General features: G+C 30.9%; 2 protein-coding genes and 1 long non-coding RNA gene across 3 annotated transcripts in view; 2 read left to right on the top strand and 1 right to left on the bottom strand.

Moving 5' to 3' along the window:
- Positions 1–5,985, top strand: part of LOC111631582 — a 26,068-nt gene extending 20,083 nt beyond the window's left edge. Inside the window, exons 12-13 of the mRNA XM_023375845.1 lie at positions 712–2,695; positions 5,751–5,985. Coding sequence (XP_023231613.1) covers positions 712–2,695; positions 5,751–5,860 — 2,094 coding nt within the window. The 3' untranslated portion in view covers positions 5,861–5,985. The remainder of the gene's footprint in view (positions 1–711; positions 2,696–5,750) is intronic.
- Positions 5,986–32,668: 26,683 nt separating this feature from the next.
- On the top strand, positions 32,669–35,697 carry LOC111631577. The gene is made up of 4 exons (XR_002757726.1): positions 32,669–32,723; positions 34,825–34,893; positions 35,227–35,316; positions 35,415–35,697. It is a non-coding gene; the product is annotated as an uncharacterized LOC111631577 (long non-coding RNA).
- Positions 35,698–53,253: 17,556 nt separating this feature from the next.
- On the bottom strand, positions 53,254–55,877 carry LOC111631584 (disintegrin and metalloproteinase domain-containing protein 10-like). Its single transcript, XM_023375847.1, has 4 exons — positions 55,141–55,877; positions 54,348–55,000; positions 53,718–54,276; positions 53,254–53,653 (listed from the first exon to the last, which is right to left on the bottom strand). The coding sequence occupies exons 1-3, from the start codon at positions 55,722–55,724 to the stop codon at positions 54,023–54,025; spliced, it is 1,491 nt and encodes a 496-aa protein (XP_023231615.1). The 5' UTR covers positions 55,725–55,877; the 3' UTR covers positions 53,254–53,653; positions 53,718–54,022.
- Between the last annotated feature and the right edge of the window lie 16,212 nt (positions 55,878–72,089).

Genomic DNA, 72,089 nt, shown 5'->3' with positions numbered 1-72,089 from the left:
TACAAAACATTTTTAACAACTGGTCTTATCCGTTGTTCGCTTAGTAACAGAATACCGACAAGTAATGTTATATAAACAGTTACCCACATTCCGTACACGGGGGTTGTGATTTAAACAATCTTTAACGCGTGGAGGCGTTCTCTATGAGTTTGTACCATTGGGGGTCTATGGACATGCCTTCTGAAACATTAATTAAGTTTTCTTTAGGGTGTTTTTTGATTTCTATGTGTTCTTTAAATTTTCTTTTATATGTGTCTTTTTCTACATGTAACACTTTTGTATTGTTTTTATTAATTTGGCAATTATAGTCTATTGTGTGGTAGTACCAGGGGGAAGTGTTATGTTTTAGGCGGATGGCTGCCATATGTTCTTTAATTCTGGTTTCTAGTGACCGGCCTGTTTCACCAATATAAGTTTTTGGATTTTGACAGTTGCATTCAAGTTTGTAAACAGTTCCTATAGTTTTAAGGGCGTTTAGTTTGTTGTTATGTTGTTTATTAATGTCATAATGGATACTATGAGATATTTTGTTGGTCAAAGATGGAGCCAAACTGATATTGTCTTTTTTTAATGACTTATTACAGCCTTCAAAAATGTTTTTTATATATGGGAAGGTTTTGTATTTTTTGTCGGATTTATATTTTGTGTTAAATCTATTTTCCCAGTATTGCTTTTGCCATGTGTTTAATTTCGATTTAGGATAGTCGTTAAGTAAAAATTATTCACAACAAGTTATTCTCATACCCAACACCCAAGGAAAAAAACGCTTGGGCCAATAAGTTAATCATAAATAACTCCAAAGTACCAATACCCAAATTTGTAAGACATCTCCTAGCATTAGGAATAGAATATAACTTGCCCATCGATAATATAACAACAAACATAATAGCCGATATTGACAAAAGCGTAAAAGACTTAACTATTAAAAAAGAAGAAAAAGGAAATTTACTTACAACGATCATCCAAAATCTAATGCATCCAAAACAAAACAATAAACACAGAATCAACAAATATAAAATTTTTTTAAATAATACAATAAATTTCCTTAAAACGAATAATCTCTCAATAATTAAAGCAGACAAAACTGACCAACTGATAATCATTGACAATAATAATTTACAACAGAAGACTATAGAGCAGATTAATAACATAAATTATATTAAATTAAACAATAACCCATACGAAGATATTAAAAAGGAACTAATTAATTTGGTCAAAAACATATACGCAAATAATAATTTAAGTGAAAACAATAAAAATTATATCCTTAATTTCAAAAACAACAGAACACCCAAACTAAACATAAGATTAAAAACCCACAAAAATGAAGAAAAATTCAGACCTTTAGTAGACTTCAAATTTTCCATACTTTACAACTTAGAACAATATATCAAGCAACAATTAACAAGCATCGATCTGTCTAAATACACCGTAAAAAACGCGGATGATGTTATAAATAGGTTACTGAAAATACAGAAAAGTAACACTGACACACTAATCAGCCTAGATGTCAAAAATATGTACCCAAATATAAAATGGAAATTAATAGAGGAAAGCCTAACCATGTTAAATGTAGATAAAACTTTAATTAATCTAATACACTTCGCATACACCAGAAACTATTTTCAAGCCAATACTAACTTCTATAGACAGGTAGATGGCATCAGTATGGGATCAAAGATGGGACCCAAATTAGCCGAATTAGCTATGATAAACATAGATGAAAAAATAAATAATATCCCAGGCATAAAACTTGTAATGAGATACGCAGACGACTACTTAATAATATACAATAATAGAATAACAAACGATAATACTATTCTGAACACTGCTAACAAATTTAACGAAAATATTCAATTCGATATTGAAATAGAAAACAATAAAAAAATTAATTTCCTCGACATAACAATCATGAATACACTTAATAATTTCTCTTTCATCACATACAAAAAACCATGTAACGTTAATAAAACTATCAACTACTACTCACATGTCCCAGAATATATAAAAAGGAATATTTATACCATGGAGTTAAAAAACATATATACCAGAATATCTGATAACAAATGGCAAAAAATAAAAATAAAAGAGCTTGAAACTAAATTTTTACTTAACGACTATCCTAAATCGAAATTAAACACATGGCAAAAGCAATACTGGGAAAATAGATTTAACACAAAATATAAATCCGACAAAAAATACAAAACCTTCCCATATATAAAAAACATTTTTGAAGGCTGTAATAAGTCATTAAAAAAAGACAATATCAGTTTGGCTCCATCTTTGACCAACAAAATATCTCATAGTATCCATTATGACATTAATAAACAACATAACAACAAACTAAACGCCCTTAAAACTATAGGAACTGTTTACAAACTTGAATGCAACTGTCAAAATCCAAAAACTTATATTGGTGAAACAGGCCGGTCACTAGAAACCAGAATTAAAGAACATATGGCAGCCATCCGCCTAAAACATAACACTTCCCCCTGGTACTACCACACAATAGACTATAATTGCCAAATTAATAAAAACAATACAAAAGTGTTACATGTAGAAAAAGACACATATAAAAGAAAATTTAAAGAACACATAGAAATCAAAAAACACCCTAAAGAAAACTTAATTAATGTTTCAGAAGGCATGTCCATAGACCCCCAATGGTACAAACTCATAGAGAACGCCTCCACGCGTTAAAGATTGTTTAAATCACAACCCCCGTGTACGGAATGTGGGTAACTGTTTATATAACATTACTTGTCGGTATTCTGTTACTAAGCGAACAACGGATAAGACCAGTTGTTAAAAATGTTTTGTACTATGTTCCTTTTTGTATTCGGAAATAATACATTCTAACTAAAATGTAAGTGTGCATTGATATTTTTTAAATTAATATTCTATGTTATACAGTTCGTCATAAAAATGATATGTTAAACAGCCTCCCCCTTATACCACTTTTTTCATATCATAGGCTATGCCATACTACTATGTAATCAAAAAATTTTGTAAAATACATCTATGCTGTACCATTATATGTCAAGTAAGCAATTTTATGTTATCATCACCTCGCGTTTTTAGTTATGTTCCTACTAACCAATACCGTAAAACTAACCTTAAATTATATTTTTTTGTGTAATCTTAACAGCACTGAAGAGGGGTTGGAAATTTAAGCCAACCCGAAATGCATATGAATTAGGAATTTTTTAAATAAAACGTACGTTTTCTAACCAATTGCTGTTCGTTCGTCTACCAACTCGTTTTGGATTACACAGACGCTACACACTGCAACGATTAAGATGTATTGGAAATTGAACCTAATATCTTGAAAACATGATACACAGATAAATCACAGTTAAGTATTCTAAATGTATAGAAATGTTTAATGAAATGTATTCATATGATGCTTTAAGTTTCCCACAGTTTACTTCAAATAATTAAGATTTAGTGTATTTTCTTTTGTCATTTAATTGGAAATGAACATTTTCTATGTGATCGAATTTTATTATGTATTGAAAAACATTATTTATTATGATTTTTATTTGTTGCCACTTTTTTTTTACAAAAGGACTTCTCTATCATATGACGTTGTTTTTGTTAGTCCTGAGCAGATGATTATCTAATCATGTATTTCTCAAGTAGTGTCCATTGACTAGTGATGGTCTGTAGACTGATTTAGTCATTTTCCCAAAATGCAATTCTATGCTGTTTAGCAAAAAAAAGTAACACTTTCACACATTACATATTTTCTTATTAAATTACATGATAGACAAAATATTTTGATGCACAATCTGTCATTATCTAAGATGGTATTTACAAGGTAAGAAATGGATGAGAACGTCAGTGGTTTACACTTCATCTGTGATTTGGTAGCTTCAAGAACATGTGCTCCATTCCATTGATTTTTCTGACCAGAGAACATAGTTATATTTTCTATTTTATTTGCAGATCCTGTTCTATTGAGTGAAGCTTACTGATTGGTTTATATTAAATAAAAATATTAAATATATGCTTGTTGGATTGGATTGTAGTTGCAATATATTAGATACAGTAGAACCTCGAAAACTCGGCTCTCGATAACCCGGCACTCCGGATAACTCGACCACACCCTGGCAGGGCAAAAAAATCCTTAGTTAATTAATTTTCATTATAGACAGCTTTATAAAAGTATAAAAGCTCTCATAAAGTATTTTTCTGAGGTCTGTCTTATCAGGTAAATTACTGTACACAGTGTATTCATTAATTTTCATTTTCATGTAGTAAAGTACGTAGCCTTCATAAAGTACGTAGTTTTCCTTTGTTTAAGGGTATTTGGGCAGTTTATTCTCTGTTATATTCTCAAGTAAACAATACATACAAGTACAGTACAGTATTTTCTGAGGAAACACTCGTACTTATTTTTTTTAACCCCATTCCCGATAACCCGGCATTTTCACAAACTCGGCCACCCTTCGGTCCACATTAGGCCGAGTTTTCGAGGTTCTACTGTATAAAGAAAATCAATAGGCTTTCAGCATGGAGGTCAGTTTGTCTCTTGCTATAGTAATGTGGATTGGTCGCATCTTAGTTATTCAGTTAGTTTGAAGTATAATCTAATTGATATTTACAATACTTAATTAAAATCATATGTATAATTTAATAATTATAGTTAGAGACAAAATAATTTTTACTTTTTGTTTGATGTAATTTCGTAGATTTCATAAGAAATTCAGCCTCTCCTTGACACCGGGAGTGAAATAGTATATTCAGAACCTGTTACCGGTGTAATTTGAGTGAAAAAAATCTCCCTTTTTCTAACACACCATCTGATTGAGTAACATCAATGCTCGCAATATGCACCCGCTACACATATGAAGGCTAGCACCAACCTGGAAGATTGTTTACATCTCCCAGTCACCTTTAACCCATATGTTAAAGCAATATATGCTGAGATTGTCGGAAAACATCAGTTACAAATAGCCTATAGAAGATGCCCCACAATCTTTGAGATCCTCAGAAATGTAAAGGACTATCCAGTTCATAGCAGACTTTCCGGTGTGTACTCCATACCACTCAAGGATAACAGATGTGATGAGAGCCTCATATACATCAGTTCAACCAAGTGCTCTTTGGCTACCAGAATACGTGAACATTAAGCAGACCTTCAACACAGGCGATAGATACACCATGGCCCTGGCCACATTTGCGTCTGATCCCGATATTGAGCCAGAATTCAACAAGGCTGACGTCATTGACTCTACACCCCACCTAGAACATCTAAAATGGCTAGAAGCCATATCCATCTACAAAGCTAACCGCATGACCACATGTATAAATCGAAAAGATGAGCTTAATCTTTCTCTAGCATGGCAGGCCCTTATAAACGGTGATCTTTAAATACCAACTTTCATGCACCAATGCACAATCCTGTTTCAATGAGTTCCGTTATGCGAGTATTCGGTTTTTTGTTTGAATATCCATGTTCCATTTTTCGAAGTGTTCCAATGGAATTTCTTTACCTGAAGAAGAACTATCTCTAAAGTTCGAAAACATTTGTGAAAGGGAGATTTTTTCACACAAATTATACCGGTAACAGGTTCCGAATTTAGTATTCTTAGATTTCTATGCATTTTCAATATATTTATAAACTGTAGCAATATATTATATTGCTATTATTATTCTGTGTCATGTTGCTATTTTAGTTGATCATAAAAATTAATATTTTGTTTGTATATCTTATATAATTGTTTAGTAATAATTTCATTTTGCAGGTGAAATTATAAAGGTCAACACAAGTCGTCTGTTGTTGTGTGAAGCAACAGCAGCCATAATGTCTACGGGATTTCAAATTCTAGGAATAAGAACTGTTGAGAAAATGTAACATCTACTTAAATTTATTTATCATATTTTTGAAGAAATGTCTATGAATTTATATTAAATAAATTCTAATATTAAACAGTTTTATTAAGGTAAAATAGTTTGCTGTTTTTTATTTATTGTGTATTAGAAAAACGTGTATGCAAGTTTTATGTATTTAATGTTTTTCTAAATAATGCTTTTGGTTGTATTCATAAAAGAAATATGATTTCTTTTTTACTTTTAATATGAGAACTTTAATCTAAAGCAAACTGTAACATATTCTGCTGTTAGATACATTAATTACAATTTAATACAGTGCAGTGTCAAGTATAAGAAACTTATCTGATGGATTTTTTAAAAATAAGTTTTCTAATTTATAAACAAAATAAAAAAATATTAATGTGATCATAAAAATCATTAATATTGTGCTTTTTTTTACTGTATTCTGATTATACTGTGCAGGTTAAGAGACTCATAAAACAGACTGGTCACGCTTTGGTTGCTAGTTTATTGACACTTACATTTTGACTTAATAGCAGTAGTATATTTTGACTGTTTGGTCCTCTTTGGTTGGCCATAAGAACAATGTAATTATTGCTAAAAACAAAAAGATTTAACAAGTATTATTAGAATGCAATTATTGTCAAAATAATAGATTTAACATAATGATAGTGACATGGTTTGACTTTAAATAATAACAAAATAGTAGTTATACTTATATAAAAACACTGATAAAAATCATTAGAAAACACTTATTTAAATTAATATATTAAAATATTTTATTGTATAAATGTATATACAGGTATTATGTTGAAAAGCAATTAAATTGAGAGAAGATGCAATGTTTAAACAGTATAAAATCATTTTTTATACAGATACATTGTATATAGACTGTACAGAAGTAAAATTTGAACTGAGAGGTTTTGAATCATTAATGATCTCCAATCCTGCTGATTGCTGTCTCTGGATCATACTGCTGATTTTCTAATTAAAAATATTGAAAAGCAATGAGTAAAATGAAGGTAAAAAAGGATTTTTGATGGAAGAAAGAGCAAACTTTTTTTCTCTCTCTCTCTCTCTCTGTCATTTCCAGATTACCGATATGTGTGTATTTATTTTCATCTTATTTTAATAGATTAAGTATGATAAATGTAATTCTTTTTACATCTGTTAAAGAAGTATTTACTGTATACCAGCATCCCTTGATGCAATACATGCATTAATGCAAGCAGCAATATGCTCATTAAATAGTCTACAACAGGGTTGTCCAACCTTTTTGTTTCTCTTGGCCGCATTGGAAGAAGTCAAGGAGTTTTGGGGCACAAGTATATATAATATATACTTGTGGCCCAATATACAAGTATATTTAAGGATTAACATGTCTAGATTATAATAATAAGTATTAAAACTTTATCACAAAACAGGATATTTTAAAAAATTACTTCTATAGACACTTTTAATTTTTACTTATAAATAGATAAATTCATTTATTTGGTTTATTTGAGTCTCTGATTAATAAAAAGCGACGAAACACCATTTTAAAGTGCATTTTTATTCAACTAATATATTTATAAATGATATGTTAAACGATAACGAAAGTGAGAAAGGTTGGAAAATTAAGACTCAATATTTGCCTAACAGAACTATTTAACCTTTCTGACAACTTTTTATCTTTCGTCTTTTCTCTCCTTTCACCAAATTTGGGTCTATAATCCTTTGAGTCACAACTTCAGCTTTATTTAGTAATCCTTCCTCATTCACACATCTCCAAGTACATAAAAATATTTCATTTCCACTCAAAACTAAAATATGAATAAAGGTTTATGGCTTTTGAAATTTATTTTCTGAGTTTATGCCGTTGAAATAAATAATAAAAAATTAAAACATTTGTCGGTTTTGTTTAAACCTTTATCGGGCCGCATTGGAACTTGCCTTGGGCCGCATGCAGGCCGCGGGTTGGACACCCCTGGTCTACAACATCTGATATGTTTATTCATGCTGTTTCAACTTACATTTATGAATTGTTTAAAATCGCCTACGGTGAGAAATATCTTCAGTATCTTCCAGTTAGATCTGGAACATGATTGGAAGACACATTACAGATTAAAGACATCACCAAGAGAGGATTTCTACAATATAGTGCCTTTTTAATATGGAAATCCTCTCTGAAGACAATATGCAAACAGTTCAATCGTGTGGATTATTGAATTCTTGTGGTACTGTTAATGGATGCTATTCAAGGAAGAGAACATACGATGTGAGGATCTCATCAATACACCCACAACAGTCAGTAAACTGTAACTAGAGGTGTTCTATTGTTATGTTGAATTATATTTATAAAATCTCTTGGCATTCGTTTGTCCTGAATGCTACTGTACAAAAGAAGTGTTTGCTCTTTCTGCTGAAAGGTACCAAATGTTTCTGCAATCACTGCTTCCAAAGTTAAATATGTATTCGTCATTAAATGCTATGGAATTGAAACACTAGTTATATTCCTGCACTATTCAATTTCAGAGTTCTTTCACATGCATTCGAAAGATAATGAGTAGTCTATGCAAATAGACATGTACTCACAGTAGAAATTGATATTGGTCTATCAATGGCATTAGTTGTAATATCTTTAATTTGCCATGCAATAGCTGTTCCTGTTAACAGAGTATTTCTAATGATCAGTCTGCCATTTCTTGTAATGGTAATTTTGGGAGTTCCTAGGACAGACCTGTGTTCATATTTACCATATCTTTAAATTTTTGAAACAACTCAAGCAATACAACTAGTTGGGATGAAAATGTTTCTGGTTATCATTCCTGAATGATGTATACCAAGGATTTTGATCTTTACCAAACTCAAATGAGCAAAATTTTTGGAAATTATTTTTTCAATATAAATTTTAAAAATCATTCTCGCATGCACTAAAATGGCACAGTTCACAAAACACTGCACACTAGTAATTGGACATAGGTTTGCTCCTTGCTAATGGTCTGGTTTCACAGAGTTTTCCGGGTTATCTTTAGGTTTGTAACACGTGAATAGGGATTAATTTCCTTTAGTCGTCCCGTGAGGAATTTCCCTTCACGGATTGCCAACGTATCTAGTTTCCGTGAACAAATAAACCAAACCGAAATACGAGCACGCAAAAACGTGCTCTATCTGGAATACTTAAAGATTTAAACATGCTAGATCTATACTTGTAAGTGTTACTTCTGATACAAGTGCATCTGATCAAGTGTATCAAGGTAGGAATATGTATTTTGAGCTGGTGTAGAAAAATTTGAGCTGTTTCCAAAAACTTTACAGCCCACCAGTGACCGAATGAATAATAATACCGAACTATTTTAGTTTGTTGTGGGTTCGTGCCTGAAACAGACTGGCTGCAGTGGGGTAACAGCGAAATAGAGGCCGGTTTCCCATATAAAGCTCGTACAAGAGAGGTGTTCCCTCAGACGATCATCTGTTCTGATAGATTCCGCACCACTGCTCTAGACAACCATTTTCATTTGCCACCCACCATTTTGTGTAAAATTTTCTCGCGACCCACGATTTGCGCACCACTAGTCTAGAGCATCCAGGGCCTGCCCGCTATGTACCCGAATCCTTCACTGTTTCAACAGAATGGGCAATTGGATGGCCATTGTCTTCCTTCGTCTTAATGATACTTCGCATGTTTGTAGGATCAATTAATCTTTCGATAAAATGAATACTTCTATAATTTATGAGAAATATTTAAGATGTGTGAACTCATATAGACATAAATAATTAAGATTTATTACGAGTCTGATGTATACAGATAATATAGTGTATGTGATCATTATTAAAGAGCAGATGTTAAGAGCTGCGTAGAAAAAATAATTGGCAATTCGGTTCAGGCTGTCCAGGGAATGCAGTTATTTCTTAACAGAAAATCGCTCTATTCCGAAGAATTTTCCCGGTTATTATGCTGGTTTCAATTTTATTCGGGTTCTGTTTTGGACAGGGTTTTCTGTATGTAACCATGTACCACCAGTGGCTCAAGTAGTCTTCGTTCCCTGGACACGGAGTTCCGTTCGTGAGTTTTCATGACCTACCCTGTGTACCAAATTTTAACTTTGAATTCCTAACCATTTGGGCTGCTCTGCGCTTATTATTATCAACCCATCTCGATTATAAGATTTTATTACTGGTTTTTGATAAAATTATTATTGTGCGATATAATTGTGACCTTCCGGGTCGGCACCTCGTTAGTGCCCAGTCAGGATTGACACCACCGTGTTTAGAGGAACACGGAAGCCGAGACGGCGATTTCGTCGTCCGTCGCGCGAGCGGTCCCGTACGCGAACAGTCGGATTAGACAGGTCAGAGTTAACATAGGGAAGAGACTCGAACTACCCTTAACAATCAACAAAGGGTTTATTAAAAATTTAAATGGAATAAAGTGTGGTCGCGGAGAGAGAGAGTTTACATACGGTTCGCGTGGCGATAAATACCTGACAGGTTATCTTATGGATCGAGGTCTTCAAACCGCTGTTGACGATGTCACTTCCAAGTTCTGGGTTATCCAAATAGGCACTTAAGTTCGTTGTTACGGTATAATCCAAATAGGCACTTAAGTTCGTTGTTACGGAATAATCCAAATAGGAGGTATTGAACGGGTCAGGTGGATGCTTCTTTTAGAGGAACGGCAGCGACTGTGTCGAAAAACCTCCGATTGTCGCTATGTTCATTTGACAGTTTAGCAATAATAGGTCAGAAGGTTATGTGAAAGCTTTTTTTCGCGACTGAGAACTGGCTGAGTAATTAACTCCCAGGTGTGAAATTTGATACTTTCTAGATAAACTTATTATTGTTCACGAGTTAGGTCAGGCGGTAGGTTAATAAACACGGCTGAATCTCACATAATTATTTGTTTCTATTGTTTAGTAATATTCTTTGCAAATAAATGCGATAGGTAAGAAATGACTGTTTATGTGCAAAATTACAGGAAAGTCGGAGCCAGTTAGAACAATTGGAAGCACGGGGTAATTGCTTACATGTTAAATATGAAGCGCTACCGGTATATTCATGCAGTAGTGACATTAAAACACTTTCTGTTTATATGGGAATAAATGGTTCTATCATTTCGGAACAAACAGTATTTGCGAAAAATCATGTCTAGTCTTCGCGTGGATGCTTTCAATCTACAAAGGCAATCAAACAATAGACTTAATATGGCGAATTTTGACGTGGAATATCTCGGTCATTGCATCGAATTTTAAAATTCTGGCTTTGTCACGACATCAATCTTGCCAAGATGTAGTTATTTATAAAAAGTGACAATTAATGGTCATCAGGTTGCTTTACAATTCGATCACAAACAGAAGACTTACTGATTCTCAAGAGTTCCGCTGAATACATTTTCAATTATTATCATTTTAATTTGTAAAATATGCAAGAAATCAATTGTAATTCTTTATTTTGTGTAAGCTTATCGTTTTCAATCGAATTTCTGCATGAATAACTTATAAATCTGCTAAAATAACAACTGTTCAATAACTGCAAGCCAAAATATTACTTCTACAGATTTATATACATTAGTTTTATCCTATTTTAAAAGTAAAACATATAAAAATGCTGTAACTCTAAAAATAGAAAACAAATCGATATCGATTAGCATATTTCTGAAGTGAAATGTCTTAGAAATTCAACTTCGTAATAAGATACAGATAATTATCATTGAAGAAATTAGAGAGAGATGTAATTTTATAATAACTAAATGCATAATATCGATTATTCCATATAATTAATTGAAATTCTTTCTCATAAATACACGGAATTTCGTACGTGAATGTTTTAATTAGCTAACTGCATAGAAATGTCAGATAGGAGTTATTATAACTGCAACCTTGGATAACACAAGTTATAATTTCACAGTACCTCTACTGATAACTGGCATATGTACAGCCTTATATATACTGTAAATCGTATCATTATAATTACTGTTTCCTGAAAACAAATAAATTTGGTACTGATGACGTAACAAGAGACAGTTTGGTATTTATAAAATTCGATCTCTATATATTTGGGTTGTCTAATGTGTTGTATTGCATTCACGCTAACAATAGATTTATTCTTATTCTATCCCTTCCATGATTTACTTCTATCTTTTAATGTTTACGTTATATTATTATATATGTTTTGTACTATGACTATAAATTATAAATTGTTATAAATTATTGTTATAACTTAACCATATTTTATTTATTTTGTAGATAGAAAATGGTTTTCAAGATATTCGTCAATATACTGTATGCAATATAAAACTGGAACAGAAACGAAAGGCATTGTTTGTATTATTTTTGAGTTTGTTTCATACGAATGATATTTGGTGATATTTCTAAAGTTATTTAAATACAAGTCATATAATTGATATCATAAAAGTTTATTTGAAGTTTCATATTAACTGAGGTTCGAATAGTTTATTGAAATTTTAGCATCACTCCTCTTAAATTTAAGAAACGTATCGAATATATAATTTTATGTTATTATATAAAACGTAAGAAAAATATCGTTATTATATATTTACACAATTTTAATTCACTTCTACAGGTAATTGCAGAAAATTAAAACGTTTTAACATAAATTTAGCATAATGACAATGCATTTATCCATTTATTCATAAATATCCATTAGTAGTTACCATCATCTTATTCCTAAAAGTAAACATTTTACTTATAAAAATACGTCCATTAATTAATGTATTTGCAAATTCTATTCCTTTATAAAATATTAATGCTTATAACCACTTAATACAAAATATGATGCTGTATTAAAATAACTACAGGCACAATAATTAGAAAAGAAATCGATAACCATTGTCGACAACTCAGAGAATATGTGCTTGATCAATGCCATTATCTAAATGGGTATAAAGCTAAACGTTCTCCATGTTATTAGTTCTAGAATGAGTAGAGATAATGCAGACTGAAGAAGGACAAGAAGAGTTAGCTTCGAACAGAAAGTGCTCTCGGGAACCACACGTCTTAAAAGATTGCTGAAGTGTGAGTTGTCTCATTCTATCAATTCAATTCAACTCAATATTAGTAAAATTTGCAATAAAGGACTTAACATGAAAATATTTATATATAGAATTTCAATACAGTAAAAGTTGAAGGTTGTTCTAAGTTTGGTATATGGTATGAAATTTACACACTTTAAACACTGACAGTATAATTGGAATAAAAGGAAGAAAGAAGTTAATATAGAAACACAGTCGCTATTACATAAATTGGAGAATACGAAAAAAATAGAGATTTTTTTTTTTTAGAAATTTGCAAACATGCATACGAATTTACAAAATAATATCTGCATGAGCTGTTTCTTAAGACCTTGCTGGATGATTTCGCTCATTTTCGGATTAGATCTATTTCAGATATGTAATTGTAATAAAGACATTTTCATTTTGTATAACTCACAATTGAAAAATATTTATATGAAATGTATAAACGTCGTTTCATGGATACAAACTGTACTGTTCTTGTTGCAAACGGTACCATGTTTGAACAATTATACAATTTGTAAAGGAGAGTTTGATTATATCACTACTGAAATTACATTTGTTGCCGTTTTTAGTGTTCTCTGTCTCTGCCATTCAATTTGCTTCTGTTTTTTACGAAATAACAAAGTTAATTTATCAAACTATAAATGGAAAAACCCATATTTCAAAAATGTAATGATAAACGAAAACAATTCCTCATTGAGAAAAATCTCTTTATTTACAGCTTTTATGGTAATTGTGGTTGTTGCCAGCATACAAGTTGTTGTTATATTCCTGTGTTATCCCTCTATGGAAAGGAATCAGTATTTTGAGGGCGAAGCACTTTTGTGTAGCATTCAATTTGCTTTAGCCGCAACATTTTTTAACGGAGGAACTGGTTATACAATGTTATCAGGAGCAGCCTTTTTCTTCGTTGCACACAAAGAATTTGAACATCTGCTGTGCGAACTCTCTTCAATAAAGAAACGTAACAGATATCTGCCAGAGAAACTTAACAAATTTATGCAGCATCACCAAGAATTGTGGATATTCCTCAATCAAGTAAATACGAAGTTTAATTTCATACTCTGCCTTCTCTATTTTGGCATTCTTTCGATGACAAGTTTTTGGTTTTATGGATATTTATTTATACAAATGAACGTTTTAGTAAAAAATATAGTTTTAACATTCTGCGTCATGCTTACAGCAATTAGTATATATATGGGATGTTTATTTTGCTGTTTTTCATTCACGGTAAATGTTTATATTTCTTTCCTTCCTGCGAATGTTCTTATAGTTTCTATAATATTCGTTTAAAATATAAATACTTTTATTATATTAGTGTTATTACTGCTTATATTAATCAGTAAAAATTATTTAATAACATGTAATTAGTGTTTGTATACTTTTATTATTCAGATGTACAATGGATTTCAAGATATTCGTGAATTTGCTGTATGTAACCTTCAACTAGAGCATAAACTAAAGGTATTCGGTATACTTCCTGATCCCTTGTTTCTCAATGGCGGATTAAAAGCATTAAAATAAAACAAAAATCTAAAATTTGATATCAAACTTTACCGCTTTATCTGCTGCATGGGTACCGTCAGGAATCAACTCTATTAAGGTGTTTTATCCCGCGCGAAAAAATTTTATCGCGATTTTAATTTACCTTTAATGACGCACAATTCACGCTTAATTGCTTTCTAATTGATTTTTAATGGGAGTTTGATATCAAATTTCATTCATCGTTCTAAAGTCGTAGTGCACAGATTTTCCTTCGGTAAAGTTATTTAAAGCTACTTTCTGCCCACCGGTGGCCGAGTGGACTCCGTCTCCGCTTGCTAGTGGTGACCAGACCCTAAACACCGGAGTTCGATCGGGGGTTCGCGCCTCACTCNTGTATATTATCCTCCTTGTAAGTTTTCCTCCTTAGAGCATTAATAAAATTAAATTTTGGTGGTTAATTAAAGGTCGAACGGGGAAGGGAGATTGAGAAGGGTCATTTTTCATATCTTGAATAATCTATGAATAACTGACAAATCTTCTAAAATTGTAATTGTTCAAGAATTGCAAGTCATAATATTACTTTTAGAGTTTTATATAGTTTTATCCTATTTTTTAAAAGTAGGAAATATAAAAATGCTGTAACTCTAAAAATAGAAAACCAATCGATACCCATTAGCATATTTCTGAAATGAAATGCCTCAGAAACTCAAGTTTATGATATTATATACATAACTTTTATACACATATTCGTCACGTAAATGCATAATATCGATTATTCCACATAACTGATTAAAATTCTTTCTCATAAATACACAGAATTTCGAACGTGAATATCTTAATTATCTAACAGCACGGAATATTCAGATAGGAGTTATTATTAGCGCAACCTTGGATAACACAGGTTATAATTTCACAGTCCCTCTATTAACAAATGCATACGTAGAGTTTGATATGTATAAAATTCCATTAAAAGAAAATTTAACAGTTATGTGAAATTTAAGCAATTTAGAAGTGTATTCAAAACATTTGTATAGAATTGTAACATAATAAATGTTACATATATATTAGATTAGCTTGAACTAGAAATTTGTCTTTCGGCATAAAACTGTACTATAAATTAGCAAACATGGATTGGAATTTACAAGGTGTCTGCATGGGATGTTTCTTAAGGCCTTGCTGGATGATGTCTGTCGTCTTCGGTTTAGAGCCATTCTACATATGTAAATGTAAAACAGATATTGCCATTTTGTATAACGAACAATTAAAAAATACTTATATTAAGTGTATAGAAGTTATTTTATGGATATCCTTTTGTTTATTCTTGTTGCATGCAATACCAAGTTTTAGTGTTTATACGATTTATTTCTTTCGTTTTTTTTTTCAGTTTTAAGTATTTGTTATGTTTAATTACATTAATATCAAAAATTGCTAGAGTCCCAACGAGTTAATTTCTTGCTCACACAGTTACTCACACTGTAAGTTCTGTGACATAAACGATATATTCGTGGTATCGCCATAACTTATACACTGTATATTGCTTTATGTAATTTATTTTGCTTCCATCGAACTTTATGAATTTTCTTTTATGTCTTTTACAGATTTTAGATTTCATGAAAAGATTCGGAAAGGTTTCCTTGTGTATTTCGATTGGAGGATTCTTCGTCATGAATAAGAAAATTCCATTTAAGGTTGATATTTATGTGTTTATATAAATAATTTATAAATTTTCTTAATTTTAATGGTTTAATAGAGAAAACTTTTTCAGTGATGACAACGAAATTTTACTTTTTTTCAGATGGCGAAAACGTTGCAATCCGTTTTTTCAGGCTTTTTAAAATTAAGAAACGTATCGAATATGAAGAACAAATGCGAGATGAATTCCATAATTAATGACACTTTTTACAATTGAAATTAATTAAGTATTATAGCAACCGTGAAGTTCTGCAGCGCGTTGTTGGATTTTCTTTTATAATAATTTAATTTTCATTTGTGGATTTATTGTATTCTATAAAGAAAATTCGGTTAACTTTTTAAGATATTGGTGCCAAATATGCAGTTATTTTTAAACAAAGTGATGTATGCAGAAGCAATAAACACCATAGAGTCTATGCGTTATATTATAATATAGTAAAAAATAAAAGTGTTAAATAACACAAGAATCCACATAAAAACTCGAAAAACTACCACGTGGTCAACAGGTACTAACTCACTACTAGTCGTCACTGATAGTCGTTTTGAAAATTGTATAAATATGTACTTAAGTTAGTTAAAAGCATTGTAAATCTATAAATTTCCACTGCAGTCCGTTCATTTTAATCTGTCCGTAAGTCCGTCAGTATACTGTCTGTCTGTCTTTCCTCAACTTCGAAAATGCTTTCAGATGAATGAAATTCAGGAGAAAATTTGCCAATTACAAAGGCACGAGGCCTCGATTAACTATACAGGGTGTCTCAGTTAAACGTTTCAGAACTTCTAAGAGGGGTAGGGTGCATTTCTACGTCTCGGAATCATATAGTAACGCAGGGTCGGAATTCGGTTTACATGGTTTCCAGAGTATGCATTTTCGATTTCGAAATAAAAATTTTACTTTAAAAGTTAGCCGCTAGAGTAAATCTGGTGCTGTCGATGATAACGTGCGTATTACAATATGTAATATATAAAACATTTTATATGTATATGGATGCTTTTATATAATTTGATCGATTAGTCATTATTATGCACATTTTAAATGTAAAATTAACTTTTGTGAAATTCTTTAGTTGTAATAATTATAAATAATTTATGTTGAAATAAATTTATACAATGTTTACTTTTAGAAGTATTCAAATTTATATCAATTAGTTTTGTAAATTGTGCAGTTATTGAATATTAACCGGATGGCACGAGTTTTCCGCGTGTCTAATAATTAAATAAAAGTGAATTTTCTATAGAAAATGCTCCTGAAAAGCACCCCTCATTGAGAGATTGTTCAGATTCTATTGTTTGCATAGGAATGAGTGGCTGTATCATTTCAGAACAGATTATGTCTTCAAAAAAGTTATGTCTAGTGTTCGTGCAGTTGCTTTAACTTAAAAAGTCAATCGATCCGTAGAATTAATATGGCGAAATTTGACGTGGAATATCTCGGCCCATGGATCGAATTCAAAATTCTGGCTCAAAATTAGCATATTTCTGAAATGAGATATGTTAGAAATTCAAATTCGTGATAAGATACAGTTAATCATTATCGAGAAATTAGAGAAAAATATAATTTTATAATAACAAAATGAATAATATTGATTATTCCATAAAACATGAAATTCTTTCTCGTAAATACACGGAATTTCGTACGTGAATGTTTTATTAGCTAACTGCATAAAAATGTCAGATAGGAGTTATTAATACTGCAACCTTGGATAACACAGGTTATATTTTCACATTACTTCTACTGATAACTGGCATATGTACTGCCCAGCCTTATAAATCGTATCATTATAACTACTGTTTCCTGGAAACGAATAAATTGGGCATTGATGATGATGATTTTTTTTTAACTCTTTCTGCCCTGTGAGCAGTAAGAGGGCCTCTTTTTGCAAGCCCATTATGGGTTTGGCCAGGCCCGACATAACCGAATGGACTATCCCCCGAAAAATTCCTGGGAATTTTTCGACCCGTTCGGATTCGAACCCGGGTCCTCTAGGGCGGTAGGCTGCTGCTTCGACCGCTCGGCTATCTGGCCGCTGGCACTGATGATGTAAGAAGATACAGTTTGGTATTTATAAAATTCGATGGAAGAAACAATCATTCTGTTAAAATTAAGCAATTTAGTAGTATATTAAGTACATGAGTATGTAATTGTAACATAATATTAAATGTTACATATATATATACATTAGATTAGCTTGAACTAGAAATTCGCCTTTCGTCATAAACTGTACTATAAATTAGCAAACATGGATTGGAATTTAAAAGGTGTCTGCATGGGATATTTCTTAAGGCCTTGCTGGATGATGTCTGTCGTCTTCGGATTAGAGCCATTCTACGTATGTAACTGTAAAACAGATATTGCCATTTTGTATAACGAACAATTGAAAAATACTTATATTAAGTGTATAGAAGTAATTTATGGATATATTCTTTTTTATTCTTGTTGCATGCAATACCGAGTTTTAGTGTTTATACGATTTGTAAAGGATAGTTTGATGATGTCAGTACTGAAAATACAACATTGAATGCTGCCTTCGGGTTACTATTTGTAGATTATTCAATGTGTTTTAGTTTTCTCCGAAACAATAAATTCAGATTACTACAAAATGGATTAAAAACGAATATTTCCGACAGAAAATGATAGACGAAGATAATTCCACAATGAGAAAAATATTCCTAATCGTTGCTTTCATTGTGATGACGACTGCATCTGGTTTTCAATTGGTTAATGTATTTCCGTATTATCCCGCTATACAGAGAATAGAGTATTTCGAGGGAGAAGCTATTCTGTGCAGCGTTGAAATTGCTTTGGGTGTAATATTTGGCAACGGAGGAGTTGGATATGGAATGCTGTCAGGTGTATCAGTATTGTTCGTCGCTCAGAAGGAATTCGAACATCTCCCGAATGAACTATTTGTAATAAAGAAAAACAAAGTTTCTGTCAAACAAATTAATAAAGGAATTTATGCAGCATCACGAAGAACTGTAGATATTTGTTAATCAGGTAAATACGAAGTTTAATTTCGTGTTGTGGTTTGTTTATTTTGGTGGTCTCTCGATGACGAGTTTTTGGTTTTATGGATATTTATTCATAGAAATGAACGAATTAATGCAATATATATTTTGTGGGATGACCATCATCTACACATTAATCTCTATATGTTTGGGTTGTCTAATGTGCTGTATTGCATTCACGGTAATTGTTTATTCTTATTCTATCCTTTCCATGATTTACTGCTATAGTTAATGTTTACAATATATTATTATATATGTTTGGTACTATTACCATAAATTATAAATTGTTATAAATTATTGTTATGACTTCATTTTATTTTATTTATTCTACACATGTAGAATGGTTTTTAAGATATTTGTCAGTTTACTGTATGCAATATAACAGTAAAACAGAAGTTAAAGGTATTGTGTATATTATTTTTGTGTTTGTTTCAAATAAATTAAATTTGGTAATATTTGAAAACTGAAATAATATAAGTCAAATAGCTTATGTGGAGTTCAATACTGACATAGGTTCCAATAGTTTATTGATGTTTTAGCATGACATATCTTAGTTTACGTAAAGAGCTGACAAACATGCTGTGTAAATGCATGCTTATAATTTTCCTCGGATATGGACACGTGTATTGAAGAAGATGGCAAAGAGAGATATTTACTTTTCCTGCTGTTATATATAACAGAAAGAACTCCTATGCTTTTTGTCGAAATTTTCTGAAATTTTGAAGGAAGGTTTACTTATTAGAGAAATTAATACTATCAAATTTTTTCGATTAAAGGTCTATTGTGGGGACATAAAGGGAGCCGTCTGTATCCGCAATATGGTCGGACGTAATGACGATTTTACTCGTTATTAGAATTTAATTTTGTTTTTAATAAAACCTATCCTTATTCCGAAAATTAAGCTTTTTCGCCACATTATAATAATATTTAAAATATTAAAAGTTTTTAAAATAAAATGTCATAACAGATTGCGCCAGTAAAACTTTAAACGTTGCCTGGAAAGTTAAGCAACTGTTTGCTGGTTTTCTTCTACTTTTGTATGAAGAATGTACAGTACAGTACTTTTGTTAAGTCTTTAATTAATCAATATTTAGTACTAGCGGCTATTTAAGAGCACGTCTGTCTGACGAAACTGTCAATTAAAATCCTTGTATTTTAAATACAAGGATTTTAATTGACAGTTTCATGGTAAAAACTGATTTCACTATTTAGTGATGTAACAGTGTCTGGTTTAAAAATTGGTCTTCCTGAATATCGTCTATTACATAGTTTCGTTTAAAGAACAGCATTGAATTGCTATTAACTTTAAAGAATTTATTTATACATTCTCCTTATATTTTACATTGTTTTACATGTTTTTACAGATTGTTAATTTTATGAAGAGATTCGGGAATGTTTCTTTGTGTATTACGATGGGTGGATTTTTCGCCGTTAATAAGAAAATCCCTTTTAAGGTTGTCATTCCTTTCTTCTTCTTGATAAGTTTTAAATTTCATTAATTTTAGTGATTCAATAAAACTGAAAGTTTTAGTGATAATTACAAAATTCTATTGTTTTTAGATCACAAAAACCATAAACTCTGTTTTTTCAGGACTTTTAAAGTTAAGAAACGTATCGAATATGAAGAAACAATGCGACCACAACTTTATACGTAATTATACGTCTTTAATTAAAAATATACAATTTGAAAAGTGCGAAATTCTACAAATCACTGTTCAAATCTCTCGAATTAATAAAAAAAAAATTAACCTACTATTCGAATTCCAGAAAAGTATAGAAACCATTACCTGCACTTCTTAAATTTTCTGTTAATTAAGAAGCCTTTTTAAAGGTCTTTCATGGTATCAATCAGTTCTACAATAAAAAAAAACAATGAGTGAATAAACTGGACAAGTACAAATTGATTAATTTTACTACTTAAATTTTCAGAACATACAATTTTATGGTATTATATAAGACTCAAGAAAAGTATCGCTATTATATATTTACACAAGTTTAATTCACTTCTACAGGTAATTGCAGGAAATGGAAACGTTTTAGCATAAATTTAGCATAATGGCAATGCATTTATCCATTTATTTATGCGAGATTCGGACTTAATTAAGCGCTGAAAACTCGAACTGTTTAAGTCTAATTCTTAGTCTTAGATCGATAAGAAAACATGGATAAGACCCAGGAGAAGACAATGGTTCAACCACTGTGAAAATGATGTTGTATTAGAATAACTACAGGCATAACAATTAAAAATGAAATCGATAATATTCCTCTACAACTCAGAGAATATGTGCTTTAATATTAGTATCTAAATGGATATAAAATTAAACGAGTACTGTAGTGTTAGGTCTAGAATAAGTACGAATATTGCAGACTGAAGAATGACAAGATTTTTAGTTTTATTTTACATCCTAGTGAATTATTTGAAAAAAAGGTTGTTTAACACTGATTAGAGGTAGTTGGTCGCGGATTTACACCTGATCAACGTACTGGTACGTGGAATTTTTCGGGTTTTGTTTACGTAATAGAGTTAGCTTCGAACAGAAAGTGCTCTCGGGAACCACACGTCTTAAAAGATTGCTGAAGTGTGAGTTGTCTCATTCTATCAATTCAATTCAACTCAATATTAGTAAAATTTGCAATAAAGGACTTAANAAAAAGGTTGTTTAACACTGATTAGAGGTAGTTGGTCGCGGATTTACACCTGATCAACGTACTGGTACGTGGAATTTTTCGGGTTTTGTTTACGTAATAGAGTTAGCTTCGAACAGAAAGTGCTCTCACAAACCACACGTCTTAACAAAAAAGGGTGGGATTATTATGTTCTATGTTGTTATTATTTTTATGTTATTGTTTCCCCCCTGTTTTTACGTCATACTTACCAATGTCGTGAACCTATGTTTTTGTATTTTTAACAGCACTGAAGAGGAGTTGGGAACATAAACCAACCCAAAATGCATTTGAATAAATGATTGTTTTAAATAAAACTTTGCGAAATAAAATATATAGATTATTTACTTATCGTAATTCTTATAAATTTATCGGTAAATTATCGGATATTGTGAAAAGTTATAATAATAGTTTTCATAAAAGTATTGGTACATCCCCATCGGAAGTCACTTCCCTACATCACAGCGCTATTTTCGAAAAAATGTACGGTATAAAAGGACAGAATATGTTTAAATTTAACATTGGCGACCTCGTTCGAATTTCGAAAATACGTAATACATTTAGTCGAGGATTCCTACCAGGTTGGACTGAAGAAATATTTATTATTCACGATCGTTTTTCATCTTAACCTTCGACGTATATATTGAAAAATTTAAATAAGAAATTTTGGAAGGAAGATTTTATACAGAAGAATTACAGAAGGTAACAAAATGATGCAATTGGACTTTTTTGTAATTCTCATAAACAAAGCCAGCATGGATTTATTTCCCGAAAATAATCAGTCTCATTTCACTGTGAAAATGAGTCCACCTATTTATTTAAGCAGGAAATGGGTAGTCGTTCTGAGTGAGGTAATTATTCCTAGAAATTGGTTTAACATATCAATTCACAATAACGATTATACTATTACTAAACATAAATTCAGAAAAGAAAAAATAACCAATGTAACATATGAGATTCCGTTAACTACAGGCGATGAAAATGAAGAAAAGACGCTTTTCTATTGGGTAAACAAGAATATAGTTTCGTTAACAGGATCTAACTTGGTAGAATTTGTTTTAGACAAGGATTATAAAGATATAAAAATAAATTTGAAAGAGGAATTCGAGTTGCATATTTCAAGAGACAATGCTCATAAACTACTTTATTTTTTAAATTTATTGAACAAAGATATTACATTTAAACAACAGTTTAATATTGCAAGGAGCGACTAGAGAATATCTATCAAATCCTAGATTTTATTAATATCAGTTTATAACTTTAATTGAAAGAAATAGAAAAGTTGTTGAGGAAATCGATGTAGAGGAAAAAATTTATATTTCTATCAGGTTATATTCCTCTGTTGAAAAATTTCTCGGAAATTTTTAAATATATAAAATTAGCATTAATACCTAATAACAAAATCGCTTTAAAACTTCATAAAAATATAACGATTGAATTCGGAAACGAATTAAAAGATTTATTAGGATTTAGAACAAGCAAATTTTCTGAAGATGGATATGTGATCGACTATCCCATCAAATTATCTGCGGGAATTTCAGAAATTTCTATTTATTCGAATATCTTGCTTCTCATCATGTTGGGGATATAACCGCTCCACTTTTAAGGGTTATACCTGTAATGGGGGAAAAGACTGATCAAATAGTTAGAGTCTACCAATTTTACTATACTTTCCATTACTACGTAATTACCTAGATACAATTGAAATCGAGCTAAGAACTTCTAGTGGAAAAGAAATTGTCTTTTTTGGAGGAAAAACATTACTGGTTTGATTTTTTAAACAGATATAAATATCAGTATATTTTATTTATTAACGTTAATTCTTCTTTGAAAAGTAGAAAATGAAGATTGTATAGATTATAACTGCAATCAACCAGGAGGAACAATACTGAAACACGATTTTCCTTTTACACCACAATTTAGAAAAGGGACTTATTTTGCTGGACCGCAAACACAGAGAGGATATGGATTTTTCCGGATTTATTTCGTAAATCTATTCCTATTCTTAGTAAAGTAGGTAAGTATCTAGGGGTAAAGCTTTAAAATTTGCATCGAATGTTGGATCAGATGTAACTAGATGGAAGTCGTTTAAAAAAATCTACAAAATCTCATTTTAAAAATGTGGGATCTGAAATTAAAGAGGACGTACTTAAAAAAGTACAGGCAGGATAGAATATAAAAAGAAAACGACCGAAAAGATAAATTCAGTCGCAAAAGAAGAAGAAGCGAAAACTTAACGATATTTTTGGAAATTAAAAACAATGGACGTCCATTCGTGTGGTTGCACCAAATCTGATTTAGACTTATTTAATACTGTTTCGACTCAACTAGCAATTGACAATACTTATGAAATTATCACCCATCCCGTAGCAACGACATCCGATAGTAGAGCACCTCTAGAATTTCTTATATTGGGATCAGGTGAACATTAGAGGAGAAGGTGGTATTATGGAACACTGCGGGTATTATGGAACCACCCCATTTCGAACTGATAATAAAGGTGAACTGTAGCGGAATGTGACTGAACTGAACTAGGCTGACATCCATAGCAAGGGGAAAACCCGTTTTACTTCAGTTAAACGGTTGTCCGTATTTAATCAGCAAATTTGTTTTTTTCAAAATTCACAAATTTTGAATGCTAAGTGAATTTAATTATTTTTAAAATATAAATCGCGTAGTTGTAGGTTCACTGGTGCATGTATTCTGTTCCAGAGACTTAGGGGTACATATTAGTTTGTGTGATGTTGACGTTTTTTAAATTTTGGTCTCGACAGACATAAGTTAATTCGAGATGGCGATGCGTGAAATACGGACCCCATTGGTGCTTCTACAGTAATATGGAACTCAACTCCTCCGAACTCTCTCTTTGCAATCAGACATTTGTCCGGAGAAATTTGGGAAAAAGACACTAGGTAGAAAGTCTGAAAATATAGAAAAAGAGCTGCTGGAATATATATTGTTGATGGAGGTCATATTTTTCTATTATAAAAGCATTTTTGCGATAAAATACATTGGAGTAAATAATTTTGTAATTATTTAACATTTTTGTCCTTTCCTATTTGGTTTAGGCTACATTAAAGCATTTTTTTTAAAAAATATACAGTAAGGTTCCATATTACCACCCGATTTTCTCTAAGCCTACTTTTGGACTTTTTGTACAAAAGCCTTCAAAAACCATACTTATAATTACACTAGCGAAAAATCCAATTAGGAACATTTAGTTTACTAGTTACCAGTACTTTTCGCACAAAAAATGTGAGTGTAGTTATGATACCTTGTTTACAATTCACTAAAATGTAATTGGGGTTCCATAATACCACCTTCTCCTCTATATAAATCTTCATTCGATTTATCTATGTGTTCAAGCGAAAATCGTGAAGAAAAACGGATCAAACCTCGGCTCAGAAGAGAAAGTTACTCTTGTTAATTATTTTTTAAATTGTTTGTTTTCTCAATGTACTGTTTTTTTAAATAATAAACCGGTAATTTCACAGGTTAATTACCCTTACCGAAGTATATAAGATGCCTTGCTATTTCATTAAAAAAAATGAATATATTATATTTTCAGATTTAATTTTGACCTTTCATGGTTATGAAAGGTCAAGAAGATAGAGAGATACAGGATATATATTTTACTTGTTCTTGGCATTATCAGTGTTTTGTAAAACACAAGTCTACATTAATGTAGACTATAATAGTATTTTTAGTTTTTACAACAAAATGTCATTCCTGAAACGATTTCATACATTCTGTTTTTTTGTGTTTTGTTTTACAATTATTAACATTGAAGAGAATTTACTGAACTTCAAAACGAAGTTTGTTCATGTATTTATTGTTACAACATTTTGGTCCATGTTGTACCTATTTCAATCATGTTTCTACGAGCTTTCTTTGATAAAAATCAAATTTTAAAAAGTTTTTATAAGTGTATTTTTATAATTATACTAGCCGCAAGGATCCGCTTTGCTGGGTTTTTATTTGTTCGTACATTTATATGTAATATAGTTTTTTTTTTATATATAAAAGACAATTATCGAAGACAATTTACTCAACTTCAAAACAAAGTTTGTTCATGTATTTATTGTTACAACATTTTGGTCCTTGAATCTATTTCAATTATTTTTCTACNTATATATAAAAGACTGTTTTTCTAAGTAATCTAGAATCTAGCTGCAAAAACCCTCTTCACTGGGTTTTTATTTGTGGGCAAAAAGTAACGATAGTGAAAATTAAGATAATTACGTTATAGCCAATCTTACCCGTTTTCACAGAATGCAAGAATTACGTCCCCAGTTTCCAGACTAATTAGAGAATTTTTACATGAGTCTAAAAACATGTTCGATTTATTGCAAAAACGCAAAAAACTGTCTGTAAATCTTGCATGCCACTTTATATTAACACTTCCTTTGTTACTAAACACTTCCACTGTTAACACTTCCACTGTTAACACTTCTATTGTTGACACTTCCATTGTTGACACTTCCATTGTTACACATGTTCGAAGTCAACCACTTTCAACCCCATATCTCCCGCACCCTTATAGCTATCGAGACGCAACCACCATAGTGCACGAATGGAGATTTGGGGCTACTACCACATACAAACACCATTCACGTGCAATGTGTAGTTTTGGCTGAAAAAACACATGTGCAACCTACAAAGGCAGAGTGCCTTTACGGGTTGGTTTTATGTGATTACGAAGTAATAACACGACCATTAACAAAATCATATTCAAATACAAAAGAAATATTCTATCAAATAAAATATTAGTGCTTTATCTATATATATAAAAATGGACATGTGTGTCGCTATATTTCACTTTTTAGCCAAAACTACACATCGCACATGAATGGTGTTTGTATGTGGTAGTATCCCCAAGTCTCCATTCGTGCACTATGGTGGTTGCGTCTCGATAGCTATAAGGGTGCGGGAGATATGGGGTTGAAAGTGGTTGACTTCGAACATGTGTAACAATGGAAGTGTCAACAATGAAAGTGTTAACAGTGGAAGTGTTAACAATGGAAGTGTTGACAATGGAAATGTTAACAATGGAAGTGTTGAGTAACAAAGGAAGTGTTAATATAAAGCGGATTGAAAGATTTACAAGTGGTTTTTTGCTATTTTGCGAGAAATCATACATATTTGTAGACTCATGTAAAAATTCTCTAATTAGACTGGAAACGGGGGACCTAATTCTGGCATTCTGTGAAAACGAGTAAGATTAGCTGTAATGTAATTATCTTAATTTTCACTATCGTTACTTTCTGCCCACAAATAAAAACCCAGCAAAGTGGGCCCTTGCAGCTAGTAATTTAAATTTTCTCAAATTTATATTGATAACGAACTTTACGACAATGCTGAACAGTACTTTTGTTTTCATATAATTAGATTAAATTTTCGTTTTTCAATTAGTATCTCACAAAAAGAATAGGGTACGATATTGTGTTTCTACATTTTAGTAAGTATTTCAAATTCTCAGCTGTTATGTATAACAAGGATAACTATAAAAATCGTGCCAAATTTGATCGTCTGAACGTTCTGTAAACCTCTTGGTTTGAAACTCCCTGAACCCAAAAAAGTCAAATAATAGAAAAAATATTTCACGATTTCTGTGTGCGTGTATGTGGTGTGTTGGTGTATTTTTCGCTTAATATCTCTGGACAGGGTGAAGATAACGAGACAAAAGTTCATATGGTATCTTTTGTGTAAAAGGCATTGATGATATTAAATTTTGGTTATGAAAGGTGAAAAGGATAGAAAGATACAGGGTGATAACGTGTCATTACTCGCGAAGGATCAGACTTAATAAATAATTTACTTGTTCTTGACATTATCTGTGTTTTGTAAAACTGATCTCTACCTTTAAAACTAAATCGTTTGCTATTTTATAATAATTAAAAATATATAAATTTTTTATTACACATAGTCATGACAGATGGCGTTACATACAATTTTACTTATTAATTTTTATTAATAATACAAATATTATTTTGACAATAAAATCTCATAGAAGGAAAAAAATTTACGCAACTCTTTGCTACATATTTTTAAGATATTAGTCATATTAATTGTTACGCTTATTTTTTGCACGTGCACAAGCAGGATTATTTACATATAATTATTTAATTCATATTACAAATACTTTTCTATTAATACAAGATGCCAGAAGGATAAAATAATATACAATAATATTTACTGACTAAACAAACAATTATTTAAAAGTTCAAAACCTGTTTTCAATTAACTATATAAACATTAATTTTAAGACAAAATGAAATCAACTGATTAGAAAATTATAAATTTTATCAATCATAATTTGTTTAAAAATTTAGTCAATGATATATTTGCAAATTATGTGAGAGACGATCGTATAAGATTTAACATATCTACAATACAAACAGATATTTTTATTTATAGAACAACATGTTTTAATAGAGATATGTAAATTTTATAAATACTTATTATTCAAAATCAATAATATAAACAACATGCCACTCGGATAGGCAACTGAATGGCACTGTTAAAGACTTGTCCATTCAGCTCTCCATTAAAATCATTGTATTTTGTAGTTGTGCCTTAACTCCGAAGTTTATTTTTATAATTTCTTATTTTTACTGCACATATATCAGTTTTGTTTTCGTCTGTTCGATAAATCGTAGACTTAATAAGCTGTTCTAAAAGATAAAAATGTAAAATAAGGACAATAACACAAATCGTGTACCTATATAATAATTTATTAATTTTATCATCGTTCAATGTTAATAATCGTTAGACATCCACAGTGTGTACTGTGTGCCTGCATATGATATAATTTATCATACAATAAATGAGCTGTGGTTGTGTAGTAGAGTTGAATTACGGGTTGGCAAGCTATGGCATACGTGCTGAACCTAGCACGCAGAACTATTTTCAGTGGCACTCTGATTAAATAGAAATTACTAAAATTTAAATTTAAATATGCACCTATAAATATTTTAGACACATTCTTGAATAATTGTGCACATACTCGCAGTAAATGGAATGCATCCATATTCAGTACCCTGAGAGTTTGTCAGTTCTTTACAACTGACAGGAGTCATAATAAAACACCAATAATCTGTATAAACTCAGAGGGGACACGACAAAGTTCATCATTATAAATTTAGAAAGTATTACAGATATAATATAAAGACGTTAAATATCTCTGACATTTACTTTATTTTAAATAAATAAAAAAATAATACAAATAATACCATTACTTTCACTTCCAGTTTTAATTTGCATACAGCAAATTGACAGATATCTTGAAATGCATTCTGCATCTGAAAAAACAGGAAGAAACCAAATTAATACTTAAAATTATCTTACTAATATATAATAATATAAAATACCAAATCTAATATATAATCGAGACGGGTTGATGATAATAATAATAATAATAATAAGCGCAGAGCCCAAACGGTTAGGAGTTGAAAGTTAAAATTTGGTACACAGTTAGGGTACGTTAGGAGAACGCACACTAAGAAGGGATTTTTCGAAATTCCTCACCACGGGGGAGAGGGACAGGATTAAGGCTTAAACACTTCCATCAACAATGGAAGTGTTAAGTAACAATGGAAGTGCTAAGTAACAATGGAAGTGTTTAGTAACAACGGAAGTTTTAAGTAACAATAAAAGTTTTAAGTAACAATGGAAGTGTCAACAATGGAAGTGTTACGTAACAATGGAATTGTTAAGAGAAATCGACGTGCAAGACGCAGATGCAGTTTTTTTCGTTTTTGCGAGAAATGAACATATTTTTAGACCAATCTAAAAATTCTCTAATTAGTCTGGAAACAAGGGGACCCAATTCTTGCATTCTGTGAAAACGGGTAAGGTTGACTGTAACGTAATAATCTTTATCTTAGTTATCGTTACTTTTGCCCGAGCAACGCTTTGCCCACCTGCTAGTAATATTTATAATCTAAATAATCTAAACTAAAGAGTACAGATTGAATAAGTAAAACACGAATAAAGATTTACCGTGAATGCAAAAAAAAGATTTACTGTGAATGCAAAACAGCACAATAAACAGCCAAAATATATACCGGTTAATGTACAGATAAGGGAAATTCCTAAGAACAAGTATTGCATTAATTCATGCATTTTTATGAATAAATATCCGTAAAACCAGAAACATGTGAACCAGATGAAAATGAAATAAAGTGAGCAGAGCACAGAATTAAACTTTGTGTTCATCTGATTCACGAACGACCACAATTGTTCGTGATGACACATAAATTCCTTTAATTTTTTTTCCACGAATTTGTTAGTTTTCTTTATTAGAAAGAGTTCATTCAGCAGATGTTCGAATTTCTTGTGAGCAACGAACAATACAATCGCTGATAACATCAATCCATATGTAATTTTTCTTATGCACAATATTAAAACTAAAGCAATTTGATACTACAAAAAGTGTATCATTTTCAAAAACCTGTTCTGTTTTTACAGACGTGTAAAAGACTTTTGTATCCCTGAAGGTAAGAGATGAGTCCGAATAATATTTGGTACAATTTGGTACTTAAAACCATCATGTATGATATTTTATGTGTCAAGGAAAAATTTTAATAAATTTATTGTATAATGTTTATTATGCATTAGTGTAAGATAAATTTATGTCATTCACCATTTCAATATTTGAAATAACTTGCAACCAAATCACATTTATTAGATGTTTACATTGATAATGGATTTATCAACGTAACTCCATTACTACATTTTTCTAATGGGCGTCATCCATTAAGATTCATTAGCAGTTTTATTAACATTACTCTATTCTAATTTATAAATTATTTTTCGTTACCATAAAAATTTACTTGATATTATATAAACGTGTAATAAAAGTGTGAGATCTGAATAGCCCCTGTGACTAATTAGTAATTTAATTATAAAGTTAAAATTTTATCGAAAAATATTCTTTCATTTTGGTGAGAAATTTATGTTTTTCCAAACGAGGGAAAACTGATAAAAAGTCACTTCCTGCAACGGAAGTTGAAACATCCTTTTGTTTTCCCTTTATCTGCTAAAAATCTCAGCACCCTGGGAATTGTTAACCACTCGATAAATCCTCTTTCCCTCTGTTCACGTGAGAGAATCAGAAAAGCTGATTGGAGAAAACTCATGACAAATAGCAAAAGTTTTGCATGATTCGAGGAGTACGCCACGAAATTCCACAGAAGGAAGACGTATTCCATATTATCTGCTGAAGGCCAACGCCCATAGTCGTATCCCGCAGATTTTAAAAATGAGTTCAAGTTAGGAAGAATAGGGAAGAAAATATATAAATATGTGCCAGGCAAGACCTACCTAGAAAGAACTGAAGTCCCTCATTAAAAGACCGAAGAAGATAAAAGGTTTTCCGAGATAGTATGATTATAGTAGAAATTGTGAGCTCTCTCTCTCGAAACGTTCGTTTTAATTATTCTATTTTTGTGTAAATTTTGTTTATTTTGTCTCATTAAATGTTTGTTTTATTATTGTTAAAGAAATGTCTCCTCTTATCTGAATCAAACCTATTTCCTCTACGAAGAAAAACGCGCGTTAATCCGCGTATCTAAAATTGATTAACTGGTGTCGGGAATCCTGACGAGGAAAAGGTGATTTCGCGATCACCTAGTTCTGCCGAAATTTACGCTCTCCTAGAAAAAGTTTAGAGACCGAATCTCGCGATTCTGAGTCGATTAAGTGGTACCCATTCTTCGGATTGTACCCCCGGCTAGTCTCATTAATATTTCTGTATTATAAGCCAAAATAGGATTGCAATTTTAGGAGATTTGAGCACTAAAATAAATTAATTTGATGGAAATTTGATCGAGAACTGAAGCTTTATAAAATAAGATATCCGCTCTCGTCTTTCGTGTATCTAATTTCGTTTACGAGTTAAAAGAAAGACGGACAGACGGACTGGCGGCAGTAAAAATTCATACGACTCTCTGTGTTAGCTACTTGTGATATTTTTCGTCATATAAAATAAGGCAATTTATTCCCAGTTTAAACAAAGTAAAAACTAAATAAATTGAATAATTTCGGTTTATGTGAAATAAGCAGAGAAAATCCTGCCAAATACCTTGAAAACAGCAAAGTTCAGAATAGAAAATATGTGTTAAAATAATTAACATTTCGCTCTATACCTTCTGAATCACTACGAATGAGTGATAAGTTATTATTTAACAACGTATAATTTTTCAACCGTTATTTTAAAAAAAACATTGAAAAATTATTGTTTAAATACAGTATTTTTAAAACTCTTCTGTTAATTAAAAAGTCTTTTTAAAGGCCTTTAATGGCATCAGTCACGACTGCAATATAAAAGAACAAAACAAAATATCTATATCTATATCCAATGGTGATATTCGAAATATTTAACAAAGGGTTCGCTAACAGAAAATTTTTCCTTAATTTTTTTCGCTCAAATGGTGCATCGGAAGGCTCTAGTTTAGTAGTGTTACAGAGTATAATACGTATATTTTAATATATATTTTTAAAAGAATCAAAACCATCAAGAAATGTTATATGTGTTTAACAAGGTTCGGAAAACTTTGAAAATGTTAACAACGGGTTCGGCCGAACCTGTGCGAACCCGCTGAATATCACCACTGTCTATATCTATATATAAAAATGGACATGTATGTCCCTATATTTCACTTTTCTGCCAAAACTACACATCGCACGTGAATGGTGTTTGTATGTGGTAGTAGCCCCAAGTCTCCATTCGTGCAGCAGGGGAATTGCGTCTCGATAGCTATAAGGGTGCGGGAGATATGGGCTTGAAAGTGGTTGAAAGTGGCTTTCTATTTCGAATGTTTTGTTCGAATTTGTTCGAATGTAATGTTCAATTTCGAATTTGTTCGAATTTTGTTTTGATTATAGAACGATCGTAAACGTTCCAGAAACGTTCAAAATAGTTCGTTTGACTAGACGTGAACAGGAGACGTTCAGAAATAGAATCGGGACCAGATCTCTAATCAGAAACGGGGGACCTAATTCTTGCATTCTGTGAAAACGGGTAAGATTAGCTTGAATGTAATTATCTTAATCTTCACTATCGTTACTTTTTAAAAACCCAGCGAAGCGGGTCCTTGCAGCTAGTATTAAATAAATCTCGTGAATAAACTTGACAAGTATAGGTTAATCATTTTACAACTTAATTATGCAACACATACGAATTTATGCTATTATACGAGACGTAAGAAAAGTATCGCTATTATATACATTTACAATTTTAATTAACTTATGCCAGTAATTGCAGAAAATGGAAATATTTTAACATAAATTTCGCAAAATATCAATGCATATATATATATATATTCATAAATATTTATTAGTAGTTATTATCTTCTTTCTGAAAGTAAATATTCGAATATTTTACTTTCAAAAATACGTCCATTAATGTAGTTTGTAATGCCACTCCTTCATAAAACACTGATGATTATAACCATTTAATAGACATTATGCAATATAATGTCTATTATGTTGCAAAAGCGTAATAATTAAGAAATAAATCGATAATCTACCTAAACAAGTCAGAGAATATTTGCTTGAATGACAGTATCTAAATGCGTTAAAAATTAAACGAGTTTTGTGCCATTAGTTCTACAATCAGTACAGATAATGAGAACTAAAGTATGACAAGATTTCTATTTTGATTTTACGTCCTTGTGAATTATTTCATTAAAAATTATTCGAAAAAAAAGACTCAAACAATGTTTGTATCACTTTAATTTCCAATAATGAAAATAAATAACTGAGTTAAAGTAATCCTGGGCTAATATGTAGAATCTTAATGGATAACGTCCATTAGAGAAATGTACTAATGGAGTTACGTTGATAAATCCATTATCAACGTAAACATCTAATGAATGCGATTTCGATGTAACATTTAATTGTTTTCTGAGAATACATAAAGAGAACACTAGTGATGTAAGAAGTTACACGTGCATAAATAAGAAACTACCATACAGTAAAAGTATTTATTTCATGAGTAACTGTGCTAGAAAGTTGCAGACATGAATTCGAATTTCCAAGATACAATTTGCATGAGCTGTTTTATAGCACCTTGCTGCATGATATCTCTCGTTTTCGGGTTAGAGCCGTTCTACTTATGTAACTGTAAAAAGGACATTGCCATTTTACAAAAATCTCAACTGAAAAATACTTATACTAAATGTATAAGAATCATTTTGTGGGTAAATTCTTGCTTGCTCTTGTTGCATGCAACACCGATTGGCAGTAATTATGTAATTTGTAAAGGATGGTCTGACGACGTCAGTACTGAAGATTCGACATTGAATGCTGTTTTTGGACTTATATTTTTAGCTTATTCAATCTGCCTCAGTTGTTCCCGAAACAACAAATTCAAATTAATAGAAACTGGATTAAAGAACGAATATTTTCGACAGAAAATGATCAACGAAAATAATTTCACAATGAGAAAACTCTCTCTATTTGTTACTCTCTTTGCAATGATAATTGTTGTTGGCTTCTAACTTGCTACTGCATTTATCTTTTACCCCTCTATGCAAAGAAGACAATATTTTGAGGGTGAAGCACTTTTGTGTACTATTCAGATTGATTTATTTTTAATATTGTCTATAGGAGGAATTACATGTTCATTGTTGTTATCAGCGATTGTATTGTTTGTTGCTCAGAAGGAATTCGAATATCTGCTGAATGAACTTTTTCTAATTAAGAAAACTAACAAATTCGTGGAAAAAAAATTGAAGGAATTTATGTGGCATCACGAAGAATTATGTACATTTGTCAATCAGTTGAACACAAAGTTTAATTTTTTGCTCTGCTTACTTTATTTCGGTGTCATATGGGTCACAAGTTTCTGGTTTTACGGATACTTATTTATAAAAATTCAAAAATTAGCGCAGTTCTTGTTTTTAGGAATGTCCATCATCTGTACATTAACCTGTATATATATGGGATGTTTATTGTGCTGTTTTGCATTCACGGTGAATCTTTATTCGTGTTTTACTCATTTAATTTGTATTCTTTGGTTTAGATTACTTTGCTTATAAATATTATTTTGTTTTTTATATTATTATATATTAATAAGATAATTTTAAGTATCAATTTTCGTTTTTTTCCTGTTTTTTCAGATGCAGAATGCATTTCAAGATATCTGTCAATTTGCTGTATGCGAATTGAAACTGGAACAGAAGCTAAAGGTATTATTTGTATTATTTTTTAGTTTATTAAAATGAAGTAAATGCCAGAGATAATTAACTTCTTAATGTTATATCAGTAATACTTTCGAAATTTATAATGATTAATTTTCTTGTGTCTCCTTTGAACGTATATAGATTATATATGTTCTATGACTACTGTTGAATGGGCAACTCTTAATAGCGCCGTTCAGTGGCGTATCCGAGTGGCGTGTGTGAAGCTAGTCTTAGTCTATATTTTTATTTATAGAACTAAAATCAATTGTTATTCTTATAGAATATTACCTTACATTTTATCTCAATGTTTTTACATTGTTTTGCGTATATTTTCTACAGATTCTTGATTTCATGAAAAGATTCGGGAAGGTTTCATTGTGTATTACGATGGGTGGATTCTTAGTCGTCGATAAGAAAATCCCTCTTAAGGTTGCTAATTCTGTGTTTTTGTAGATAATTCATAAATGCTACTAATTTTAATAATGCATGAGTTCAGTTATAATTACAAAAATTTGAATCTTTTTCAGATGGCAAAAACGTTGCATTCTGTTTTTTCGGGACTTTTAAAATTAAGAAACGTATCGAATGCGAGGATACGCTGCGACAGCAATTTCACTATTAATTATACGTCTTATAATTGAAAATGTAGAATTCCAAATTTACGAAGTATTTATAAACGGAAAGTTTCAGTGTCTTATAATCAATATAAAAAGAGTAATATTAACGCAATCCATATTGCGTTAAAGTAATTTTCTGTAATTTTATAGAGAAGCAAATAGTAAACTACATAGATTAAATGATAATGTTAGCATATACTCTGTTACATTAAATATGATATGCATGTGTAGAATTTTTATAATTGGTAAGCATTATTTCTATTATTGATTTCGAACAGTACATATTTATAAAATTTACATATTTCTATTAAAACATGTTCTTCATAAACACAAATATCTGTTTGTATTGTAGATATGTTAAATGTTATACGATCGTCTCTCACGTAATTTGCAAATATATCATTAACTAAATTTTTGAATAAATTATGATTGTTGAAATTCATAATTTTCTAATGCGTTGATTTGATCTTGTCTCACAATTAATGTTTTTATAGTAAATTGAAAAAGTTTTTGAACTTTTAAATAACTGTTTGTTTAGTCAGTTAATATTATTGTATATTATTTCATCCTTCTGGCTCCTTGTATTAACAGAAAAGTATTTGTAATATGAATTAAATAATTATATGTGAATAATTCTGCTTCTGCTCGTGCAAAAAGTAAGCGTAACAATTAATATGATCAATATCTTAAAAATATCTCGCGAAGACTTGCGTAAATTTTTTGGTTTTTATTAGATATTATTGTGAAAACAAGTAAAATGGCAAAACCGTATTTGGGACAAGACTATGTCTCGGAGATGAAATCACTTTGATGCTCAAGGCAGGTCTCTTTGTCATTTTCCTATCTTCTTTGATATTGCTGCTTTTGGGCGCGATCGTTCAAACTTCGCCGGCTACGACCACGAGATCGTTCACGATGCATTTTCGATGAAATTAACCTATGTAGTTTCAAAATTTTTCTTCGTTGCGTGTCGGCCCGGGTTGAATTTTTGTCGATGAGTAACGAAAAGTTCCCGTTTTTGAAAAAATAAATCGTGGCTATTGTATCGTCCGAAATTATTTTTTATTTTGCACAAACACTATACAGTTTAACCCGATTATAATGTCATCGAATGTAACGACAACCCTAATATAACGTCAAGTTTTTATCGGTCTTACGATTTTAATATAATAGATAATGTTAAAAAAATCCACTTGTAAGGACTTAAAACCGTTTTAACGTCATATTTGAAACACTCCCAAATTTACAAAATTAGATTACAAATTTTATTTAACATAGAAAAACTACGTGTTCGGTCCTAAGGTCAGAGTTCACTTTTTAGAATGACTGTGGGTGGTACTCTTCCTTACATGACTTCGGTGGGGTGAGGTGGCTGTTTTACCTGTTTGTACAAGAGGGTCTCATTTTGTATTTTATTTTGACTGGATTCTCGGTCCGCCGACTACCTATGAGTCTGGGTTTTTTTATGCGCAAATGATTTCGGCACCAAATACTCTGTGCCAAATATCAACTCTCGACATGTACTCCTTCATACCTCTATGCTGGTAAGAAAATCGGGCAGTACGATTTTATAAACAAGACATAGTCTTATCAATAATATTTGTAAAAATTGTAAAAATAAATAATTTCCTGTTTCTCACCTTTCTACCCACGCTCGAATCTGTCTCGAGCAAGGTTTATTGCGTTAAAGAAAACCGGGCGTTTGGGCCCCCGAAAAAGTTTTTTTTTTTTTTGATTTTTGGAATGTTTTTTAGGTCCCCAAATTTTTTCAAATTTTTTTGCCCGCGCGAAAAAATTTTTAATCAATTTTTAATGATGTACGCTTCACGCTTTATTGCTTTTTAATGTTTTTTTAATGGGAGTTTTTTATCAAAATTAATTAATCGTTCTAAAGTTGTAGTGCACTGATTTTCCTTCAATAAAGTTATTTAAAGTTAGTTTCTGATGTCAAAAACGACCTCCGATAGTTTTTAAATTTTTTTAATTAATAGATTTCATTATATATATGTTTAATTAATTAGGGGGGGTCGGAAATCGCAATAAAAATTATAATTTTTAAAAAATATTTAAAAATATAGGTTTAGTTTCTAGTCACCCTACTTTAAACCCTTCTCCTCCCGAGACGTGTATGAGAATGTCCCGGGAAATACGACACCAGCTGTTCTCAAGGTCATCCAGATGTGTAAACAATGACTCATCGGTGTTAAATTTCACAGAAAGGCGAGACAAAGGAAACTAAATGATGAAGCCTTTTAACCAAAATTAACTCATTTCTTTTTCGTTTTTTTTTTCAGTTTTAAGTATTTTTTATGCTTAATTAAATTTTTTTTTAAAAAAGTGGACAAGAAGCGGTTAATATCTAATATTGTATGTATCGCCATCTGTCACGAGAGTTTGTTATAAAAAATTTATATATTTTTAGTTATTATAAAATAGCAAACGACCTAGTTTTAAAGGTAGAGATCAGTTTTACAAAACACTGATAATGTCAAGAACAAGTAAAATATTTATTAAGTCTGATCCCTCGCGAGTTATGACACGTTATCATCCTGTATCTCTTTATCTTCTTGACCTTTTACAACCAAAATTTAACAACATCAACGCCCCTTACACACTAGCTACCATATCAAATTTTGTTTTTTTTTATCTTCACCCTGTCTAGAGATATTAAGCGAAATAGACACCAACAAACATACACAGAGAAATATTGAAATATTTTCTTTTTGGGTTCAGAGAGTTTCAAAACGTGAGATTTACAAAACGCTCGGATGATCAAATTTGGCACGATTATCATACTTTTATACATGGCAGCTGAGAATTTGAAATATTTACTAAAACAGGTGTGATATAAAAGCATCACATGTTACCCTATTCTTTTTGTAAGAAACTAATTGAAAAACGAAAGTTGAATCTAATTATATGAAAACAAACGTAATGCTCAGCATTGTCGTAAAGTTCGTTATCAATAAAAACTTGACAAAACACAAATTACAAAGCACTAATATTTTATTTCGTAGAATTTTCTGTTTGTATTTGAATATAATTCTGTTAATGATGTTTTTATTACTTCGTAATCAAAATAAACTAACCTCTAAAAGAACTCTTCCTCTGTATGTTGCACATGTTTTAGGCTGCCTTATTTTCTCAATTTAATCGTAATGTAATTCTAAAAATATACTTATGAAAACTTTTAAAAATTTGATTTTTATCAAAGAAAGCTCGTAGAAAAATAATTCAAATAGATTCAAGGACCAAAATGTTGTAACAATAAATACATGAACAAACTTTGTTTTGAAGTTCAGTAAATTGTCTTCGACGTTAATAATTGTAAAATAAAAACACAAAAAAACAGAGTGAATATATATTAGTAGCTACCCCGGTGTTACGCGCGACGCGTTACTTCCGCAGCATTTAGCGCGTGTGGGGTACTATTGCACCCCTCGCGCCTAAAAGTCAATTTTTTAAAACTCGTAGTTTTTTTCGCGATTTTTTCATTTTGGATGTTTGTGGACATGTGTTTTTGATGTATTAGTTAAGAAAACTACTTCAAATATATCGTTTCTATTTATTTGTAACGAAAAACAGAAAGTCTCCCGTTTTTAGAAATTAAAAAAAAAAAAAAAAAATTGTCAACTTCAAAAGTGTATTTTACAAACTGTAAACAAGTCTGATGCTATCTAAGCTGTCAATGTCTTCCTGTATGTGTTTTTTAACTGTCACAACAATTAAATTCTTTGTACCAAACCCCGGGTCAAAAATATCTCAATATTTCCAAAAATACACCATCTAAAATCATACAGCAAGTAGAGGTAATAATGGAGATTATTGGCAGATAACATCGATAGTAAACTTCTTTTACACTGTAATTGGTTAATTTATATGTCTGTTATTAGATCGACCTATAAAAACAATTGCTGGAAATATTCCCGCGAAATGCCACGCCCCCGAAGGCCACCACACGGAAGTATGTAAACAATCGCTACAAAATCGCGTGTTTTAATCTTTTTTTCCACTTCTAATTTGCTAATAATAAGTCGCTTGAAATTATTTAGACGAATAAACATGTTTTCAACACCATTTAGCAATAAATATCGCCAAAANATGAAAACGTTCAATGTTTTATTTTAAAAAATAAGCGAAGAACAAAAAGAAATATTAGTAACATACATAGAAAATAAGAAAATGAACAGTGGAAAATTCGACAATAAATTTACAAGAAAAAGACAATTCCCTTTGTGGAGAGAATTAGTTGAAAAATTAATTACGTGTGTTGGAGCTAAAAAATCCGTTATGTAATGTAAATGTATTTTAATTTAATCCTTTCTTCATATAGTTTTCTTCCTCGATCTATTTCTTAAATTGTTTTGTTTATTAAGATTATTTATTAATCAGAACTTAACACTTCCGATTAATAAATAATCTTAATATGGTGTCTACGCTTTTAATAATTTATACATATAACTTTACTATCATTTTAATACTCTTTTTCGATTAATTAGATACTTCTTTTTGTTTTTGAAAAATTTGCTGTATAATTTTATCAATTATGAATTAAAATTATTTTATTAGTATTGACTTGATGCGAAAAGAAATGTCATCTACTGTGGTCGAAAAATTCGGTGTCTTCTCAAACAACGTCTTTCGGCTCTTTTTAACTCTTCGATAGCGATAAGAATTGCGTATCCATCAGCCATTTTCACTTTCGTGTAGCGATCTCACATGCTCGAATCAACGTGAGTAGCAATTCACATGATGAGATGGGAAAGCACGTGAGTTAGAACTCTAGACCAGTGGTCCCCAACCCCCGGGCCGCGGACCGGTACCGGTCCGTGGATCAAATGGTACCGGGCCGCCCAAGGAACATTAAATTATTTCCATTTTATTTACTATGGTATTTCCTCGGATTTGTGCGACTTTTAATGGAGACAGAACAACGGAATAAACTGGACATAAGAAACACACTTCGGGTATCATTGTCTCCTATTACCCCCAGATTAACCTATTAACCGTCTCGTTGCAAAGAAACAAACTCAGGATTCTCATTGATTTAGCGTACTAGTGAGTTAAAATTTTAAATCACATTATATTCATTTTTTGGTGTAACTGTATATTACTTTAAAGGCATTTTTAAATACAATTAAATTAAAATTATTAAATTAAATTAATCTAAAATATAAACAATCAACGTCCCCCTTCAGTGGGCCGCGGTAAAATTATCAAACGTTGGCCGGTCCGCGGCGATCGAAAGGTTGGGGACCGCTGCTCTAGACTACCAATTTGACGTCAGAGTGTGAGATGGTACCACGTGACACCTTCAACACATTGGTAGTTGTAACACGAAAAACTCGAGACTAAGGGCCCAGATAAGCCCACCTCGGTTAGTCGCGCTAATAAAACTTACTCCGTTAAACGCGCGGGATACTATAGTACACCCACTGATTTCCATTGTGGTTCTATGCAAAAAATATTTTTCGTGCAATTTTGAAATTTTTTCGGTGCGATCTTCACACCATCGAAGGAAGGTACTGAGGGCATCATTTTTCAGCACTAAAAACATTAAAAAATACACGCGTTTAAAGACGCCGGGGGATCTATATCAACCCGCGCGTCTAACCGTGGGTTTAAAATTAGATCAGTTACAGGGATATTTGTGGGATTAAAATCGCCGATAATTTTAAATTAGTAAAATATTCTTCAAAACGATTGTAGAATCTGTTGTTATTTCAAATTTACTTGGTGAAATTTTCTTATATTTACATAGTTGGATTTCTCATTGCAATTGATGAAAAATGGTTCTAAATTAGTACGTGTAAATTGCAAACAATTAATATATAAACAATATTTATGTCTATTAAATTTCAAGATTACACATGTATATAGTCTATATATATATATATATTATATACATATACTTATATATGTGTATATAAGTATTTTTCACAGGCAAAGTCGTCAGTACTTTATTAATCTGTTTTCGAATCTTTTCCAAATTTTACTAATACAGTGGTACCTCAGGTTACGAACGCCCCAGCATACGAAATTTTCAGGATACGACATGAAATTCGAACATATTTTTGCTCCACGATACGAACAAAAACTCACCATACGACGTTACATTAGTTCGCATTTTTCATTTGTTTTTCTTACTACAGTTTTTTTTTAAATGTATTACTTGGCTTTAATTTGAGTATGTTTTTCGCGTTGGAACGAATTATTTGATTTTACATGTAATCGTATGGGAAAAGATGATCCACCTTACGACATTTTCATGATACGATCTCAGTTTCGGAACGGATTAATTTCGTATCCTGAGGTACCACTGTATTAAGTTAAATTGAATTGATGGAATAAAACAACTCACACTTTAGCAATTTCTTAAGCGGTGTACAGTACCTTTCGAGAGCACTTTATGTACGAAGCTGGCTCTATTTAGATGTTACACATGTAAAGAAAACTCGAAAAATTGCACATAACCAACAAGTTGAACAGGCATAAATTTGTGATCAATTTTATACACAATTTTCAAGATAAACATCAGCACTAACTGTTTTCTAAAGCCTTTCATTTTCTGATTAGAGCCATTCTTCTCAAATAACTGAAAAGAAGTTATTGCCATTTTATAAAATGATCAATTTATAAATACGTATATTAAATGTGTAGAATATCGAAATTAATATTTTATTGTTTTTGTATAAAAAATTACTTTTCAATTTGTTAGTATTTTACTCTTTTTATGGGCGATATGGTATAGTTTCATTAACTATTGTGAGAATCTAGAATGAATAATCTGTCTTTTTACTAAATTTTGTTAAAATTGTTTGAAAACATTTCTGCTTATTTTAATAAAATTTAGGAAATTAGGCAAGAAACTTTTTTTCTGTTAAAGTATGAGAACATCAACTTTTTTCAAATTTGATAGTTTTGTCGTGAGGTTTAACAAGATTCATCGTCCAAACTGTCCAACTTCTGTAACTTATCGAGGTTTGCGAAGTTCTCTCATGTTGTCGTAAATTTATCGTGCTCGATGAAATCTTCATCTGATTAATTTAGTTTACTGCATAAATCTGCTAACGTTGCAATAAATTAATGAACCACGAGCAGTTTTATCGCCGTTATTAAAAATTCATAGAACTTTCAAGGTAACGGCAAGAAAATTAAAACTTTAAAGCAATAACGCTAAGAACCATTTTAATAAAAATTTCAAACACGTTAATGGATTAATCCGTTGGCATATTACTCAATGCAAATATCTCTTAAAAGCGATTTCGTTGCACTATGACTATAATCCAGGAATTCGAGAAAAGAATGTAAATTTATATTACATAAATGCATAATATCAATTACTCGATGAAATTATTGAAAATTCTTTGTCTTAAGTACATAGAATTCCGAACATAAAATTTTAAGTACCCGATAGCATAGAAAATTCAATTACGACTCGTCAACACTCTGCCCTTCACAGATAAGTGAAGGTTAAATGTATTAATATTAAAGTATTTCTGGTTAAAATTATAAAGTGTACGGCCGTACGTAAATCGTGTCAGTAAAATTTGATTGTTTCCTAAAAACAAAACACTAGTGACGTAGAAAGATACACGTGCATAAATAAGAAACTAACATACAGCAAAAGTATTTACTTCATGAGTAACTGTGCTACAAAGTTGCAGACATGAATTCGAATTTCCAAGACACAATTTGCATGAGCTGTTTTATAGCACCTTGCTGCATGATATCTCTCATTTTCGGGGTAGACCAGTTCTACTTATGTAACTGTAAAGAGGACATTGCCATTTTACAAAAATCTCAACTGAAAAATACTTATACTAAATGTATATCAATCATTTGGTGGGTACATTCTTGGTTGCTCTTGTTGCATGCTACACCGATTGCCAGTGATTATGTAATTTGTAAAGGATGGTTTGATGACTTCACTACTGAAGATTCGACATTAAACGCTTTTTTTGGACTTATATTTTTAGCTTGTTCAATCTGCCTTAGTTTTTTCCGAAACAACAAATTGAAATTAATAGAAACTGGATTAAAGAACGAATATTTTCGACAGAAAATGATAAACGAAAATAATTCGACAATGAGAAAACTCTCTGTATTTGTTACTCTCTTTGCAATGATAATTGTTGTTGGCTTCCAACTGCTTACTGTATTTATCTTTTATCCGTCTATGGAAAGAAGACAATATTTTGAGGGCGAAGCACTTTTGTGTACTATTTACATTGGTTTAGTTTTAATATTGTTGATAGGAGGAACTGCATGTTCATTGTTGTTATCAGCGATTGTATTGTTCGTTGCTCACAAGGAATTCGAACATCTGCTGAATGAACTCTTTCTAATAAAGAAAACTAACAAATTCGTGGAAAAGAAATTGAAGGAATTTATGTGGGATCACGAAGAATTGTGGACATTCGTCAATCAGTTAAACACAAAGTTTAATTTTTTCCTTTGCTTACTTTATTTCGGTGTCATCTGGATCACAAGTTTCTGGTTTTACGGATATTTATTCATAAAAATGCATGAATTAGGGCAATTCTTGTTTCTAGGAATGTCCATCATTTTTACATTATTTTGTATATATTTTGGCAGTTTATTGTGCTGTTTTGCATTCACGGTAAATCTTTATTCGTGTTTTACTCATTTAATTTGTATTCTTTGGTTTAGATTATTTAGATTATAAATATTATTTCGTATTTTATATTACTATATATTAGTAAGATGATTTTAAGTGTCTATTTTCGTTTTTTTTTCTGTTTTTAGATGCAGAATGCATTTCAAGATATCTCTCAATTTGCTGTATCGAAATTAAAACTGGAACAGAAACTAAAGGTATTATTTGTATTATTTTTTAGTTTATTAAAACTAAAGCAAATGTCAGAGATATTTAACGTCTTTATATTACATCAGTAATACTTTCTAAATTTATAATGATAAATTTTGTTGTGTTTTCTTTGAGTTTATATGGATGATTGCTGTTTTATGATGAATCCTGTTAGTTTTCGCAAAGAACTGACAAACTCGCAGGGTACTAGAATATGGGTAATTTCTCTTTTACCGTGACTATGTGCACAATTATTTAAAAACGTGTGTAAAGTAATTATAAGTATATTTGTTTTTACATATTAAAAAATTAATTTTTTTGATTCATTAACACAAGGTGTATTTCTATTTCAACACTTGGCGGTATTCCATCTTTATTTAGTTAATACGATTATAAGTACAATAACACGTTTTGAGCACTGCTCCTCCTCCGTCAACTAAATATCAAAATATTATACATAAATTCATTTTTCTATTATAGCTTAACTTTTCTTGATGGCTTCCTTTAGTGATCTTCCTATCGCCTCTTTTGGTGATCTTTGCTTTCATGAAATCGCCGTTTCTATGTAATAATTAAAGGCACATGTGCAAAAGCTTGCCAACCCAAATTTCAATCTACAGTACACAACCACAGCTCATTATATCATATGTACACAGTACACAGTACAGGCACACAGTACACGCTGTGAATGTCTAACGATTATTAAAATTCAACGGTAATCGAATTTAATAAATAATTATATAAATAGGCCTATACGATTTGTTATTGTCCTTATTTTACATTTTTATCTTTTAGAACAGTTTATTAATTCTAGGGTTTATCGGACAGACGAAAACAAAACTGATATATGTGCAGTAAAAATAAGAAATCCTAAAACACACCTCGGTGTTAAGGCACAACTACAAAATACAATGATTTAAATGGAGAGCTGAATGAACAAGTCTTTAATAGCTTTAATAGCGCCATTCAGTTTCCTATCCGAATCCGAGTGGCATGTTGAAACTAGTCTTACTTTATGTATTCATTTATATTACTAAAATCAACTGTTATAAAATATTATCTCACATTTTATCTCAATGTTTTTACATTGTTTTGCGTATATTTTCCACAGATTCTCGATTTCATGAAAAGATTCGGGAAGGTTTCATTACGTATTACGATGGGTGGATTCTTAGTCGTCGATAAGAAAATCCCTCTTAAGGTTGCTATTTCTGTGTTTTTGTAGATAATTCATAAATTTTACTAATTTTGATGATGCATGAGTTCAGTTATAATTACAAAAATTTGTTTTTTTTTCAGATGGCAAAAACGTTGCATTCTGTTTTTTCGGGACTTTTAAAATTAAGAAACGTATCGAATGCGAAGATACACTGCAACAGCAATTTCACCACTAATAATACTTTTTATAATTGAAAATGTAGAATTTCAAATGTACGAAATAATTACAAACGGAAAGTTTCAGTGTCTTATAATCAATGTGAAAAAAGTAATATTAACTCAATCGATATTGCTTTAAAGTAATTTTCTTTAATTTTATAGAGAAGCTCATAGTAAAGTACATGGATTAAATGATAATGTTAGTATAAACTCTGTTACATTAAATATAATATGCATGTGTACAATTCATAGAATTCATAAGCATTATTTCTATTATTGATTTTGACCAGTACATATTTATAAAATTTACATATTTCTATTAAAACATGTTGTTCTATAAATACAAATATATGTTTGTACTGTAGATATGTAGATATGTTAAATTTTATACGATCGTCTCTCACATAATTTGCAGATAGGATATTACTGACAAACATTTTTTTAAACAAATTATCATTGATGAAATTTATAATCTTTTAATTCGTTGATTTAATCTTGTCTTACAATTAATGTTATAGTTAATTGAAAAAGTTTTTCAACTTTTAAATAACTGTCTGTTTAGTCAATTAATATTATTGTATATTATTTTATCTTTCTGGCATCTTGTATTAATAGAAAAGTATTTGTAATATGAATTAAATAATTATATGTGAATAATTTTTCTTCTTCATGTGCAGAAAATAAGCCTAACAATTAATATGATTAATATCTTAAAAATATCTAGCAAAGACTTGCGTAATTTTTTGGTTTTTATTAGATATTATTGTAAAAATAACATTTGTATTATTAATGAAAGTTAATAAGTAAAATTGTATGTAATGCAATCCGTCATCAGAGTTTCTTATAAAAAAAATTCTATATTCTTAATTATTATAAAATAGCAAACGACCTAGTTTTAAATGTAGAAATCAGTTTTACAAAACACTGATAATGTCAATAATAAGTAAAATATTTATTAAGTTTGATCCCTCGCGAGTAATGACACATAATCATTCTGTATCTCTCAATCCCCTTGACCTTTCATAACCAAAATTTAATGGTATCAATGCCCTTTACACACAAGATTTTTGAAATTTGATATTTATCGAAGAAAGCTCATGGAAACATAATTGAAATAGGTACAACAAAAACCAAAACATTGTAACAATAAATATATCAACAAACTTTGTTCTGAAGTAAATTCTCTTCGACGCTAATAATTGTAAAACAAAAACACAAAAGAACAGAATAGACTATATACATATGTGTTGTTGAAATTTAATTAATTAAACATATATATTGTTTATATTAATTGTTTGTATTTTACACGTAATAGTTTAGATCCATTTATCATCAATTGCAATGAGAAATCCGACCATGTAAATATAAAGAAATTTCACCAAGGAAATTTGAAATAACAACAAATTCTACAATCGTTTTGAAGAATAGAGAGGTTGAAGCACAAGTTCAAACGTTAAACGTGTACGGGTAGCAGAAGTACACGTTACACGTTTCAAGTCGTTGAGGCACCCGTTCATAACATCACGTGACTCAGTGAACATCACGCATTGACTCACGGGAAATAAGTTGAAAAAATGGCGGAAGCATTTTGCACGGAGGATTACCAGGAAAGATAAATAAACAAATTAAACTATTTTAATGTATTTATATGATGTTTAATAACACTAAATAATTATTTTTTTTTTTTTACTATAACTAGTGTTGTGTTTCCTCCGAAAAACATTAGGAAAGTTCCAACGCGTTTTTCTTGTTATCACGACATACTTCTGTTGAGAGAAGTAGTGGCTGTAAATCCCTATGCGTATGAAAATCCGAAAGTTGCTTGGAAAAGTATATCTGAAAATTTACGGACGTATTACACCGTCGACGGTGGAAGATGCCGGGAAAGAACAACTTGACTTCTACAGTATTATGACAAGGTAAGTGAATGCCATCTTGCTTTTCAGATATATAATATGTTACAAAAGTGTAAGAACACCACAAATTTGTGTTTTTTCAAAATGTATTTAAATTTTTTATTAGAAAACAGTTTTATACGTTTTAAGACAATTACAAAAATATCATTTTCAAGCTTTTTATCTGTTAATAAAAATATAATAGAAATTATCGCTTTTTACTTGTTACCAAAATATAGGTACACTTTCTAAAATTACATAAAAATAAATTTTAAATATACAGTATTTAAAAAACTTTTAACATTTGGTTTCATCCCCTTTGACTACATTTATTTGAAAAATTCTGTTAGCATAGAGTTTCATTGTGCACGCTTTATAGAAACATTTGAGGAGCTAGATTGAAAACAGATATAATTTCACTACTCGCCAAGAGAAATATGCAGGAGGAATCTTGACACTCCTTTCACAAAATTTTCTTGCCAAAAATCCAAAACAATAAGGGTGGTAAGTTGATTCTATCCTCAACATCAACAACAACACGTTCTAGCTTTCGCAGCATACTCGTCATTTCTACATAAAAGCGATGCGTTTTTACATATCGCAACTCATACTCATATTCTTCTGCATTATGCAACACCTAGGTTTTGTTTTTAATCACATTTTGATTATACTCATTTAGTGCCAGAAATTATTGCCGCAGTTATGGGCCTCTCTTGCATTCAAAATTGTATTTCTGTCTGTGTTTCTTGAATCGTTTAATTTTTAATGAGATATGTGACAGATTAAGCAATTTAAGCTTAACTTTCAAACCAGCCTGGCGAGGATTTCTGTGTTAGTACGTTGTTAAAAAAGTCTATGAGAATTCTAATTACTCTCACCAAAGCTGGTCTTGCATACCGAAGCTGTTCCTTTATTCTGGATTGATATTAAGCCAAAAAGAGCTCCATTTCTTACAGGATGGTTCAGGGTTTCAACGCACTCATAACATGCAACCTTCTCTTTAAGAACTAATTTTGATCACAAATAATTTGAAATGAAAATAATGTGTTTTAGAAAATAGTTTATATATAAATATATAATCAAATAGATAAGACATGTAGGAAATAGTTCTTACAATGATACATAATTGGTAAATTACTCGACAAAATTGGAGACTTCAATATCTTATTTATGTCACCAGTTTTGTCATTCGAAGGGTTTACATACGGCGAAACTTTTCAAATGGTAGAATAAACTTACATAAATATTTAAAGTTCTACACATAAATTCAAGTTTTTATAATTTAAAGTATGTTTGAAAATATAGGACGATATTCAAATGAATCGAACAAATTTGTTTAGACAAATAAAGATGGAATTTTTAAGTTTGTTATTTTCGTTTGTTTTCTTAACATTATTTTGTTTTTTCGATATTTATTTTGAAAACATATTCTTCACGTCTGAATTCAAATGTGAAGAATATAGACACTGTGACAACAGGATCGTGAAAAATTTACTCGTCTCTTCATTTTATTACTTCGATTATAAGCGTTCGAACATTCCATTTATAAAATTTCGCACTTCCTTCATTTTATACTTTCAATTATAAGAAGTATAATTACGTAAGAAGTTATTGTCGCATTCTTTCTTCAGATTCGATACGTTTTTTAACTTGAAAAGGCCAGAAAAAACAGATTGCAAGGTTTTCGCCATCTAAAAAATAATATAATTTTGTAATTATACGGAAAATTTTTATCTTTATTGAATGAAATTTAAAAATTATCTACAGAAATACAGGAATGACAACCTTAAGAGGGAATTTTTTACTGACGACGAAGAATCCACCCACCGTAATACACAACGAAACATTTCCGAATCTTTTCATAAAGTTAAGAATCTGGAAAAATACGTAAAGAACACAAGATATTAAAAAATGAAAACTGAAGAAAATTTTATACAACAAATACCAACACAATTCAGTTCTATAAATAAACATGTAAAGTAAAAAATATTCGGTAAGACCAGTTTTAAACGAGACACGGATGAACCAGTAAATGGCGTAATTTGTCTTCTCTCATTTTCTCTCCATCGAAATTTTTGTATTTTAAAGACATAGAAAAGCAAAGAATGCTTTTACAAAGGCATTTGTTATATGTTAATTAATGCTTAACTTGATAGAAACATAGTAGGAAAATCTATCTTTGTCTTTAAATTCAATCGTCATGCACATATCCGTGGAAAAGTAAAATCATCTCTATACAGTTCTTTACATAAACTAACAGATGTCATGCTATAACATGAATAAACTATTGGAAACAAAGTAATTATCGAACTGAACATAATATATCTTTCCATATATAAATAAAGAGTACTATTATTCANAACTTTACTTGTCTCTTCATTTTATTACTTCGATTATAAGCGTTCGAACATTCCATTTATAAAATTTCGCACTTCCTTCATTTTATACTTTCAATTATAAGAAGTATAATTACGTAAGAAGTTATTGTCGCATTCTTTCTTCAGATTCGATACGTTTTTTAACTTGAAAAGGCCAGAAAAAACAGATTGCAAGGTTTTCGCCATCTGAAAAATAATATAATTTTGTAATTATACGGAAAATTTTTATCTTTATTGAATGAAATTTAAAAATTATCTACAGAAATACAGGAATGACAACCTTAAGAGGGAATTTTTTACTGACGACGAAGAATCCACCCACCGTAATACACAACGAAACATTTCCGAATCTTTTCATAAAGTTAAGAATCTGGAAAAATACGTAAAGAACACAAGATATTAAAAAATGAAAACTGAAGAAAATTTTATACAACAAATACCAACACAATTCAGTTCTATAAATAAACATGTAAAGTAAAAAATATTCGGTAAGACCAGTTTTAAACGAGACACGGATGAACCAGTAAATGGCGTAATTTGTCTTCTCTCATTTTCTCTCCATCGAAATTTTTGTATTTTAAAGACATAGAAAAGCAAAGAATGCTTTTACAAAGGCATTTGTTATATGTTAATTAATGCTTAACTTGATAGAAACATAGTAGGAAAATCTATCTTTGTCTTTAAATTCAATCGTCATGCACATATCCGTGGAAAAGTAAAATCATCTCTATACAGTTCTTTACATAAACTAACAGATGTCATGCTATAACATGAATAAACTATTGGAAACAAAGTAATTATCGAACTGAACATAATATATCTTTCCATATATAAATAAAGAGTACTATTATTCAAGCTTATTCAAGAAATATCGCAAAGGTTCAATTTATTGGAAAAAATTTCAAAAATCACATAAACTGTACCTTTAGTTTCTGCTCAAGTTTTAAATTGCTTACAGCAAATTGACGAATATCTTGAAAACCATTCTCCATCTAGATAATAAGAGTAATAAAATGAATTCAATGCAATATTATTCTAATAGTACATAGTACATAATATTTAGAATCAAAAGCATCTAACGATAGCAGTAGGTATTGTAACGGCCAAATGGCCGAGCAGTTAGAATGGAAGCCTACTGCCGGGAGATCCGGAATCAATCAGAAGAAGTTTAAAAGTTTACAGGAATTTTTCGGGGATGGTCAATCCGAATATGTCGGACCTCATCTCTCATCACCCGACCACACCATTGTAGGCTCTGGCCGAACCCGTAATGGATATACTAGAATGAGGTCCTCTTAGTGCCCATATAATGGAAAAACCAAAAAAAGTAGTACAAATTATAATTAAATCACTCGAAAGGATAAAACTCGAATAATATTTACCTTGAATGCAAAACAGCACATTAAACATCCACAATATGCACTAATTAACGTAAAGATTACGGACATTGCTAAAAACATATATTGCATTAATTCATTCATTTCTATGAATAAATATCCATAAAACAAAAAACTCGTCATCGAAAGACCACCAAAATAAACAAAGCACAACACAAAATCAAACTTCGTATTTAACTGGTTAACAAATATCCACAATTCTTCGTGACGCTGCATAAGTTCCTTTAATTTGTTTGGCAGAAATTCATTATTCTTTATTACAAATAGTTCATTCTGGAGATGTTCGAATTCTTTCTGAGCGACGAGCAATACTGATACACCTGACAGTATTCCATATCCAACTCCTCCGTTGCCAAATATTACACCCAAAGCAATTTCAACGCTGCACAGAATAGCTTCTCCCTCGAAATACTGTCTTCTCTGCATAGCGGGATAATGCAGAAATACATTAACCAATTGAAAACCAGATACAGTCGTCATCACAATGAAAGCAACGATTAGGGATATTTTTCTCATTGTGGAATTATCTTCGTCTATCATTTTCTGTCGGAAATATTCGTTTTTTAATTCATTTTGCAGTAATCTGAATTTATTGTTTCGGAGAAAACTAAAACACATTGAATAACCTGCAAATAGTAACCCGAAGGCAGCATTCATTGTTGTATTTTCAGTACCGACATCATCAAACCATCCTTTACAAATCGTATAATCTCTGAAACCTGGTATTGCATGCAACAAGAATAAACAAAGGATATCCATAAAATAACTTCTATACACTTAATATAAGTATTTTTTAATTGTTCGTTATACAAAATGGCAATATCTGTTTTACATTTACATATGTAGAATGGCTCTAAACCGAAGACGACAGACATCATCCAGCAAGGCCTTAAGAAACATCCCATGCAGACACCTTGTAAATTCCAATCCATGTTTGCTAATTTATAGTACAGTTTTATGCCGAAAGACAAATTTCTAGTTCAAGCTAATCTAATATATATGTAACATTTATTATGTTACAATTCTATACAAATGTTTTGAATACACTTCTAAATTGCTTAAATTTCACATAACTGTTAAATTTTCTTTTAATGGAATTTTATACATATCAAACTCTACGTATGCATTTGTTAATAGAGGGACTGTGAAATTATAACCTGTGTTATCCAAGGTTGCGCTAATAATAACTCCTATCTGAATATTCCGTGCTGTTAGATAATTAAGATATTCACGTTCGAAATTCTGTGTATTTATGAGAAAGAATTTTAATCAGTTATGTGGAATAATCGATATTATGCATTTACGTGACGAATATGTGTATAAAAGTTATGTATATAATATCATAAACTTGAGTTTCTGAGGCATTTCATTTCAGAAATATGCTAATGGGTATCGATTGGTTTTCTATTTTTAGAGTTACAGCATTTTTATATTTCCTACTTTTAAAAAATAGGATAAAACTATATAAAACTCTAAAAGTAATATTATGACTTGCAATTCTTGAACAATTACAATTTTAGAAGGTTATCGACAAAAATGAAAGCTTTCAGAAATGGAAAGTAAACAGTTTTGCAAGCACTTGAAGCAGAAAGGAAAACATGTGTAAATAAACAAAGAAATAAAGTAATAGATACCTTTGAAGTACGGCATATATTTTCTTAAAGAAAAAAGATTTGTAAGAGGAGAAATATTGTGCAGTATACTATCATCGCAGTGTATTGCTCAAAAGAAAAAAAAACATTTACATGACCTTTCATGTTACAATCAATAATAAGAAAAACGAACTTTGTCAGGTCTGAGTTATTTAAATATACTAAATATTTAATTTCACTAAAATAGTATACAGTAAATTTTACGTACAACACTTGTCGAATGTGATGAAAATAATAGATATTTATAATATTCAGTACATAAATTCTACAGTTTAAAAATAATATATTCACAAAAATCAATCATTAATTCAAATGTAAGTACAGAAACATATTCAAAATTGCATTCGAAAAGTATACTTTACACACCACATTTCCACATTATGATAGCACATAATAGTAAAATTTGAATAATAGTCTATTACTTTTGTATGGTTTTTAATTTTATCATTTTTTTCTTACTCATATGTTTTCTACTAATGTCTATAATGCTTGGTCGTTTCTCTTGCTGCGATACAAAACATCCAATAGCAATCACTATGATCATAACGAAAGGTAATACGTACGCATACTCCGCTACTGTATGTTCTTTATAGATACTTTTTCTTTTGCAAGTTCCGTTACTACAAAACAAAAAGAACAGTTATTATGTATTCTTAATTTAATTGCAAATATAAATACATTTACCTTGTACATAATCCATGATTGTTGTCGCACTCAGTACCCTCTGTTTTGACGTAAGCTTCCAAAGTCGACGTGAAGATGTTAAATGACGTCGCTGGTAGACATTTACTCGATTTATTTTTGCAACAGACAAAACACTCGGTGCGACGAGAACAATGACAAGATCGTAGATTTTTTATTTTGCATATTTCGGTATTGCACTTTCCTTTTATACATATGCCTGTGTTATTTAGGCACGATATACCATCGGGTTGCATTTGTGCAGGACAGAAAGGAGAAGATCCATCACAAATACCGGTAACGTTCCATCAAGGCTTGTTACTGAAACAAGTTCTATTCTCTTTCAAAGTAGTTCTGAAGCAGTTGTAATTACAACATTCGTCGGTTCCAAATGTGCAAAACGCTCCCAATCTAAGCGTACAATGCATGGTGTATTGTTTGTCGTAACAGCAAAGACTTGTTTTCCCACATTTTCGATCAGAGGGATTACAGTCACAGCTTTCACCTTCTTCGACGATGCCGTTTTGACACGAAGAATCAAATACCTTTTTCATACAATAATCTGTTTTTTGTTGTTGTTTTTAAGATTAGTCGTCGTTTATTCATCAATATTAAAAAATGATTAATTCTTACCTCTGGTTTTAATAAATTTATTCATGGATTTTATGCAGCAGCTTGAAAATTTCCAATTGTTAATATGTGCTCCGCTGGTGTAACGAGATTCCATAATGTAATTGCCCGCATCTTTATGAAAGTGTGCTGGACTACATAAAGAATCATTTGCTGGATTATTTTGGCATCCGAATGCGTGTCCAAGATAATGTAAAAGAGTCAATGCCATTCTGTGTCGCGGAATTTCCATTCCTTTGAAAACATTCGTAATAAATATCACGTTGTGTATTTTACTTTTTGAATAAGAATTAGAGCATATTCTTCCGAGTTTACGATTACTGCAAAAGTTTTCTATTTCGAGATCCTTGTGTGTGAAATAGATTAACAGACAGTAAGGACTTTGATATTCTTTTAACTTTTCTATAAATCCTGGACTGTCGCTGCTCTCGTCTGAATATGGATACGCTATTTGAATTCTTTGTTCGAAAATTGTTATTTTGTCTATGAGGAATTCTATAAGTCCCGATTTTCCAGTTCCATCAAGGTCTGATTCCTTGAATATCGAATTGGCAATGCTTATAAGGTGTATGATTTCAAGTAGTACCGCTTTTATATCAGATTCCATGTATTGATAGTACGTGTGGTCAATCAATACTTCCATGGAACATATTTTGCTAGAGATAGAAAAAAATAATAATTAGTAGTTCTCCACTATCCACTATATATTATACAGAATTGCTGTATATAAGTCATACAGTTTTTACACCAGATCTTAGTGCTTAAAAGAATAGAATCTTTTATGCTGAAATCTTACCTTTGAAAAGTTTTCTTTTGCAAATTATTGTAGTTAGGCTCTGATGAATGGAAATTGTTAATATCGTTTACATTTTGTTTCGTTAACCGTTCGCAGGATGGTTGTGTATACATATATTCATTGACACTACTAAGGTCATATATGATACCAAGCTTGGAATCTGCTTGAGGAAAATAAAGATTGGCAGGCTCTAGATAGTAAATTGTATTGTTTATAATTATTCTTCCGACGAATACTTTTTGTAAATAATATCCTGTTACTTTCCTATCGTTTCTTCCTTCGATATGCCCTTCGAAAAGTATTTGTCCGTCGAAGAAGACATTTTGTAAATAGAATTTTTTGATGTTATTATCCACGTAAGAAAACAGTTTTGCAGTCCAAAATAATCGAGATGAATCAGGTTTCATTTTAAATTTAAAAGTTTTACCGAAAGCCATAAAGTTTAATTCTCTGGTTGTCAAAATGTCAAATTTGACGTACTCAAAGGTGGTAATGTTACTGGCCATTGGTAACTTCCAGTCTGAATTTTGAGCTTTGTAAGAATTAAGAAAATAAATGAAAATAATAATTTTAAAAAATTCCATCTTTATCTGTTCTAAACAAATTTGTTCGATTCATTTGAATATTGTCCGATAATTTCAAACAGATTTTAAATTATAAAAATTTGAATTTATGTGTAGAACTTTAAATATTTATGTAAGTTTATTCTGCGATTTGAAAAGTTTAGCCGTATGTAAACCTTTCGAATGACAAAACAAGTGATTTAAATAAGATATTGAAGTCTCCAATTTTGTCGAGTAATTTACCAATTATATATTATTGTAAGAACTATTTCCTACATGTCTTATCTATTTGATTATATATTTACATATAAATATTTTCTAAAAATCATCATTTTCATTTCAAATTATTTGTGATCAAAATTAGAGTTTTTAAAGAGAAAGTTGCACGTTATGAGTGCGTTGAAACCCTGAACCATCTTGCAAGGAATGGAGCTTTTTTTGGCTTAATATCAAACCAGGATAAAGGACAGTTTGGTGAGAGTAATTAGAATTCTCATAGACTTTTTTGATAACATACTGACACAGAAATCCTCGCCAGGCTAGTTTTAAAGTTAAGCTGGTAAAATTCATTTTGCCATACTTGAAAAACTGCCCAGTACTGTCGTATAAGACAATTCTCAGAGTGCAGCATAAGCCCATTTGAAGAAAAGTATTAAAAATCTAATGTTTAATACATACAGGTAGGCCTCCTACAACGCGGTAGATACGTTCCTTGAATATACCGAGTTGTGGGAAATCGCGTTATAGGAGACACCAACTTAATACAAGAACTGGGATTCGGTTCTAAAAAGAGAAAAACTTGGCGTTTGAATGGCGTTTTTTGAATTTTCCGAACCAGCCATTGGTAGCCACGAATTTAACACTGGTTTCATCAGCTTACGACTGTCCCATTTGTTTTAAATAATCAAATGTTTTTAAGGCTTTGTGTTTAAGTGCAGTTTTATTTAAAGGCGAGTGCTTTTAAATAAAACTGCGCTTAAACTGCTGTTTCTTGTTCATATCTTCTACCCATAATATTAGCTCTTGTTCCATTTTTTTCATTATATGTGCACTCCGACGAGCAACATTTTTCGCAAGAATAGGATCCGGATGCGACCAAATTTCTGATCCTTTCTCCCGATTGCTTAATCGACCGAATAGTCGACTCATTTAAATTAAAATGCCTACCAATTAGGGTTTCTTTCCCGGGATTTTCGCCGTTTTATTCCCTACGAGAAAAATCCCTGGAAATTTTATTTTCCCGGGAAATCTCGCATTTCAATAATAATTTACCATGTCAGGTTTTCTTTCTATTTTTTATTATACGAAAAGTTGCATCTTGAAGACTCACCTAAGAGAGAAATTTTGAGGTTTCTTGCTGCATATTATTACCTACGTTTTACAAGTCTCTACTTGTTAGTTCATGTAATATCTATGTATTGTGTTTGCGCATCATTGAACAGCGGAGACTTGCTGAAAGTAAATATCACTCATCGCACTTTAGTTTATTTTTTATTTCATCTTTAGAAGTAAAATAGTATTTTTTTTTTCGTAATCATTAAAACTCCCAATGAAACGCTTTATTTTACTTTCATCTTATAATGTAGGAGAACAAAAATTAATTGAGCCTAACGTGTCCGTATGGGTGAGATTGTCCTTACACTTTTAGTTACTTACTAGAAAATAAATTAAATTATTCAAATTTATGATATTCCTGTATGATCTTTTTTATTCATATAAAATTCTATTTTACTATCTCATCCCGGAATTTCCCGGGATCCCGGGAAAAGAAATTATTTTTCCCGTAATCCCGCTGGAGGCAAATTTCCCGGGAAATGACAAACCCTACTACCAATATTAGCTATTCGCTCTTGATTTTTAATTCGATCCAAAATTTCTATCTTTGTTTGAAGAGTTATAAATTTCCTTTTTAATGACGGTCCTTTTTTTTATTCGGCATTGTTATGGCTAAAATTTTTTTCAATCAGTTTTGTGGACAGTAAAAATCGCAAAAAATAACTTCCTTTCACTATGTTATTAAAAATATATACGCAATAGAAGTTTATACTGTATTTTGGACCACTTTTGCAATCCCCACTTATTGAAAGAGTATAAATGATCGAAAATTTAGTGATATATTTGAGTGTTTACGGTAACTGATGCACATCTGTCTAGAAATTGGTCTTTCCCTGAAACTTTCAAGGGAATAACACGCCAACGTCGACAAACAGCTGTTTTCAAAGACTTTTAGCTCTATATATCGAACCGTGGCTCGTATCACGTGATCCGTTGCGATTTTTCTGTTATGTGAAGATAATTCGTTTCTAATTACCGTAAACCGCGTTGTAAGAAAATTTCGCATTTTTCCAACCGCGTTGGAGCGAAAACGCGTTGTAAAGGTATCGCGTTGTAAGAGGCCTACCTGTATTTGTAAATTTCTGATGAGGAAGAAAATAAGTATATTTTTGTTCTTTGCAGTTTGTAAAATTCAGTCAAAACAGTGTACACACTTTATTATGACAATTTTCAATAGATTAATTTTTATTATGTAATAAGCTTTTGCTTTTTCTATAAAAGCTTTATTTATATTGAGATGTAAACTGAAGCAATGTTACTTTTACCATAGCTATACTTTTAATTTCAACTTTAAAACAATATACGTTATTTTTGTTCACATTTCTGTGTATTTCTCCAATATTAATTACAGTAAGTTCTTATTTTCAATATCACTATATTTCCGCGCATATTTTTCGGAATGTTTTTACTAATCTAAAAAATTTGCTTATTTTTGCGAAAGGTTATAGCGGTATTTATTCTTACATGATTAACAAAACTGATAATTTTATAACAGATTTAATACACAACATTTTAATTAATTATCATATATGCTAAGAAAGTGAAAATTGTTATAGTAGACAGTATATACTGTAGGTAATCTAGTTTTGCTAAGTTTGAGTACTTTTCGAGTAAAAACAATACTTACATTAACAATTAATTAATTGTATCTTTAAGAATCGAACAGAGATTATTAAATAGTATTAGTGTGAAGAAGTTTGTATTTTCCATGCCAATAATACTCGATTATTATTTCTTCCTAAAATCGTCTTATGAAAATAAAGGTGTGAAAATACTGTACAGTATTATTACATGGTATTATTATTATTTCGCTTTTTTCGAAGAATTTCCATGCAGATAGCTCACTTGTCGCGTTGCAATAACCAAATAAAACAAAACTAATTCTAACCAGCGATTATTTATTCTGACATCGTCACAATGATGTGACGGGCTGCAACTTTTCGTCACAACGTTCTCAATTCTTTTAGTGGTGGTTTTGCCTTTATACGTCATACTTTTCCTGTTAGCAATAGAGTCGTGCCCGTCATCTATCTAACTTCGTTCAGTGGAAAAATTTGAATCGAAGTAACATGACATACAGTACATTATGAAATATCACATTCTTATATAGTTAATCTGGGCTTTCTGCCCCTAGTCTTTCTACATCTGGTCTCTACTTTCATGTATCTCATTGAAAATTATTTATTAACGTAACGAACGTTTTCAACCTGTTCTAGAGGTTATCTTCAAGTTTTTAATCTTTGAGATATTAATAAGCGTTTTTTTTTTAAATAGAAGTGCCAAGAACAGATTTAAAATCCAAAATTGTTTGGAATATTGAACCATTCGAATCCAAAGAATAAATTACAGAAATATATATACCGTGTTTCCCCGAAAATAAGACAGTGTCTTATATTAATTTTTGCTCTGAAAAATGCGTTAGGTCTTATTTTCAGGGAATGTCTTATTTTTTCCAGGAAGAAGAATTCACATTTATTACTGAACAAAAAAATTCCCAAGTCGAACTTAGACGAGAGTGACGTATGTCTAGTGTGTCCAACGTCGCCTTTTTATAGCGTCAACATCGGACTCGATGACCCCTTAGTGTTTGCTGAACCGTAGCACTATGCAAATGTCATGTGGCGTGATTCCCGGCCGACCAATTAGCCATCACCAGCCGTAACGTTATGCAAATCTGTGATTCCCAAGCCATAGTCTTATGCAAATTATGCCGTGTGGCGTAATTGTCTGCTGACCAATCAGTGCCTGTACTTTCAAAAAGCCAACGGCCCCTTTCAATCATCTGTCGATCACCGTTACGACTAAAAAAAAAACTTCGCTAGGTCTTACTTTCAGGGGGAGGTCATATATTTCGTAATTCAGCAAAATTTGTGCTAGGTCTTATTTTCTGCGGATGTGTTATTTTCGGGGAAACACGGTATATATATAAATTTGCTGTATAATATTCTGCAAATGTGGTTAACCTTTTCGCGGATTTGAAGTAAAACAGGCTTATTTATTTTTAAAAGAATTTTATTATGCACAAACAATAGATACGTTAGAGCTGGGGTGGGCGGTGAACCTATGGCACGCGTGCTCGAAGTGGCACGTAAAAAGAAATCATCTGGTAAGTAACGATTAATACGATTTCGATTGTTCATCTCTTTTTCAATCATTCTTTCAGTTTATCATCTGATCATCCTTCTTAATCGACTTTTTTTTAAAAATATTTATCGTAATTAAAGAATAATCGTTAATTTTCGTTAAATATTATATTATTCGATGTCAAAACTTTGGCATTCATAAACATCTTTAAAGCAAAATATACTTACTTTATAGCATCCGGGCAAAGTTGTTAAAAGAAACTTTCAGTACTTAACGAAAGCATTTATTGTTCTTATTTATTAGAGAATTATTCAGTAACACGACTATTACGAGCATTTATGCAGAAGGTAGTTATGTAAACTATTTTGGTTATTGTACGAAATAATTTGTACTTTTTATTTTGTTTTTCCTGAATGATTTAAGAGAGTTTAAATCAAATGAATATTGTTTTATTGAGCAAACATTGTGATTTCACGTACTGTACAGACCATTTTCATCGTAAACAGTAGTGTCATTTCGCGACCAATTAAAAATTTAACGCGATCCATAGCTATAGATCATTGTTAAAATTCATTTATATTCTTACTTTAATACCGTTTATTGATAAATTTATTACAGTATTACGTGATATCATAATAAACCAATAATGAATTGTCTTGTGTTGGGTTGTAATCGTCTTCGCAAACAAAAACGAAGAGGAAGAATGATTGTTCATGTGACTAAATGAGGGAAAATTGGAAGCAGTACACAAATTGGGCCATATTCATGAAAGAGCTGTATATTATCCTCCTTGTAAGTTTTCCTCCTTAGAGCATTAATAAAATTAAATTTTGGTGGTTAATTAAAGGTCGAACGGGGAAGGGAGATTGAGAAGGGTCATTTTTCATATCTTGAATAATCTATGAATAACTGACAAATCTTCTAAAATTGTAATCGTCCAAGAATTGCAAGTCATAATATTACTTTTACAGTTTTATATAGCTTTATCCTATTTTAAAAGTAGGAAATATAAAAATGCTGTAACTCTAAAAATAGAAAACCAATCGATACCCATTAGCATATTTCTGAAGTAAAATATCTCAGAAACTCAAGTTTGTGATATTATATACATAACTATATTTACATATTTGTCACGTAAATGCATAATATCGATTATTCCACATAACGGATTAAAATTCTTTCTCACAAATACACAAAATTTCGAACGTGAATGTCTTAATTATCTAACAGCACGGGATATTCAGATAGAAGTTATTATTAGCGCAACCTTAGATAACACAGGTTATAATTTAACAGTCCCTCTACTAACAAATGCATATATACAGCCTCATTAATCATTATAAGTTTTGTTTTCTGAAAACAAATGAATTGGGCACTAATGGCGTAACAAGATACAGTTTGGTATTTATAAAATTCGATGGAAAGAAACTTAACCGTTATGTGAACCGTTTAACCAATTTAGAAGTGTATTAAAAACATTTGTATAAAATTGTAACATATTACTTGTTACACACATATATATATATATATGTATATATTAGATTAGCTTAATCTTGAAATTTGTCTTTCGTTATAAATTGTACTAATAAGTAATAAACATGGATACGAATATACAAGAGAATATCTGCATGAGTTGTTTCTTAAGACCTTGCTGGATGATGTCGCGCATCTTCGGATTAGAGCCATTCTACATATGTAACTGTAAAACAGATATTGCCATTTTGTATAACGAACAATTGAAAAATACTTATATTAAGTGTATAAAAGTTATTTTATGGATATATTCTTATTTCCTGTTGTTGCATTCAATACCGGGTTTCAGAGATTATACGATTTGTAAAGGCTGGTTTGATGATGTCGGTACTGAAAATACAACAATGAATGCTGCCTTCGGGTTACTATTTGCAGGTTATTCAATGTGTTTTAGTTTTCTCCGAAACAATAAATTCAGATTACTACAAAATGGATTAAAAAACGAATATTTCCGACAGAAAATGATAGACGAAGATAATTCCACAATGAGAAAAATATCCCTAATCATTGCTTTCATTGTGATGACGACTGTATCTGGTTTTCAATTGCTTAATGTATTTCTGTATTATCCCGCTATGTAGAGAAGACAGTATTTCGAAGGAGAAGCTATTCTGTGTTGCGTTGAAATTGCTTTGAGTGTAATATTTTGCATCGGAGGATTTGGATATGGAATGCTGTCAGGTGTATCAGTATTGTTCGTCGCTCAGAAAGAATTCGAACGTCTTCAGAATGAACTATTTGAAATAAAGAATAATAAATTTCTGCCAAATAAATTAAATAAATTTATGTAACATCACGAAGAACTGTGGATATTTGTTAACCAGTTAAATACAAAGTTCGATTACGTGTTATGCTTCGTTTATTTTGGTTGTCTCTTCTTCACAAGCTTTTGCTTTTATGAATATTTATTTATAGAAATGAAGGAATCAATGCAATATATATTTTTAGCAATGTCCTTAGTTTGTACATTAATCTGTGCATATTGTGGATGTTTAATGTGCTGTATTGCATTCACGGTAAATGTTATTCATGCTTTATCCTTTCTAGTGATTTAATTATAATTTATACTACTTTTTTGGTTTTCCGCCATTCTGGCACTTAGAGGGCTTCATGTTAGTAAACCCTTTATGGATTCGGCCCGAGCTCACAATGGGGTTTCTCCCTAACCGCTCGGCCATTTGGCCGTCATAATTCCTACTGCTGTCGTTAGATGCTTTTGATTATAAATATTATGTATTATGTACTGTTAGAATGATATTGCATTGTATTCATTTTGTTACTCTTATTGTCTAGATGGAGAATGATTTTCAAGATATTCGTCAATTTGCTGTAAGCAAGTTAAAACTGGAGCAGAAACTAAAGGTACAGTTTATGTTATTTATGAATTTTTTTCAAATAAATTGAACTTTTGCGATATTTCTTAAGTTTGAAAAATAATACTCATTTATTTATGATATCTGGAAAAATATATTATGTTCAGTTGAATAATTACTTTGTTTCCAAAATTTTATCCATGTTATAGCATGGCACCTGTTAGTTTACGTAACGAACTGACAAATATGCCATGTATAGAGATGATTTTACTTTTCCACGGATATGTGCATGATGATTGAATTTAAAGACAAAGATGGATTTTCCTACTATGTTTCTATTAAGTTAATTCTTACTAAGTGCTAATTAAAATACAATCAGTGCCTAAAACATTCTTTGCTTTTCTATGTCTTTAAAGTACAAACATTTCAATGGACAGAAAATTAGAGAAGACAAATTACGCCATTTACTGGTTCATCCGTGTCTCGTTTAAAACTGGTTTTACCGAATATTTTTTACTTTACATATTTATTTATAGAACTAAATTGTGTTAGTATTTCTTTTATAATATTTTCTTCAATTTGATTTTTTGTTATCTTCTGTTCTTTCTCGTGTTTTTCCAGATTCTTAACTTCATGAAAAGATTCGGAAATGTTTCGTTGTGTATTACGATGGGTGGATTCTTCGTCGTCATCAAAAAATTCCTTCTAAAGGTTGTCATTCTTGTGGTTTTGTAAATAATCTTTAAATTTCATTCAATAAAGATAAAAATTTTGCATATAATTACATATAATTGCATATAATTATATTATTTTTCAGATGGCGAAAACCATGCAATCTATTTTTTCTGGGCTTTTCAAGTTAAAAAACGCATCGAATCTGAAGAAAGAATGCGACAACAACTTTTTTCGCAATTATTCTTCTTATAATTGAAAGTATAAAATGAAGGAAGTGCGAAATTTTATAAATGGAATGCTCGAACGTTTATAATCGAAGTAATAAAATGAAGAGACGAGTAAATTTTTCACGATTCTGTTGTCAAGGTGTGCCTATTCTTCACATTTAAATTCAGACGTGAAGAATATGTTTTCAAAATAAATATTGAAAAAACAAAATAATGTTAACTTGTATAAAACCTCGTGAAACATCATAGTTTATTCATATAATCAGAGAAAGCAATATAAATTATTACAAAAAGGCATAATGGAGGAAATTGACAGAAGGTGATGTGGACTAAGTAGAAGGTTATGGATTGATAACATACGTGAATAGACGTGAATACGTGGAATACGTAAACTATTAGACAGAAATGATTAAACAGCGATAAATAGTTTCTGCCAAGATAATTCATTGCCGATTTAAATCAAAGGCAAAGAAATGAACAGCAGAAATAATTTCAAGAAAATTTAAAAAGAAACTTGTTAAATATTTATACCATTCTCAAAAATAATCACCAGTGACAGATTGCACGAGTATAAATTATAACACAGTTTATGAGTTTAGATTTAGCCCCCACCAGTGGGCGAGTGGTCTCCGTTGCCGCTCATCGTAGTGGTGACCAGACCCTAAAGACTGGGAGGTTCGTCGTGGGTTCGCGCCACGGTCGGACAGGCTGGCTGCTTGGAGTTTTCCGGGTTTTCTCCTTGCCTATAACGACTGAATAGAAGGCCAGTTCCCCATAAAAGTCCTCCCGGAAGGCATTCATTTCCCGCGCGTACGTATGGCTGTTCGATACAGCCGGCTAATCGGTCGCATAGCGATCATATACACACACAAGTCTACTCGGAGAAAGAGCCTACATTGAGCTAAAATCTCCATATAAACACCATCGAAGAAGACTTTAGGTTTAGAATCGTCAGTTCGTACCCCACCACAATTTACTCTGTGGAATTTTCCGAGTTTTTTTTTATTTTGAATGGTATTGTTTTATTTAACAGTTTTATTTTTGACTATATTATTTTAATGTAACATATAGAATCGAAGGTATCCGTTACTTGCACATACATCTCTTCTTTTAAAAATATATATGCAATTTTGGCACAAATGTTTTAAAAAGTTAACCAAATTTTCTTTATGGTATAAAGCAAATCTAGTAATTAACATTGAATTATTATAAAAGAAAATCCAGCAACGAGCTGCATAAATTCCCGGCAGTTATGAGATTTTATTTAAAAATAACTTTAATATTATTATAGGAAATAAATTACAGGAAATTAGTTTTGGAACATATCTAACTTTGCGTATAAGATTCATTCTGCGTATACGTATCAAGCATTGCATAAACAAAAAATATATAAAAATATTATTTTACACAAACATGAAACGGTAGAAAGACACCTTAAATAGAGTTGTGGGTTCTTCTGCTTTATAAACAAACTTCCAAGCTGTAGAAATATTAATCGCATCCTTATAGTTGATACAGTTATTGCGTAACCCCGCTATATATATTTCCAGAGTTTCTAGAGTTCGTATGTGTTCCCTTCTGTGTGATAGTTTAATGATTTGCGTGTTACTCAAGTCGGCTCTTATGCCCAGGGTCGAAGCATAAGTAAATAGGGCAGTGGTGTATCTGTTATGATCAATGTCATATTTGTGTTCGCGTAAACATTTATCTAGAGAGCGTATTGTGGAGCCAATATACACAAGGTTCCTTTGAAATCTCTGGTCCCTTAGGGACAGAATATAACACTGGAGCAAATCTTTTGTCTATGTCGTCTTTGCAGTTGCACAGGATGTCATAAATAGTACTACGCCTCTTATATGCAATTCTCTTGTTTGTATATACGGCAATTTCTCTGTAAATCGGGTCAAGGTGGTGGTTATATTCAACCACAGCGAAAGACTGAGAATTATTGTAGTTGTTATATGTGAGATTTGCGGGATTGTTTACTTTTAATTATTATAAAATTTTGAAAATATTTAATTTTGTAAAATATTGAGAAAAAATTTTAAAAGAAAAGAAACTGCTGTGGCTCACTTCCTCCTGAAGGAAAGTTGAACTTCCTTTCTATCGGCCGAATTGAAGATGATTCAGATGCGGCTTTTGCACACGGTACTAGGCCGTCTGAGGAGGCCGATATAAAAAGGGATTTTTCCCGTGATTCGAGGAGTTCTCCTTATGATATAGGGCAGTTCTCCCAAAAGAAGTAGTTGCACCAGAAAGTTCTTTGCCATACTAATCAGCGTATAGAAAACAGAATTAGCTACGATATAACTCAGGGCATCGGAAGAAGTAAATACCATATAGAAATTGATGAAGACCGTCCATAGTAAGAGGACCATTACATAGATGTCGATCATTGCTTAAACGTCTCTATGAAGATAGTATAATCTATTGAGATTTAGGTGAATCTCTCTCTCTCTCTCTCTCTCTCTCTCTCTCGCGTGTAGATAAGTTAAATGGCTAAATTTTCTCTCTCCAGTTAGGTTTAGAATATTTTCCTTAATCAATTTTATTGTAATATTATTTTATTTGATTCCATTAAATCTTTTGTTTTGTTATACTAAAATATGGTCTTTTCAATGACTGAAATCCACACATATGTTCACTCCACGTGCTTGCGTTCCTCCAGCTCGAATTTCCTTATTTACGCGTGTTAATCCGCGGATTTAATTGATTAACTGGTGTCGTGAGTCCTGACGAGGAGAACGATGATTACGAGATTCTCTCTCCGCCTTATTTACTTTAATTTCCAAAAAGCCCCCCGAAGAAAAAGTGAGCCAATCTCACGATCGTGTGTCAGTAAGCGACATAGAATTAAACAATTCTATGCCCTTGGCTTCTCACATATACCTGCGATGAATAGGCAAACGCAAGGTTCTAAATTAATCTTCGCCCATACCCGTGTCGTGTGGCTATGTTCTGGATGCGTTGTAATTCTGCCAATGTATCGTCGAATTTCTTGTATATAACGATTGGAGGATTCTTCGTCATGAATAAGAAAATTCCATTTAAGGTTAATATTTATGTGTTTATAAATTTTCTTAATTGTAATGGTTTAATAGAAAAATCCTTTTCAGTGATGACATCGAAACTTTACTTTTTCAAATGGCGAAAACGTTGCAATCCGTTTATTCAGGCTTTTTAAAATTAAGAAACGTATCGAATGTAAAGAACAAATGCGAGATGAATTCCATAATTAATGGCACTTTTTACAATTAAAAATGGAGAATTTGTATAGAGCCAAATATAAATAAAAAGTTCGAGCGTTATATAATTAATGTAATGAAAATGTGAAATGAAATTCTCTATTTCTTTGGTGTTTCCCATTAGAATATTTTCCTGTTTGTAACATTTCTCTTTATGTAGACAAGTACAGACTATTTTACACTGAGAAACTTAATGAGTTCGAAAATATTCTGTACACCTCTCTAAGACAATTACAGTAGAGCGTCGTTTATCCGAAAGCTGGTTATCCGAAACGTGCATTATCCGAAAGCATTCCAGTCGGCAAATTTAAATTTTCGCCAGTGCTGTGGCGCTGTAATTTTTGGCTATGTTTTCGCTACTCAAATATTTTACGTTTATGATACTAAATTAACATCTGAAGTATAATTTTTTATTGTTTTTATATTTTTCAATATATTTATTTTGTTTGTACAAAATAAAAAAATAATTTCTAACGATACAATAGTCTTCGTTAGGCTTAACATCAACGAAAATTCAACGCGAAGCGACACGCAACGGAGAGAAATTTCAACATGGGATAAATTAATATATTTTTTCGTACACAATCGATTATCCGAAAAACAAGTTATCCGAACCATCCCAGTCTCCAATTGTTTCGGATAAACGACGCTCTACTGTATTGATATTATACAAATTTCAAAGTTAAGATTAAAATCTATTACGTAGTGTAAAATATTTGTAGTAATATTTTATTATGCAAGAAATTGATCCAACTGATCTCTGTGAATGAATATTAGTTCGTTTCAAGAAGGTGAAACTGTAACTTAAAAGTAATTTTAGTAGTATTCAATAACTTGATGTAGAGGAGAAGGTGGTATTATGAAACCCCAATTACATCTTAGTGAATTGTAAACAAGGTATCAAAACTACACCCACATTTTTTGTGCGAAAAGTACTGGTAACTAGTAAATTAATGTTCCTAATTGGATTTTTCGCTTTACTATCGCCTTTATTATTAGTTCGGAATAGTGAAAGATAATGTAAAATAAAATACTTTACTCTGTTTATGGGCAATATAGTATAGTTTCATTAACTATTGTGAGAATCTAGAGTGAATAATGTGTCTTTTTACGAAATTTTATTAAAATTGTTTGAAAACATTTCTGCTTATTTTAATAAAATTTACGAAATTAGGCAAGGAACTTCTTTTCTGTTAAAGTATGATAACATCAACTTTTTTCAAATTTAATAGTTTTATCGTGAGGTTTTACAAGATTCATTAGCCAAACTGAATAAATTCTGTAACGTATCGCTCGAGTGTTAAATAGGTTCGCGAAGTTCTCTCATGTTGTCGTAAACTTGTCGTGCTTGATGAAATTTACATCTGATTAATTTAGTTTACTGCATAAATCTGCTAACGTTACAATAAATTAATAAACCACGAGGAGTTGTATCACCATTATTATATATTTATGCAACTTTCAAGGTAACGGCAAGAAAATTAAAACTTTAAAGCAATAATGCTAAAAACCAATTTAATAAAAATTTGAAACACGCTAATGGATACTGGCATATTTGGATAATGGATAATGGATATTGGAAATGGCCATTGGCATATTACTCAATGCAAATATCTCATAAATGCGATTTCGTTGCACTATGACTATAATCGAGGAATTCGAGAAAAAATGTAATTTTATTTTACATAAATGCATAATATCAATTACTCGATTAAATTATTAAAACTTCTTTCTCTTATATACATAAAATTCCGAACATAAAATTTCAAGTACCCGATAACATAGAAAATTCTATTAATACTCGTCCCTATCACTCTGCCCTTCACGGATAAGTGAAGGTTAAAGTGATGAATGTAATAATATTAAAGTATTTCTGGTTAAAATTATAAAATGTACGGCCGTACGTAAATCGTATCAGTAAAATTTGATTGTTTACTGAAAATAGAACAATAGTGACGTTAAAAAATACAAGAATATGTACGTATAATTAAATGCTGTATGTTGAAATAAGTAAAAAATATTAAATAACCAGAAAATAACTTATTTCGTCATAAACTGTTGAAGATTTCAAACATGGATATAATATGTATGAACTGTTTCCTTAGACCTTGTCAGATGATGTTTCTCATCTTCGGGTTAGAGATATTCCACTCATGTAACTGTGAGGCAGATATTGCTATTTTGAAAAACACTCAATTAAAAAATACCTATATTCAATTTATAAGTATTATTTTATGGGCAAATTCATTTTTGTTCTACTTGCATGTGACACCGATTTTCAGTAATTATACACTTTGCAAAGGATGGTCTGATTATATTAGTTCTGATACTACAGTATTGGATGCTGTTTTTGGACTTAGAATGGTATTTTATTCAATGTGTTTTAATTTTGTCCGAAACAACAAATTGACAGTACTTGAATCTGGATTAAAAAACGAATATTTCAGACAAAAAATGATAAACGAACACAATATTGCGATCAGAAAAATCTCCCTATTCGTCGCTGTCATTGCAATGCTGATTATTTCTCATTTTCAAGTGATTAATCTATTTCTTTTTTATCCCGCTATGCAAAGACGACAATATTTTGAGGGCGAAGCAATTCTGTATAGTATTCAATTTGCATTAGCTGAAACGTTTTGCATAGGAGGAATTGCATGTGGATTGTTGACAACATGCGTTGTACTGTTCGTTGTTCAAAAGGAATTCGAACACTTACTAAATGAACTTTTCGCAATAAAGAAAACTACTTTCCTGTCAAATAATTTGAATAAATTTATGAATCATCACTAAGAGTTGTGGATATTGGTCAATCAGATAAACAGAAAGTACAAGTCCGTATCCTGCTTTGTTTATTTTGGTGTCATCTGGATGACCAGTTTCTGGTTCTATGAATATTTATTTATAGAAATGAACGAATTAGCGCAAAATATATTTTTTGTAATGTCCATCGTTTTTACGTTTATCTGCATATGTATGGGATGTTTATTGTGTTGTATTGCTTTCACGGTATATGTTATTCGTGTTTCACTTCTTTAAGTAAATCGGTCATAATTCGTTTTATTTCGTTTAGGTTATAAATATACTTTTTATTTATCAGATGCAGAACGCGTTTCAAGACATTCATCAATTTTCTTTACGCAACATGAAACTGGAGCAGAAGCTAAAGGTATTATTTGTTATTTGTGTTTGTTTCAAATAATGTTAGCAGTATTGTCTATATTCACGAAATTTTGTAAAAAAGTTTACGTGATGTCGCATACTGAGATCAGATTGTTTATTAATGTTTTAAAATGACAGTTATCACTTTTCATTACAAGTTTAACAGAAATGAAGCAAATTATCTAACCTTTTAAATGACTTAAATCTAAAAATTTCGCGTATCGTGATAACGCTCAGACAAATTACAGCAAATTTTTTGCTTTGTTCTTTTATAGAATGTTACATTCTGGTCGTGTAAAAATTAAGTAATTTTCAAGCATATCATTCGGTCGCCTCAGTAAACGGCATCACAGTCTGTTCAAATAAAGCCAACTCTATATTTTACTACCACAGTGTTGTACTTTTTCATATGAAAAGTGCTAGAAAGAAACTCTCCCTTGGTCCCTTGTTATCGTTATGATAAACCGTGGCGATTTCAATTTATCATGGGTATTGAAATTAGTCAGAAATCTGATCTGATCTACCACACTTAACATGTCTAACAAAATAAAACGATATCAAAACTCGTGTTCTGTGCATGCACAAGTATGTCTGTGCTGAATGGTAGCTTCGCCAAGGTCATCTAGTGACTTTCGGTTCGTCCTGTCGCTTGACGAGGCTATCGAAATGGGTGTATGTAAAAAGACCGAGACCACTTAATGATGGGGTTCCGTGTTTTTTGCCCTTGAATTGCTTGTGTTGCAGCACGTTTTCAAAATATATTGATTTCAACGAAGAGATGAATACACCAGTGAGCAGTCCATTTTCAGGTATAACCTAGTTACCTAGTAGATCCTTTTAAATTAGCCGTACATGGATTTAATTAATTTTACATTTTTATTTATAAAAGTAAAGTCAATTATTATTTGTTTTATATTATTTATTCGTATTTTTGTTTTGGAAATTTACAATATTTTGAAACTTTTCCCACAGATTCTTGACTTCATGAAAAGATTCGGAAAAATTTCATTGTGTATTGCAGTGGGTGGATTTTTTGTCGTCGATAAGAAAATTCCTTTTAAGGTAGCAATTTCGTTGGTCTTGTACACAATCGACAGTTTTTATTAATTCTAATGTTTGAATAACAATAAAAGTTTTACATGTAATTAAAAAATTTGTTGTTTTACAGATGGCGAAAACGTTGCAATCTGTATTCTCGGGACTTTTAAAATTAAGGAATGCGGTGAATGTGAAGAAAGAATGTGACAACAATTTCTTAACTAATTACACTTCTTATAATTGAAAACTGAAATTTCAAAAAAGTGAAGAAAGTGAGAAATTTTAACGAATAGAAAGTAGAATTGTCTTACATTCGACGTAATAATAACCTAAAGTAAATAGAACTTCGTTATCTGTTGACAATGTTTTTATGTTTTTCGCGTTTAAATTTATATACACAATAAACTTCTTACAAATACTTTTTAGGACATTACAGAGAAAAATTCGAAGATTGTTTGTATAGAAGCCCGTTAAATGACTGATAGTTAATCATATTAAAAAACTAACGTTAAAATCTATTCTCTTATATTAATCATTTGTGTGTGATGTTAGAACAATGCATATTTATTTCATTATGTAATATTTTTTGATTCTGATAAAACCATGTTGTAGTATAATGTAATATTTTTTATATTGGCATGTGACAATTTTCTATAAATTCATTAGTTTGCCCATATGGCAATATTGACATTTTAGAGTCCCATCTCGACATCCCGTACGCGTGCCCTTCTTTCTACATCCTTGTTAGGTTTTGCATTTTTAAGACGTTAAATT

The sequence above is a fragment of the Centruroides sculpturatus genome, unplaced genomic scaffold, assembly GCF_000671375.1.
Source record: "Centruroides sculpturatus isolate CEXI.00-Female unplaced genomic scaffold, Cexi_2.0 scaffold734, whole genome shotgun sequence".
Classification (NCBI taxonomy): Eukaryota; Metazoa; Arthropoda; class Arachnida; order Scorpiones; family Buthidae; genus Centruroides; species Centruroides sculpturatus.
This window is presented reverse-complemented; position numbering and strand designations above follow the sequence as displayed.

Bases quoted from the DNA above. Each gene is read 5' to 3' on its own strand.
- LOC111631584 (XM_023375847.1), bottom strand. From the start codon at position 55,724: ATGGAATTTTTTAAAATTATTATTTTCATTTATTTTCTTAATTCTTAC. The intron at 55,001-55,140 runs GTAAGATTTCAG...TTCTATCTCTAG, and splicing joins CAAAAGAAAACTTTTCAAAG to CAAAATATGTTCCATGGAAG. The intron at 54,277-54,347 runs GTAAGAATTAAT...AACAAAAAACAG, and splicing joins TAAATTTATTAAAACCAGAG to ATTATTGTATGAAAAAGGTA.